The sequence below is a fragment of the Quercus suber genome, unplaced genomic scaffold (assembly GCF_002906115.3).
Source record: "Quercus suber isolate HL8 unplaced genomic scaffold, Cork oak 2.0 scaffold_303, whole genome shotgun sequence".
Classification (NCBI taxonomy): Eukaryota; Viridiplantae; Streptophyta; class Magnoliopsida; order Fagales; family Fagaceae; genus Quercus; species Quercus suber.
The window spans coordinates 690106-760859 of record NW_027069759.1 but is presented as its reverse complement, the minus strand read 5'-3'; the positions used below and the strand labels follow the sequence as shown (position 1 = coordinate 760859).

General features: G+C 32.3%; 4 protein-coding genes and 1 long non-coding RNA gene across 15 annotated transcripts; 3 read left to right on the top strand and 2 right to left on the bottom strand.

Moving 5' to 3' along the window:
• The first annotated feature begins 15784 nt into the window (after positions 1–15784).
• On the top strand, positions 15785–20581 carry LOC112031679 (BEL1-like homeodomain protein 1). Of its 9 annotated transcripts, none has more exons than XM_065782476.1 (8): positions 15787–15975; positions 16243–16321; positions 16539–16588; positions 17019–17142; positions 17342–18211; positions 18579–18952; positions 19284–19344; positions 19432–20581. In XM_065782476.1, exons 5-8 carry the CDS (start codon positions 17378–17380, stop codon positions 20272–20274), a joined length of 2112 nt encoding a protein of 703 aa, XP_065638548.1. In that variant the 5' UTR covers positions 15787–15975; positions 16243–16321; positions 16539–16588; positions 17019–17142; positions 17342–17377; the 3' UTR covers positions 20275–20581. The 9 variants fall into 9 exon arrangements, with proteins under 9 accessions (XP_065638551.1, XP_065638548.1, XP_023920160.2 ...); XM_024064392.2 differs by having other exon boundaries at positions 16243–16353; XM_065782474.1 differs by having other exon boundaries at positions 16222–16353.
• A 1799-nt stretch (positions 20582–22380) lies between these two features.
• On the bottom strand, positions 22381–26404 carry LOC112031667 (BTB/POZ domain-containing protein At3g05675). Its single transcript, XM_065782473.1, has 3 exons — positions 26382–26404; positions 25128–25191; positions 22381–24006 (listed from the first exon to the last, which is right to left on the bottom strand). Exons 2-3 carry the CDS (start codon positions 25137–25139, stop codon positions 22696–22698), a joined length of 1323 nt encoding a protein of 440 aa, XP_065638545.1. The 5' UTR covers positions 25140–25191; positions 26382–26404; the 3' UTR covers positions 22381–22695.
• Positions 26405–33871: 7467 nt separating this feature from the next.
• On the bottom strand, positions 33872–35117 carry LOC136071331 (secoisolariciresinol dehydrogenase-like). Its single transcript, XM_065782461.1, has 2 exons — positions 35096–35117; positions 33872–34586 (listed from the first exon to the last, which is right to left on the bottom strand). Exons 1-2 carry the CDS (start codon positions 35115–35117, stop codon positions 34081–34083), a joined length of 528 nt encoding a protein of 175 aa, XP_065638533.1. The 3' UTR covers positions 33872–34080.
• A 5526-nt stretch (positions 35118–40643) lies between these two features.
• On the top strand, positions 40644–45719 carry LOC112035439 (uncharacterized). Of its 3 annotated transcripts, XR_010632623.1 has the most exons (5): positions 40644–40771; positions 40896–40949; positions 41052–41123; positions 44027–44063; positions 45538–45719. It is a non-coding gene; the product is annotated as an uncharacterized LOC112035439 (long non-coding RNA). The 3 variants fall into 3 exon arrangements; XR_002885493.2 differs by lacking the exon at positions 40644–40771 and having other exon boundaries at positions 40824–40949; XR_010632624.1 differs by lacking the exons at positions 40644–40771; positions 44027–44063 and having other exon boundaries at positions 40825–40949.
• Positions 45720–56563: 10844 nt separating this feature from the next.
• LOC112032533 (E3 ubiquitin-protein ligase PUB24) lies at positions 56564–58375 on the top strand. Its single transcript, XM_065782482.1, has 2 exons — positions 56564–58182; positions 58267–58375. Exons 1-2 carry the CDS (start codon positions 56985–56987, stop codon positions 58272–58274), a joined length of 1206 nt encoding a protein of 401 aa, XP_065638554.1. The 5' UTR covers positions 56564–56984; the 3' UTR covers positions 58275–58375.
• Positions 58376–70754: the final 12379 nt, after the last annotated feature.

The window sequence follows — 70754 nt, the reverse complement described above, 5'->3', positions numbered from 1 at the left end:
CTCCCCCCCTCTCTCCCTCTCTCTCTCTCTCTCTCTCTCTCTCTCTCTCTCTCTCTCTCCTATTAATCCTAATCTCCTTTAGCGAAGATTCGTCCCCTCCTTCTTTCTCTTCTTCACTGTGGGTCCCACAATTGGGTCCACGATCCAATCAAACACACCCCTCCTCTTCTCTCTCTCCTTTTAATTTCAGGCGTGTAATTCCACGAATGGGGGACCCACGTGTTCACTAAGGTCAAGAAAGCAACCAATCACAAGGAGATCTGGGTCTCCCGGCAACCGCCTTTTCTTTAATGCGGATATATCTACGAACTTGTCGTTGTCGGTTCTATGATTGGACACGTGTCGCTCTCTCATACCACGTGACTAACTTGCCCTCTCTCTCTCTCTCTCTCTCTCTCTTCTACCCTCGTGTGACGTTTGCATTGCCACTTATTAGTCTGTCTCTTTCTGAAAATGACCCTTAGCCCCTCTTTTTTATTGTAAAAAAAAAAAAAAAAAAAAAAACCTGTTTCAATTATAACTTTTTGCATTTTTTAAATTTTGACGTGTGTGACTAAGACTCTTGATATTTAATTAATCTTCGAGCGTTGATTAGGATTAATAGGAGAGAGAGAGAGAGAGAGAGAGAGAGAGAGAGAGAGAGAGGTAGAGAGGTAGGGGGCCTGTGTGGTAGACGCGTGTACAGTGATTATTTGTGGGACCCACTTTTTTCTCTTCTTTATTTTTTGTGTGTGTGGGGACCACCTCGTGTGTTGCAAAAGTCCAAGAGGAGCTCTCATTTATTGAAAATTTTTTTTTTTAAAGGACTCTTCTCTCTCTCTCTCTCTCTCTCTCTCTCCTAAGCAAAAGTGCTTCACGGCATAGGCATGTAATGTCGACGCGACTGGTGTGTATGGGTCCCATTTTCATTGCCTAACTCTATACTAGCCTTTTAGTGCTACTGCTTTTGATTTTGAGTTTTGTTTGTTCTTCCTATAATGTGGATAGGCTACACTTTAAATAAATCCTGGTTAAGTGTGGTTTTGAATTTTTTGAAAAAATTAAACCCTATAAATTTGAAATAGAAGTGATACATATACAACAAGTTTTATTAGACTGAGTTTACAAATTGGTGTATCACCAATTATAAAGTGACAAATTAAATATTTATTTATGAGGTGTTTAAAGCACAACAATCACATTTTGTCACTTTATTTTATAGGTTTTAGGTAGTAAAACTTGTAGTACATTTAACATTTTCTTATACGTTTTTGTTGTGGATGTTGAGGTTAGTCGTTATCTCTTTAATCTTTATCCTATTATCTTGTGTTGTAATTTTGGCGGTACTCATTCTGTCATGAACTGTCACCTGTTGTTGATATATGATAAGGTATGACTTTGTGATTCATTGGTATTATTGGATTCTCCCATTGGTATTATTCGATTCTCCCATAAAACTAAACATGGGTTTGAATTTTTTGCCCTCCATTTGTTGTAATACAACAAAAATTATTCGTTAAATTGATAAATTGTAATTAGTACAATATCGCTTATATATAGTCTCACTATTTTTTTTTTTTTTATATACAAGATATAAATTTTATTCTAACCTAATTTAAGTGTATAAAACTTCCTCTTGTAGACTTGAATCTCGACTTTTGCCCCTCACCTGACAAGAATTTTGTATTTGGGGAAACTACAATTTACCACCCTAAACTATATATATCGCTTATATATAGTCTCACTATTTTTTTTTTTTTTATATACAAGATATAAATTTTATTCTAACCTAATTTAAGTGTATAAAACTTCCTCTTGTAGACTTGAATCTCGACTTTTGCCCCTCACCTGACAAGAATTTTGTATTTGGGGAAACTACAATTTACCACCCTAAACTATATTCTATATTATATTTTGCACTCTAAACTTTTCGAATGCACGTTTTGCACCTTAAACCATGACTTTGGTTACACTTTGCACCTCGACATTAAGTTGCCGTTAACTTGGATGGAAATCTAAAGTTTAGGGAGCAAACTGTAATCTAGAGTATAGTCTAGGGTTGTAAAGTGTAATTTCTTCTTTGCTTTTAAGGGATTAAGAAGATGGGCAATTGAGTCTTTTCACGTGATGTCATACTTTTCCATCGAAGTTAACGGCAAACTTAATATCGGGCTTGTGGTGTAATTTTGGCGGTACTCACCCTATTATGAACTGTCACTTGTTGTTGATATATGATAAGGTATGACTTTGTGATTCATTGGTACTATTGGATTCTCCCATTGGTATTATTCGATTCTCCCATAAAACTAAACGTGGGTTTGAATTTTCCGCCCTCCATTTGTTGTAATACAACAAAAATTATTCGTTAAATTGATATATTGTAATTAGTACAATATCGCTTAATAATAGTCTTACTATTTTTTTTTAATACAAGATATAAATTTTATTCTAACCTAATTTAAGTGTATGAAACTTCCTCCTGAAGACTTGAATCCCGACTTTTGCCCCTCATCCCACAAGAACTCTGTATTTGGGGGAAACTACAATTTACCACCCTAAATTATACTCTATATTATACTTTGCACTCTAAACTTTTCGAATGCATGTTTTGCACCCTAAACCATGACTTTGGTTACACTTTGCATCTCGACATTAAGTTTGCCATTAACTTGGATGGAAATCTAAAGTTTAGTGTGCAAAGTGTAATCTAGAGTATAGTCTAGGGTTGTAAAGTGTAATTTCTTCTTTACTTTTAAGAGATTAAGAAGAGGGACAATTGAGTCTTTTCATGTGATATCATACTTTTCCATCTAAGTTAACGGCAAACTTAATGTCATGGTGCAAATTGTAACAAGGGTCATAGTTTAGGGTGAAAAATGTGCATTCAAAATATTTAGGGTGCAAAGTGTAATCTAGGATATAGTTTAGGGTAGTAAAATGTAATTCCCCCTTGTATTTGTAGAGTGTCTCAAACAAAACTTGTCCTCCATTGTGCTATCACCACTCCATAAGTCATGCCAAAAATACAAAGTTGAGGTTTCTTATATGTTTCTTTTACAAAGTTGAGGTTTCTTATACAAACTTATAGTACCTTCAACATTTTCTTATATGTTTTTTCTGTGGAGGTTGAGGTTAGTCGTTATCTCCTTAATCTATATTCTATTATCTTGTGATGTAATTTTGGCGATACTCATTCTGTCATGAACTGTCACTAGCTGTTGATATATGATAAGGTAAGACATTGTGACTCATTGGTTTTATTTGATTCTCCCATAAAATTGAACTTGGGTTTGAATTTCTGCCTTCCATTTGTTGCAAGACAACAAAAATTATTCATTAAAGTGATAAATTATAATTGGTACAATATCGCTTATATATAGTCTCACTATTTTTTTTTTTGAATACAAGATATAAATTTTACTTTAACCTAATCTAAGTTTGTAAAGCTTTCTCCTAAAGATTTAAACCCCGGCTTTTGCCCCCACCCATAAGAACTTTGTATTTATGGAGTGTCTTAAACAAAACTTGTCCTCCATTGTGCTGTAACCACTCCATGAGCCATGCCAGAAATACAAAGTTGAGGTTTCTTATATGTTTCTTATAAAAAGTTGAGTTTTCTTATACAAACTTGTAATATTTTTAGCATTTTCTTATATGTTTTGCTATAGAGGTTGAGGTAAGTCGTTATTTCTTTAATCTATATCCTATTATCTTGTGGTGTAATTTTGGTTGTACTCATTCAGTCATAAATTGTCATTGGTTGTTGATATATGATAAGGTAATACATTGTGACTCATTGGTATTATTCGATTCTCCCTTAAAACTGAACTTGGGTTTGAATTTTCCGCCCTCCATTTGTTGTAAGACAACAAAAATTATTCGTTAAAGTGATAAATTGTAATTGGTATAATATTGCTTATATATAGTCCCACTATTTTTATTTATTTATTTTATACAAGATAGAAAATTTATTTTAACCTATCTTAAGTGTGTGAAACTTCCTTTTGAAGACTTGAACCCAAGCTTCTCCCCCCCTCCCCCCCCCTCCCAACAAAAACTTTGTATTTGTGGAATGTCTCAAACAAAACTTGTCCTCCATTGTGCCGTCACCACTAACTGAATCCCCCTCCATCCAATTCCTCCATCATGCCACCACCAAACTCCCTCGCCTCCATTGCACCATTGTCATCACCACCTTCCTTCACCACCAACTCCTTCGCACAACTACAAGCCCCTTCCCCTTTCCCATTTCCTTTGCACTAGCCCTATCTCCACCCTTCTCCTTCCAATCGTTCCACTAATGCCTTTACATTTACAACTACTTTTCAATTCTTGAGAATTTTGTTAATTTTAGATTTTCAATGCAACTAAAATTTAGAAAATTAATTTCCATTTCTAAACCAAATAACATAAAAGCATACCATTCACATTGGAAATTTTTTTTGACAATATTTTACTATAAAAAATGTTTTACGTTAAAACAAAAAGAAATGTAGCCTAAAAGACAATGGACTCACATCGACTTCTAACTAACTAACTAAGAGAAGCTTAGTGAAAATTATCTATATACACAACATTGATGTGCGAGTTAAATAGAGAGCACATAAGAAGTAAAATGAGATGCATTTATATTTTGATCTATTTGCTATAGTATGTTTTATTTGTTAGCTCAAGTATCAATGTAAATTCCTTACATTAACCATATTTGCAATATAAAACATAAAATAATTTGGCTATAACTTTTTATTATTATTTTAAAATAACTATTGGTGTAAGTTGACTAGAAAGTTTAGGACCACAAAATTTGTTGTCAAAAACTTTAGTAAAATTAATTTTGATGTGGTAGATCGATTGTGAGTGATGGAGAAAACGATAGGTAATCAATTGTAATCTGTTACATCAGAATTGTGGCAAAGTTATAGCAAAAAAAAATTGTGGTCTTAAAACAACTCGTAAGTTAGCTTACTATATAAAACCTCTCTTTTTGTTGTTGTATAGTCGCATGTCAAGCATAGGATCAAATATCGTTTACACTAGAGAAGGGAGGTTTAAGCAAAAAGAGGAAGTTACCTCCCATTGTATAGTTATCTAAAGAACCAAAGAATACAAAAGTCAATTACTTGGAAAACTTTTTTTTTTTTTTTTTTTTTTCATGCCTTGGAACAATTGTGCCTTTCTCGTTTCATACCCATAAACAATGGTACTACGCATCAAGTTGGAATCATGAAATTGAATCCCTACGTATAACATTTGTACCAAATTTGGGAAGTGCTAAATAGTAAATATACGGATTTGAGAGTTTATAACACCTTATTAGAATATTCAAAGTCTGTAATTTCCTCGTTCTCCCAAAGAACCATTATTACTAAAATTGACACATTTAAGCAAACGTGAAGTTATTCTTCACACATGGGTTTCACACTAAAATGGCTCAATGCAAGTAATGCCAAAACGAAAATATAATGTGTGACTTAAGTAGGGCACCCTCGAGAAATAGGATAGCTGCCATGGCCACTACCATTACATTTAGCTCATTTAGGAGTTCATAAAAGAATAGACATGAATGTAATATTAAAATGATTAGGGCATGAAAAGGAATAAAAAATTCCTCTCCTCTAGTTTAGATTACAAATAAATGAATTTAAAGTAAAGCAACACTATTTGGAGGTATTACAAAAAGAGATAATATCCGCCTATACAAAAAACTAATTGGTTTTTTAGTCTGATGATAAAGAGCTATCATCAAGAGCAAGCACTATCGGTTGAAACTCTCTTAAGCAAAAAATTTATAACAACATCAATTATTCAATATATATTGTAAGGACGCAATTTGAGTCCCTAACCCAAGAGATGGATAAGTTTTTGCCCAAAAAATCCAATACAATGAATTTGTAAAGAGTGGGTGGGAAGGCTAGACTTTAATGAGTTAGACAACAAGTAAAGTGGATCCAAATGACAAGAAAATGAAGATAGACTGCTTTAATCTAAAGAAAATCGTCCTCGGCACAATCTGAGGAGATCAATTCTTATATATTCCTTCTCAAGTTTGATTACAAGTTCAACTCTTGATTGTTATAGTGTTTTTCTCTTAATTCTCCGATCTCCTTCTCTTAGGGTCTTCTTTTTATTTTATACTATCCTCCTTCTTCATCTCTACCATCTACGTGTAGATTAGATTGCTAATGTTGATCTTTGTCCTATCAGCACATTCTTGAAATCTTTGAGGAGCAGCTGTAAAGCTAAAAGTTATTGTTCAGGTATCACTTCCTCATTAATGCGGGCAGAGAGTTAGCTGTAGAGCATTTAATGCGATGACAATAGCTTTTCCTTTAGATATTTCATAGTCTCTCTCTGTCTTGTTCCTTCTTGATACTTATCTTCATCGGTGGAATTGTCTGGAATGTTACTCTTGATGTCAGACCGCATCTTCTGACTTTGGCTTTGCTCAGTCGAGGAAGCATCCCTCCTCGGATCACCTCCCTAGAACATCACGCCTAGATCCCTTCTTTTATTTATTAGTGCTGACCTCTCTAACATGTTTATCCATCCTCAGACTACAAGGTGTCCTCGGACTGGACTCCCGGCCCAATATATACTACGGGGCCTAACATCCCTACACACACACACACACACACACACATATATATATAACAATATTATAATTACACTATTCCTTAAATATTACCTTTTTTTAGAAGATCAATATTACATTGCTTAATATTATTGATTTTTGAGTAGAAAATGGTTTCCTTAAGAAAATAAACAATTTTAACTATATGTATATTGTTAGATGATATTGTAATCATTATTTTATTTTCATTTATTTCTATAAAAATTGGTTTTATTTAATATAGTAATTATATTTATTTATTTTGATATCCTAATAATAATAAATAAAGAAGAGGAATGTATTGATATTGTAATCATTATTTTATTTTCATTTATTTCTATAAAAATTGGTTTTATTTAATATAGTAATTATATTTATTTATTTTGATATCCTAATAATAATAAATAAAGAAGAGGAATGTATAGAAAAAATCCCAAAAATAAACTAGTGATTGACTGAGACTTACAAATCTAATTTTTAAGGAAAAGAGAGAAAAAGCAAGCCCATTCTGACCGAGCACATGCGAGAAGAGAGTTTAATTGAGTCTAGAAAAATTGTAAAATCCTTGAGTTTTGCTTGTATTGACCAACTTTGGAACCCTCTACACAAAATATTTTGTTGATTTCATTAGTTTCTACACCTTCATAATTTTGTTAGAGAGATGCCCATTTGCTGATCCTTTGATTGATTTGCAAGTAAGCTTGTTTTTTCAGTTTTAATCTTACACGACATTGTTAGAATTCTGTCGATATATAAAAGAGACTATGGACTATAGGTTTATATAATAACATATACATAAGTGAATTCTAAAAATGTAATCAATTAGGACTTTAATATTATATACTAAATCATAATGGTCAAATTATGTTAATCCTTTAAATTCTCTCTCTCTCTCTCTCTCTCTCTCTCTCTCTCTCTCTCTCTCTCTCATTTTAATATGCTCCCAATTATATCTCTTTTTTAAATATAATATAGGTTTTCATCGCAACTAATGAAAATAATTTTATAATTAAACCTAATTTTCATCTCATTAACTACCAATTTTAACGGCATGAGACACATTGATATAATTATTTCAAATTGAGATGTCAACAAGTAGATTGATAGTTTGAGGGAAACATTATAAATGGAGTAAAAATAGGGTGGAAAAATATAATTTTCCCTAAAAATAATTCTCTCTCTCTCTCTCTGTCTGTGTGTGTGTGTGTGTGCGTGTGCGTGTGTGTGCGCGTGCGTGCGTGTGTGTGTTAGAGCTAGTTCAACTAAGTATGAATTATGAGGCCAAGAGCCTTGCTCAACTGATACTTTTTAGAATTTTTATTGGAATATTTAGGGTTTAAATCATACTTCTCAATTATTGAATTATAATTAATAATAGTATATTAACCACCATTTTAACAAAGTAATGAATTCAAATTTAACCCCACAAAATTCCATATTGGCCCTTTCATAGAAACTAAAAGACACAAATGTTAGTGTCTTTAATTACAAAACTTTGTAAAAATAAAATCTTTTATTTATTTATTTTTTTGAGAATCTTGATTGCATAGTCCGCAATAATAAAATATGTGAAGAATATGCAATATGCTTGAATATGATTTTCTCCATTTCTCTTTGTATTCGAGGGAGTGCATATATGGTTCTTGTGTAGGGATACAAAGCATTTGAAATAGTTATTATTATTATTATTATTATTATTATTATTATTATTAGAGGTAGGATTTGACAATAAGGTGTTAGGTCCAACACCTTTTTTTTTTTTTTCATCAAGTCAAGATATTAATTGGGTTTAGTGTAGATGAGATTTGAACAAAGTTTTTTATGCAACAACAATTTTTTTTTTTTTTTGTCAAGTTAGACTAACTAGAACTCATGTATTTGAAATAGCTGATCTAATTTGAAATATATATATATATATATATTTAAATAGTTGATTCTTAGGATTTAATATGTAATGCTTAATAACAATAAAGTAAATATATCAAAAAAAAAAAAAAACAATAAAGTAAAGGTAGTTCGAAATAGGATGGATTAAAATAATGAAAGATAAAGTAATTATGGCACAAATTATAAGGCTATTTGGTTCTTGCTTGCGTTTTCAAAACAAACGAAAAATTGTTTTGTGTTCTCAAAATTGGTTTTTTAAAGTGTTTTTCTCCTTTCAAAACTTGTTTTGTAACATTTTTTGGGCTTTTGTTTTCCACCCCATCCTTAACCCACAACTAGCATGCTTTCAATACAACTCATCCCAACTAATGGCGGTAACAATTAATGAGAGAGAGAGAGAGAGAGAGAGAGAGAGGACCACGTTGCATTGTGAACATTTGCGGGTTATAGGCGACTCGGATCAAGCTCAGTTGAATTGAGTGGAAAAAAATAGAGAAAAAACTAAATTAAAAAAGAGGCGTGTTGATTTATTTCAAAAATGCCATTCCAAAAATAAAATAAAGAAGTGAAAACAGCTTTAGGGATGTTTTGATCCAGAAATTTTTAAAATTAAACTAGAAAATTGTTATTAAATTCCACTACCAAACAACCTATAGTTTTTTTTTTCCTCTTTGTCAATAAGATCTTGTGGTTTTAAAATTAGTAAGTGCGTGTAGCACACATACACTCATGGAGAGATAGACGCGTGATGGCGGCAATAGGAGTGGGGCCAATAGTAGGTAATGGTGGCCCAAGTAGATTTGTGCAATGTTTGGGGTCTTTACGCTTGAAAGAAAAAACTCAATAATGGTTGCGTCGCGTAGCGGGTATTGTAGCAAAGAAAAGACCCTCTCTCATATTCACAAAATATTAGCAGCCTAGCTCTTTTTGCAGCTAATTAAAGCTTGGGTCCACATTTGAAAGCTAGACCGACCTCCCCTGTCCTCGTGGTCAACAAGTTTAGATAGATTGGATAATTGCTTTGAGCTAATTTTTTTTTTTTATTTATTTATAGAAAATTCACAACTAAAGTTGTGTGTATAATTGGATACCAAAAGAGGAATGGACCAAATTTTAGATATATACCGTATATTAAGTTTTTCGATTATATTCAAGTAGGTGATTGTGACTGTATTATATAACCATTGAAGGAGATAACATTGTCAATGTTGTATTGATAAATACAAATATGTTATTGGATTTACTTATATTTTTTAGTTAAAGGTCTTGTAACTGAATTGATATCTCCTCGTGCATAAAGTGCTTAAAATATACGGGAGAAAGTGTTTGAGCTGCGTGATTAACATTATATTATAATTATCTTTTAAAAAAATTACATTTTTAACGTACAATATATAAGAAATTATACTTAACTTGATCTTTAAAAAATTGCCAAACCATGTCATTTGAGAAGTGCTTAATTACCAAAAAAAAAAAAAAACCCTTCATAAAGTTGTAACCCGAAAATATTTTAATATTTGTATATATGGATCAAAAAATAGAAGATGGTTATAAATTATATAGGTAAGCACAAACAAGTTTATAATGTTATGTTACTACATTTTGTGGCCAAAATGGACAATTGCCCCTTTTGCCCAAAAGTTGTAATAAAATGCTTTCTATTTTGAAACTATTTAGCAAAATACCCCTATTTTAAAATTTAATTTTTAGAAAATCAAGTTTCAATAAAAAAAACTCGATTTGATGAAAATCGAGTAATGTGAGAAATTTTATATGAAACTCGAGTTCCATGTTATATATATATATATATATAAGTTTGATTTCACATAACTTGGTATATTTTTGGATTCAGCGTCCACATTTTAAGTTTTGTGTTTTGCACTTTTTTTTTTACCCGTGCCTCTTGCACTGTTCATGGGACATGAACAATGTGTCAGACTGTGTGCCTTACGATCCATCCAACGACCAATTGGTGAAGGATGAGAGGCCACAAATCTTTTATAGCATTCGATCGCAGACCAAACCCATTTGTATTGGAGCGAATTGTGAAATCCCTCACACAGTGTATTAAGGCAAATTAACAGTATTTTGTGAGTGTGAATAGTACCCAAAATTATTTTTTTTATTGTTTTTAGTTTTCAGCAAAATAAGCGATATCTAAACACACCTTAATTTTCTAAAAATCGAGTTTTTCATTGAACTTGATTTTTAGAAAATCAAGTTTAAAACATGTACATTTTGCTAAACAGTTTTAAAACATGAGCATTTTGTTGGAAAATTTTGTCGAAAGTGGCAAATGCCTATTTTGGCATACATTTTGCATGATAGAAAATTGTTTTTTTTTTTTTTGGTAATGTCGATTTAAAGGATATGGCGTCTGTATGAGATAGTTCAACAAACCAAGTGGTCAAGATTGAGAAGTAGGTCCCTAAATTTTTTTGGTGAATAAGTAGGTCCCTAATTTTAACTTTTTGTAATAGTCACAACCCCACATCAACACCCACATCTTGAGAAAATTGAAGCAAAATATACTACTTTATCAACCAATGATGGTGTTTTTATATTTTATTAAAGGGGAAGAGGGTAGTAGGGATGGGTGTGGGGTCAGAATGGGTGTTGATGATCATGAAGGTGCAAATTAGTTTAACAAGTTATGGTGATTGATACACGTGGATCGTGCTTGTATTTTCCATGTACCAAACTTTCATCTTTTGCAATCTTTTCCTTGCCTCTTTTTGACACATTCATTGAATTTTTTAAGCATGTAATCCTGAAGCTTTTCAAATGTTCTCTTCCTTTGTAGTCATTTTCTTGTGAAAAGAAACTGGAATTTGGGAAAGAAGAGACAGAGAGAGAGAGAGAGAGAGAAAGAGAGCAACAAGCAAAGTCCTCCATAATAACAATATTGAAATAGATATATAGAGCGCGCACACAACACACAAGGGTCCATGCCCACTTACAAATCCCTCTATAATATATATAAATCTCACATATATACATCAAGAGGATCAGAGAGAAAGAGAGTGAGAGTGAGAGGGTACAATATGGTGGCAGAGAATGAGGGAATCCTGGTTCTTGGGTTACTATGATGTGATGTGTGCAGCTTATATATGTTCAGAAAACCAATCTGATAATACCATTAGGGGGACATATTAGTACGGCCATGTACATTGGCTTACACTTACACTTACACCGCGTTTCCTGTTTGATATGTATATTGTTAAATAAATTAAAAGATTGGGTTTATAAAATCTTTCAATGTCACCGTAATGACACTAAAATTAGTAAATTTATTAAAACTTATTTCTTATAAATATCAATTTAGTTAATAAACTCTAGTGAGTTCTAGTTAGCTCAACTGGTAAAATATCTGATGGTTGTATTAGAAATATGAGGTTTAATTTCTGCTTACACAAAAAAACTAATTAGTGTCTTGGTCTAATGATAAAGAGTTATCATTAAGAACCGATGTCATAAGTTGAAACTCTAAAAAACAAAAAAAAAATTTATAAACTCCAAGTTATGTGGTGTCACAATCAAGATGATGATGAGCTCTGCACTCTAATATGTATATGGTGCCAAATTGCCAATGACAAACACTTTGTCAGAGACAAGATTCTTGATCAAATGGACAAATTAATAGCCGCAGACATTAGCAATATTATAATGTAGTTTGTTGCTAAACTCGAGCAATCTATGTCTTATATATCTGGATCACAATTCACAACCCTCAATGGAACTTTTCCATGGTTCTAGTTAGTTATGTCCCAATGAGTACCCACGTTATAGTAAATTTGGGATTTATAAATTATAATGTACTATTAGCACTTAAATATTCAACTTCTTTTTTTGTTTTTTCCCCTCCTAGCTTTGATGATTTCTGCCAATACTAGGAAACATTAAATGATAGCATCAATTCTCATGAAACACATGGAATATAATCATCCACAACTAATATTTCTCAGTTATATACTCATGTTGATGCTATTCCTCCCGCCCATAATGAATGGTCAATTTGACCAAAATAAAAGAGTTAAGAGAACTAATTAAAGTAGACATCTATATTCTGTAAGTTGTAAAACCTCACGAAATCCATAAGTTTTAAGGTTTAAAACCTCTACCCAGCAATCCCTCCCTATATTGTTTGATGTGTATGAAATTAAGGGAAAAGGAATTCTACACACTCGAGAGAATAATTAAATGGTTGAAGAACTCTAAACACCCTTATTGTATAAAAAAGAAGAAGATATACACACACATCATTATTCTAATTATTAAATTCTATTATATATATATATATTTAAAACCCCTATTAGAATCTTGAGACATAACGTTTCCATTAAATGGTAAAATATATAGTTCCATATAAAAATTCATTCATAGAAAATACCTATTAATAATTACCTACTAGAGGTTTTAATTTCAAATTATAAGAACTAAGGGACAATTTGATTTTGACCCAAAATTCTGAGAATGGTTTAGCATTTTCCCTTTTTTAAAATGAAGATGGACTATTATAATTTACAAATATGCTACCTCCCCAAAAGTTATTATGAATTTTTTTTAATACTTTAATATTTACACAATGGTTAGAGGGATTTGAAACTTGAATTTTTGTGTAGACAAATGAATGTATACTCCGTAGCATGGAAAATTCTAAGCATATTATTAATCTTATTATAAAAAGATTTAGAAACTAGTGTAACAATAAATGTACTACTAACATATTATCCAAAAAAAAAAAAAGTACTACTAACAACATATCAAATAAGAATAATGTTAGAGATACAAATGATTTTACAAAAATCTTTACTAACTGCTAATGTGATGAGTGATTATTGGTAAATGAAAAAAAATGCTATTAATGGTGAGTCTAGATAAAAACCAATAAAATGTTGGTCATATCAACATTTTGTAAAAATATTATAAAATAGTTTGTGCCCGTAGAATTACTCTATCAAATAAATAAATTTCTTAGCCATTTTTTTACATACTAAATAAATTTCTTAATCAATTTGTTTCCTATTTGATCCTTTGAGATATTAATTTTCAAGACAATCATACGCGTGTTTGCAAATAACAATATTCTATTTCATTAATAATGTTCTGTTTTATGCTCTATCAATCTCTATATATCTTATATTTTATCTTCTTTTGTCTTAATTAACAAAGCTACTGTTATTTTAGATGGTAAAATAAATATGGCAAATTACTGCTAAAGCTAAAAAATTATATAGTACACAAAAGGGGATAAAAGATTTTGTTTGCTAAGGGGGTGAAAGATTTTATATTAATTCATATTCCATACCTAACTACATATCAAACTTACTAGCAAATAAAATATTGCTGAATAAATAAATTATATTGGATTTAGTGGTTCCACCACTTTTTTAGTTGATTTTATTTTCCCTAGAAATCTTCTTCTTTAAATTATTTTTGTCTTTCTTTTCATTACGCCGCCTTTTGAGAGCTCCTAAGAGGATCCCAAAATGCACATTAGGAATCCATTCTCTAGAGAACAAGAAAGAGTGTGAGCTGTTTATGGACATTTAAAAAAAAAAAAAGTAAATACTATTTTGGTATCTAAATTTTACTAAAAGTTTATTTTTCATCCCTAAACTTTAAGAAGTTCATTTTTCGTCTCTAAACTATTGACAATATTTTATTTATGATCTTAAACTTTACTAAAAGTTTGTTTTTCATCTTTAAACTATTGAAAAAAATTCTTTTTTAATCCTTATTTTTGTCTCTAAACTTTTGAAAAAGCTTTTTACAAAGTTTAGGGATAAAAAATTTAAAAAAAAAACTTTTTAAAATTTAAGGACAAAAAACAAACTTCTGTTAAAATTTAGAAACTAAAATAGTATTTTACCACAAAAAAAAAACTTGACTAATATAACATGGGTAAAAGAAAAAATATATATATAATTCAAGAAACCCAAATGATAAATAATTATTTTTTTTATGATCTATTTAGAATCCGTTTATTTTGTTAAAATTAAAAAAATTTTGCTAAAAAAATAAAAATAAAAATAAAAGTTAATCAAAATAGTATAATAAATTTATAAATAATTTTAAAAAGTATAATAAATTTATAAATAATAATAAAAATAAATTAAATAGTAAAATATATAATTTAAAACCAAACTCTAATGCAAAAGGAAATCCCAAAGTTTGCGACTGTCTGACACCCGAAAGGACAAGAAATTGTCACCTATACACAGATTCCCATTATTTTTCTTTTCTATTTCAAATACCATAAATTTTGGGTCACCATCAGTAACAATGATCAATGATGGGCATCAGAATGAGCAGTGACAAACTTTAAAGTTTCTGATGTTAATAGAGTAGTAGTATTTTTTTTTTTTTTCAAACTTAGAGACATTCATGTTCATCATCATCAGGGTAAACAGTGTGTGTGTGGTGGTGGTGGGTAGGAGCTTATTAAATTTATATATATTGCTTTCTGTGCATGGGCTTTGTAATCAAACTGTCATTCTCTCAAAAATCAATATCAGTGTTATTAATTCTCCAAATACTTCCTAGGATCTTTCATCAAAACTTATTGCACTANGAACCACAAGCCTATTATATTTCAATAAGTGTCATGCTAAAATGGATTCATGAACCACAAGCCATTTTAAAAAAGTTTTGACTCAACTTTTCTAAAATTGATTGTTAACCAATGCCCTAAAGGCAGTCGTTAGCATTTCCCTTTCAAGAATATATATATATATAATAAATATTATGTTAGGAGCATTAACTACTTTTAGTATTTAAGTCTTTAAAAAATTGAGAAAAAAGTCTTAAAAATTTGATGATTCTTAAAAAAAAAAAAAAAAAAGACATGCACGAATTCTTCTTGTTTATTAAATTGGATTATTTGTTTTTTTTGCAAATACAGATATTTATATTTTACTACGTATGATATTTAGGTATATGAATTAGCAAAATACAAAATGATTTTTGATAAATATATACAGTCGCAAATATAACTTTTTAGGCATTAAAGTGGGTGTTATGGTGGTTGGTTCTGTGTCCCTAAGGAATTTAATTGCTTTATCTTCAAACTCTGGCATCCAACCACAAAAATTATATAAAAAAGTTGATAAGAAAAAAACAAAAATATGAAAAGGACAAGAAGATATTTAATATTTAATTCAACAATAGGACCCTCCTCACCCTCCCTCTTGTTCTTCATCATCTTGATTCAATTTTTTTATTTAAAAAAAAAAAAAAAAAAAAGCTCTGCTAGAAGGAGACGTTTCCTCGTTTTTCAGCTGCTTGTATCTTTCTGACACACTTTGAAATTGCATTTTCATCATATTTTATTTGTTCATTATAAACACACAGACACATCTCTTTCTCTCTCTAATAAAAAAGAAAAAAAAAAAAGTTCCTTTGTTGCTCATCAAAGGGTGCTTGGCTGCATCAAATGATTTGAAAAGGGAAAGGGTCAAATCAAGAGGAAGTTCTCACTTGTTGTGATCTATTCGCAGGTACTTCACTCAAAAGCACATAAAAGAGAGAAAGAAGAGTACCATGTATAAACCAAAAAAATAAAATAAAATAAAAAAATAAACTTTAACTTCCTTTTCAAATAACCTGCAAAACAATTAATTTAAATTTTTTTTAAATTTTTTTATTTTTATTTTTCATAAGAATGATGATAAATGTGTGGATAATGAAGTGAATAAAGATGGGTATCTTTTTCTCGGCCTTTTTAACTCAATCTCTCTCTTCAGTGCTTTTTTTGCCCTTTTCAGTGTGAGAGAGTTGCAGAGAGATTTGAGTCTGACAGAGGGCTTTCCTCTTACATGTGAAGAGACTGATAAAATCCTATAGGTATCGAATAGATCATACATGTATAGACTCAGGTTGGTTTAGTGCTATTGTTTTTGATGTATCTATCCTCTTCTATTATCCCTCTATTCTAAATAGCCATAACTGTTTTGGTCCGTATAGCTCTCTCTCTCTCTCTCTCTCTCTCTCTCAATCTCTCAAATTGTGATGTGTTCTAAGTGGGTAGTCATTGTAAGCCAAATTCTTCTTTCCTTTGCAGTGCAGAGATGATCATGAAGCACGTGCACACTCGGATTTTCGTCACACCAGGTACCAATATTATTAACTAATACTCTAATCGATTCCTTCTCTTTCTATCTCTCTCTCTCTCTCTCTCTACATCAATTTCTTTACCTCTTTTATCTCTCTCCTCTCCCTTTCTTTCCATATATAAAGCCAAAGATAGCTGCATATTTTACTCCCTCTTCTTTCTTCTCCTCCTCTTCCTCCTCCTCCTCCTACTATTTAAACTTCTTGAGAAGATCATATAAAAAATTTGTTCTTTTGAGCTATAGCTCAACTGTCACTTCATTCTCTTGTAATTATTGGTTGAAGAGTGATGGTTTAGATTCAAAGACCAACCTGGATAGATCAGAATTATGATAGTTACATGCTACAGAATGATGGGTTTGTGCACAAACTTGTTTCAACATCATAAACTCAATAAATTTATGGTCTTTTTGCCTCTTGATTTCACCAGGAATATTTGTCTGAAAAATAAGACCTGCACAGACTCCAACATAGTAGCCCTATTCATCCATTCCAGACAGCTTTGTTTCATGGGTTGACAGAGACTCTCTCTCTGACCCTCCCATACTCATAAGGTACAACAACAACAACAAACTCATTCACTTACTAACTCACTCTCTCTCTCTCTCTTTTGCATGTAAAAGGTTAAAAAAAAGAGTTACTTTGTGACTATGTTTGTGTATGTCTTTGTTTTGGGTTGTTTACATGATATATATCACATATGTATATACCTAGATGTTGAAGGTTAACTAACGTGGTCTCTTTTCATTGAAGTAAACCCACAAAAACACACATCTTTTCCAAGAAACGATGGCGACGTACTTTCATGGCAATTCTGAAATCCAAGCAGCCGATGGGTTACAAACCCTTGTGCTCATGAACCGAGGCTATGTACAATACTCTGACACTCCACCACCGCCCCCGCAGTCACAATCCAACAACTTCGTATTTCTAAACTCGGCTGCGGCTGCTGCTGCCGCGAATTCCTTGAATCTGCCTCACGCGCCGCCTCCCCATACCCAACAATTCGTCGGCATCCCGCTTTCCAACGCGGGTTCCGCGGGGGACCCCACTTCCCAATCCATGCACGCAGCACACCACGAGTTCTCTGCCCTGCATGGCTTCGCCCCGCGTATGCAGTACAACCTTTGGAACTCAATTGACCCCAACACGGCGGCGCGTGAGACGCCACGCGCGCAGCAGGGGTTGTCTTTGAGTCTCTCTTCGCAGCAGCCGACAGGCGGGGGATATGGGTCTTTCCGGTCTGACCGGGATGTTCCACCGCAGGCTCAAGGGCCTGCCATTTCCGGGGAGGAGCATATGCGGGTTTCGGCCGGCGGGTCGCCTTCTTCGGCTTCCGGGGTCACTAATGGTGTCTCGGGTATTCAGAGTGTGTTGCTGAGCTCTAAGTACTTGAAGGCTGCTCAAGACCTCCTTGATGAGGTTGTGAATGTTGGGAATGGAATTAAGAGTGAGATATCAAAGAAGCTCAATGGGAAGATAATCGGAGAATCATCAGTGGCGGTGAGCGGTGACGGCTCAGTTGGCGGTGAAGGGAGCGGTAAGCGGGCCGCCGAGCTATCCACGGCGGAGAGACAGGAAATTCAGATGAAGAAGGCAAAGCTTATTAACATGCTTGATGAGGTATGGCTGTAATAGTATGGTTTTGTAAATAGTCTCTTATATATATATATATATATATATGTTGTGTCCCTAATTTCTATTAGTTTAGTTGAAATATGTTTTTGAAGTAAAAAGCTTTTGATCAAAGAGAATTGGGTTTGAAATTTTGTCCACTGTTTTTTCATTGAGTTTTTTTATTTTGAGTCTCAGCATTGAGAGAATTTCATAGTTTGATTATTTTAAGAAGAAATGTTTTAGTTGTCAGATTGATGATATCTATACTTTTTGGAGTATAAAGTTCTGAAAGGATTTCAAAGTAACTGAATTTTGATACCAATATATAATTCACTAATCATTTTTACTTTGGTTCATGTTTTGTTATGTGAAGGTGGACCAAAGGTACAGGCAGTACCACAACCAGATGCAGATTGTGATTTCCTCATTTGAACAAGCGGCTGGGTTAGGCTCAGCAAGAACGTACACAGCCCTTGCTCTACAGACAATCTCAAAGCAGTTTCGGTGTTTGAAAGATGCAATAACTGGTCAAATTAGAGCTGCAAATAAGAGCTTAGGTGAAGAAGATTGCCTAGGAGGGAAGATTGAAGGTTCAAGACTCAAATATGTTGATCACCATCTTAGACAACAACGAGCTCTCCAACAGCTGGGAATGATCCAACACAATGCTTGGAGACCCCAGAGAGGACTGCCTGAAAGATCAGTTTCTGTTCTTCGTGCTTGGCTTTTTGACCACTTTCTTCACCCGTAAGTATTTCACAACCGTCCTATTTTGATAAATCATTAATTGTCCTAAAAGTTTAAATTGATATGAAGTGATGATTAAAGGTTCAAACTCAGGTCATCTGCTTTGATAATATAATAAATTACTATTTTCTCAAAAGCGCAAATTGATAAGACAGGATAAATTTAGTCTCTTTGGACTATTTTCCTAATAAAACAACAAGAAGCCTTAGTTTCATATTTTTTCTGTCGGTAATACTTTGACAATTATCTTTTGTTAAATTGGTTTCTTCACATTCCAAACATTCAAGAGCTTTATTGACATTTGTTTAAATGTTGAATTTGGATTTTTCAGATATCCTAAGGATTCAGATAAGCACATGCTTGCAAAGCAGACTGGGCTTACTAGGAGCCAGGTACTTTATTAAAGTCTTTGCATTTCTTTATAGCCGGTTTCATTGGTTTATGGAATTATGATGCTGAAAAGCCTTGTGATTATGCAGGTGTCTAATTGGTTCATCAATGCTCGAGTTCGTCTTTGGAAGCCAATGGTGGAGGAGATGTATTTGGAGGAGCTCAAGGAGCAAGAGCAGAATGGATCAGAGGACAAATCAAGCAAGAGCAATGATGATTCAGCTTCAAAGTCCAGTGCTCCACAAGAGAAAAGTTCTGCTGCTGAAAATCAAACCAGAAGTTTCAATTCCAAACAAGAGAATTCTACAAACCAGAATGGTGCTGCAATTGCAATTTCCAAAGCCTCAACATCTCCGGTAGGAGGAAATATGAGGAACCACTCTGGATTCACTCTCATTGGGTCATCAGAATTGGAAGGAATCACACAAGGAAGTCCCAAGAAACCAAGGAGCAATGACATGCTGCATTCTCCAAATAGTGTCCCATCAATAAACATGGATGTCAACATGGATATCAAGCCCAATGAGGCAAATAATGAGCAAGTTTCTATGAAATTTGGTGATGAAAGGCAGAGCAGAGATGGCTACTCATTCATGGGCAGCCAAACCAACTTCATTGGAGGTTTTGGGCAATACCCAATTGGGGAAATAGGAAGGTTTGATGCTGAGCAATTTGCACCAAGGTTTTCAGGCAATGGAGTTTCTCTCACTCTTGGTCTCCCCCACTGTGAAAACCTCTCCTTGTCTGGAACCCATCACACATTTCTCCCTAATCAAAGCATTCAATTGGGAAGAAGAGTAGACATTGGTGAACCAAACGAGTTTGGTGCCATAAACACTTCCACCCCTCACTCTTCAGCTGCATATGAGAGCATCAACATTCAGAACCCAAAGAGGTTTGCTGCACAATTGTTGCCAGACTTTGTGGCTTAAACAGGAGCATGAAGAAATGAGATAGATGATATTATGGGTTCAGGGTATGTTTCATAATTCATTTCTATTCCCTATAATACTAGGGGAGCGTGGAAACTGCATGGTAGTGTAAAGAAAGAAGAAAATTTACTTAGTATAGGTTTATACTTTTGCATAGAACCATTTGCGTTGTTAGACAGCTTAGGATTTCAGAGCATATGGTTGAGGATTGTATATTATTTTTGTAAGTTTTGAAGATGGGATAGATGGATTGTTGTCATAAAATTAGTAATCTGGGGTATACCAATAATTTTAATGATTTTAAGTATATGTTGGTGTGATGATTGTGAATTCCATCAAATGAAGGAAAAGTAGAGGCAACTCTACTCTACCAATCAATCCATGCAAATGCATTAAAAATTTCCTTTCATGTATTCAAGCTTGAACAGTAAATGAATTGAAATATGGCTTCTTCCTCTCCTATAAGGACATCATATCCAATCATTGCTGGTTTTCCTTCAACTTTAATGAGGTCTTCACTAGTAAAACGTAAATGAGGTATTCACTAGTAAAACATCATGTGATAAAGTGCCTATTACTGGTATTCAAATGCTTAGACTTACACAATTTATATATACACACACGCATCCCACCAAGTAAAGTGCAAAATGCATACTTTCATACATATTGCTTCTAAAAATAATCATTATTCTCATTTTAGAATCCAATTTTTAAAGTTCTTTATTTATTTATTTAAATTTTATGATTCAAATTGCAGTATTTAAATGGCATAAAAATTGGATGAAATTTTATATTGGAGAAGCAATCTATTAGAATGAAAATGTTTGGGATGAAGCCTATTAATAATTTTGCCAAAACGTGTTAATGTCTCCAAGGATGGCTTTCAATTAAACATTGTCAACATGTTGTTTTATAATAGGTTGTTATCCTGATTCAGGATTCTTTTGCTTATAATAATTGATCCACAAAATCGTATTTTGATCTAAAGATAAGATACACATTTAAAACAAAAAAAAAGGACAAGAGTAGCCAATCCACTTCTTGTCATGCTGGGGTTAATATTTAATAGACAAAGAAATAGGAAATATACAAAAGGCAATTTATGCTATATATAAAAGACAAATATTTAAGATTACTTCAACAGCAAGGATACCGATTATCTTTGTAAGACTTTTAACACTTAACTAATATATAAAACTGATATGAAGAAATTTTCTAGTTAAGCTCCTTTCATATTCTTTTAGCTAGGTGATTCATTGCCTTGGACTACTAAATTTAATAACTTATTTTGACCTAAATTTGGTAGCTTTAGTGGCTTGAGCACAATAAACTAATGATGATGAAACTCATAATTTATAATCATTTCAAAATGCAGAAAGAAGCTTTTCCAAAAACAATTTTTTTAGCAGATAAGTCTCTATAAGCATTGGTTTGTTCACAATTAGACAAAAAATAAAAGTAAAGAAAGAAAGAACAAATTAAACACTATATCTTGCAGAATGCCATTTTCATTGCCATTAATTTTATGCTTTTTCAGAAACAATATCCGCCATTTGGATCTTTGGATCATAATAGTAGAAGGAAAACACCTGACATTCACCATAGCAAAATGTACAAAAACAAAACAAATATCTCAATGTTGCACGCTTATTAGGGAACCCGAAATCAGAACCACGCAATGGGGCCAATTTGGACAAAAAATTTGTTCAGAAAAGAGAAGAAGATAACAGGCTTTAGCCCAAATAACAATTTTGGCCCCCTTAGGGACGGTGGATTAAAATTCAGAGGTTCTAATCTCACTGGCTGCGTGAAATAAATTACCATGAGGGCGTGCATGTGCACACATATATACATATAAGAAAATGGCATAAGAAATTATTTGAAAGGTTCAAGTTTGTTGAAATTCTTTCAATAGTAAAAGAGCTGTCAAGAGTGCTCTGAAAAGAGCAAAAAATGCAAGTCAATTAACTCGACCAACCCAGTATTTCAATCTTCATTAGTTATCCTTAAAAAATAAACATGCCAAGGACCTCATGCTCATTCACCATAGAATAATAGCATATGCTGATATCCATACAATCATCGCGTGCTGATAGATTTTCATCCTTACAATCAAAATCATTCTAAGTAAATTTCATACTATGATTTCAGTAACTCCACAAAGTCAACTTAACAATTACAATTTTTACTTGTAAACAAGATCTACATATGATTTACAATACCCTAAAAGTAAAAAAAGTGCAATTATACATTGGACAAGGAATTCAAAGCAGGTGCCCCTAATTTAGACACTCCGCCCCTTTAGCAACAGTTTCCTTCTAAATCATTTTCTCATCTATGTAAGGATTTTCTTCTTTCTAGATGCTTTTGATTGCTAGAAGGGTGCACAAGTCAATGCCCTAACAAAAATATGCAAAAAGGTCAAAGTGTTTTGGTTATACCATTGTTGCCACTGACCAATGATAGTCTTCTCTTGGCAACCTTGGATCGATAACACCACACCTCAAATGCCTCTGTCAGGTCGGGATAGCAAATATGTTCATTTCCTAACCATTCATTTAAAATCTCTGCTTGGTCCTTGGATGGCAATGCAAGAATTATCGAAACAAATATGGATTCCAAGGATTGCCACAGCTCACCATCTATTTTGATTGTCATAGCATCGTCACCATTAGTTGTGACAGAATCAATCACAGGTTTTGTAACTCTCACGAATGGAAGCCACACTTTTACCGCATGAAGCCGTTTTGTGGTTGGCAATATAACTGTTCCATACCCTATTGCCTCTAAAACTTTTGCTGCAACTTCAATAATCTTTGACTTTGTCTCAGTAATTTCAGCTGTTGGACTTGCTTGCTCAACAACCTTGACTATCTTATCTGATGCATCAATCCAGTTGTTGACAAATTCTTTCATAATTTCCAGCTTATTCAATATCTGACCAGCCCATGACAAATCAGATAGATGGGATTGAAATGACTGCATGACTCCTGCCTCACAGACTGATTCTACAGGTTCACATAACAAAGCTTCTAATATATGGTTGAATCTGGAAAACAGTCTCTTTACACATTCTTTCACCTCCAATTTTATCTCCTCATCAGCAGTTAATAGAGGGGCATCATCATCTTCAGTTAGCATGTACTCAAGCTGCTCCTGGGCTGAAGATTTGAGATCATTCATGGATGGAGGAGGGGATGATGTGGCAAATCGAATGGTTGAGAGAAATATCCCCATTATAGCTGATGGACTGACAGGTTGGAGACGGGCAAGAATGGGCTCTGCTTGTGATCCCATATGTGGTATGATTCTTAGAATTTCCTCCTCCTCAGCCTCTTCCCAAGGGACAGCTTCCAAATAGTTCACACAAGCAGTAACAATTTGTGGACAACCAAGCTCAACAGCCACCTGGAGTATACCAAGGGCATTTCGAACACCATGCCACATGTCATCCACTGAGCCATCTATGACATCATAGAGAAGGCGTAGAACATTGACATGGTAGTCAAAGTTAGAGTCAAGACAATAAACGTCAACACAGTTGCGTGAGTCAAGGATTTGACATGTTGGCCAATTCTCAGAGAGGCGGTCAGCAAAATACTTGCTTTTTTGTGTTAGTATGAGGGCGTGACAGTATATCCATTCATCTCGGCCATCCTGCGTTCGTAGTCTCACAACCACATCACTGGTTGATCGGTCATCAATCCTGCTAGAAACCTGTGTTTCATTACACTGAAAGCAAGGAAAGATATGAGGTACAGAAAAAGGATGGGGCAACTAAAAGTCTAAGAGAGCTAGTGGGCAACAATTGAGGCTAAAAGAAACTTTTAGAATGCTTAAGATTACATGACCTTGGCAAGTTTAATTCCAAATGGCTGTATCATATGCTAAACAAAGAAGCATTCATAAGGATTGATTGTGGTACTGGACAAAACCCCTTCACAGTAGAATATAAAAAAAAGAAAAAAGAAAAACCAATTGACAGTGCCAAACAACAGTGAGAGTGTCATTGTGTAACATACAACCAAGACCTCAAGAGAACAGCACAATGCACTGTTATAAAAAGGGATTGGACCAGGTGGTCCAAGTGTTTCAACTGTGAACTAGGAGCTCAGCCGATTCTATAAAATCTCAAAACCGGACAACTTAAAAATACCCACTTACTGCAGTTGAACCTTCTGACCATGAAACCATTCACAAGTTCAGTGGGCCTTCTGGGAATAATTATTCGCTTTCAAGATTCAATCAAGACCTGGAGCTCAATGACATGTCTACAAGATGTTTCTGGCAGTGATTCCAAGGCATGACTGACCTGAGATTGATCAGAATACATGGTACCAAACGAGAGGGAGAAATATAAGCTTGTTGACTTGGAGTGAAAGTGGCACAAACTGCCCTAGTAGAAAGAGAGTGTAAAAGGAGACCCAAAAGAAAGTGAATATGAATGATTCAGAAGAAAAGATAAGGATCTACCTGTTTCATTCTCCTAAGTTTAGTACCAGAAGAATCGGATCAGATCAACAAATCACAAGCCAGTCAACAAGGATAAAGAAACCAACCACTAAAATTTATCCCAAGGATGAGACGGTCTTTGCTCAGTTGGCCTTCCTAAAAGATTTTGATTGCCAAATTTTTGCATTTGACTATGGTGATGTTTGCCTTGCTAAACAGGCAGAGTTGTTTACATATAAATTAACGGTCCAATTTCAAAACCTTGAACCTCTCACTTTTTTGGTTCTTTTTCCAGTTTAGTTTTAAAACCACGGTATAGTGTTTGATTAATGGAAACAAGAAAGTGTCAAAATTAAAACACAATATAAATTAAAAATTACGACGCAAACGGAAAAACTTACAGGGGACTCCATTGAAGCAATGGGCACCAAAGAGTGTATCTTTTATGAATTAACATTATAGCACCTGTACCATGAAGAAAAATCTACATGAGAAAAGCAATGTGAATGTATAAATACAAACACATGATTGGCAAAGGTAATAGCACCAGAACTACAAGACACGTGAAATCTTGTAGTAATTGTTACTAATACATACCATAAACTATTTATTGCAAATGGGGTCATACATCAAACTACATTTCACATGAGTGGCCCAAAAGAAAGTCACATAAGGATCTCTGTCATGGTCTAAAAAATCTCTTCAATTGTCAGACTCTTACTGTATTATCTATGTTTTCAACTGGTAAATACTTATAGGAGGTTTTACTAGATTTCAAATATAAATGATAGCATTGGATAGCAAAGTTATAACATGGGACTAACCGTAACAAAAAAGTAAGCAAAGTAAGAAATCAGGTAATATTACATATAAGTTTTATTGTTCTTAAATTCTTTATTAAGACAATTAGGCTAAAATTTAATGTACACTGTATAGTTATCCATCAAATCCAATAATAATATATAACCATTTGAAAGGGGGAAAATGAAAAGAGAAAGAAAGGCATTAGAACTAAGGACCTAACCTTAGAACTACATGAGTCATGACCCATAAAATAATAAACAATAATCTCCAAGAGATCCCTATGAAGTTCTTCCATAAGATGCCCTATTCGAACTAAGAAATCAGCAGCACTTTATATATATATATATATATATACACAGAACCTTTTTAAAGAAGAGCCCTTTGAACTCACCTCTAGCCAGTAAAACCTACAACAAATAACCCCACCCACAAGAACCAGTTTTTGGGTAATCTGGGGGCATCCACCATTCGTAGGCTAAGCAATTTATGCTCAGTTGGCAGCTTATTTTTATTTCTTTATATACATTAAGAAACCATAGCCATCAAATCTGCTTCTCAACTTATAAACTCACATTCTAAAATTAGATTAATTCTCCAATCAATATTCTGTTTTCCTGAGTAACAATTAAGAAAAATTTCCACCTCCTTCAACATGTGATTGCCTATAATCCTCTCTTCACCGACAAAAGAAAATTTCTATGAACTACAGCATCTATAAATGGAACTAAAGAAAAACATCATATGTAATGTATAGGGAATCAATCACAAACTACACAAACAAATGGATACACCAAAATCTTCAAATTTATGACACAATTGATTGCATTAATCAAATGGGTGAAGATTTTGACCTTCATTTATAAAACCCAAGTCATCTGGTTTCTTCTAAGTGCACCATTCAACAAGTTTGCTTTTTCTTTTTTTTGCCAAATTTCTCATTCTTCATATGCAACTCCTTAAAGACATTAATCATGGAAACCAATCACATTTTGGGCCTAGTAAGTTTTGTAAAACTAGAAAGCATATAATGAGAAAAAAAAAAAAAAACCCAGAAGAATTTAATTTTTACACTGAATTAACTAACTTGGTACAAAATTTTAAAAACTTGGATTAGATGGGACATGTGGCACAAAATTAGACTTTAATTGAATTCCAATTTAAAATCTAATTGGATTTTCTTTTGGCGTTACCTATTAATATACATACATACATACATACATACATATATATATATATATATATAAGACTTAAGGGAAAAGATTTGTTAATAAAATTTAAAAACAAAAAACAAAAATTTGAGAGTTGTGATAAATAGCATAATATCATTAATATTTTTTTTAAATCACTATTAACCTGTTTAGCGGACGCGCACTTATGCATGCATCATGTTTTTAGATTAAGTGATTGAGTAATGCTAGAAATATAACAAATTTTAATATACACACACATACACAACAAATAACGTGGAAGTCAGTACACCTTTAGATTTATAAAATTTAATATGAACCATAAAATGAATAAAATAGACTAAATTTGAAATAGAGATGATCATTCTTCTAGTGCCATAGCTTACTTCATTTATTAAGAGAAAATACTATTCAAATTCTCCATCTCTATTATTATACTATCAAATAAAAAAGAGAGGGAAATTTCAATTTATACCTTAGATTTTAAGAGTAGTCCAACAACTCTAGGGATTAAATTGAAATTCCACCTCCTACCCCTAAAAAAAAACCTTTGTAAGGATATTATTTGGTATAGTATGCGTTTGGATACCGTTTATTTTGCTGAAAACTGAAAAGAATAAAAAAAAAAAATTTCCAGTTACTGTCCACTACTGTTTAGCACTGTTCATTTGTCTATTTGCACTTTCCATGTCCCATGAACAGTGCAAGAGGCGCTGAGCTGAAAAAAAAATAAAAAAAAAAAAAAAAAAGGCAAAAATGCAAATGCGTTTGACACAGACGTGATCCAAACAAACATATAGCATGAAAATGGTTCGTTATTGATTTTTTATTATAGAAAAAAAAATTATTTTGTTAATTCCTACTTAAAATTTGTTATTGTGATCAATGCAATAAATTTATTGATTTCATTTTTCGAATAAGATATGAAAAACTAATATATTAGAACATAATATACTTTTTCATTTAAATTTATATTTGAACTAATAATGAGGTTTTTTTTTTTTTTTTTTTTTTTGTGTGTGGGACAACTAATAATGAGTGTTTGAAATGAAATTTGGATTAGTTTTAACTTTTAAATAGACTTAAAATAAAGCATTTTTTCTCCCAAAAAAATAGACTTAAAATATTTTTAAATATGTTATAACTTGTATTACACTTCCAAAGTTTTACATTGGAGTATAATAAATTTTTGAACAAAACCTTTTATATTTTTAAGTTTAGAGTCAATTTACGTGTAAAAATAACTGACAATTGACATGAAATTATGAATATAATGACACTTTACACAAAATTGAAGCCTATTTAAAATCTAAATACTTTTTTTTTTTTAGAAAGAAAACTTGAAATATTATTAAGAAATAGAAGTCAAATTGGCAAGATAACATGGCAAAACTTGTGAAGGTACATCTTTCACAAATTAGAATGCAAATAGAATCTAAAATTGAATTCTTAATTGAGCTTCCAATTGAATATTATATATATATATATATATTGTGGGGGAAAAAGCTCAAAGCTACTTAATGGGCCCGGAACCCTCTATTAAGGACTATTGTATTTCCGATGATCAATAGGTGGTTGGGCGGCCCATCTAAAGCAGAAAGCCCAGAAGCAGAGGGGGAGTGTCGTCCGAAGAGGTCACCATTGGTCCGAAGACGTTTTGCTCCTCAGCTACGATAAGCCTTGATCAAACGAACGTGTGGAAGGTCCGACTAATCTTCCTAACAATCCCAGAGGTAATGATAGGTCCTGGGTGGATCCGGAAATGATCAGAACTAAAAAATATCTAAAGGAAAAGCTGCTACCACCGCATTTAATGCACTGCAACAGCTTTTCTGGCCGCATTTATGTGGAGAAGACCCCTGAACAGTGTAACCTCCGCTACCGCCACTCACAAAGAACTAAAGTAGGCACATGACGTGACATGCACTTGAGTAGGTACGCAGATGAAGAACAAGTGGACGATAGAGATGATAGGAGAGGATGCTATATAAAGAAGAAGGGTCCCTGATAAGAGGAGGCCGGAAAAAGGGGGAAAAAGAGAGAAAAAGGGAGAGAAAAGCTTTACTATAGTTTTGAATGTTGTAATCACTGCTCACTTAATAAAACATCTCTTCGGACATTCATTCATGAAGTTGTTCAAGTTTTAATTCATGTTATCATCACTGCACGTAACCTAGCCAACTGTTCTGTGCTTCATAACCAGCCCAGCTCTTTCGCCCACTATCTACAAATTCATTGTTATGGGTTCGTTGGGCCTTTAACCCACATCCTTTGGGCTTGAGCTACAAAAACAGACCCTACATATATATATATATATATATATATGATATATGATAATTAAAAAGTACATTAATTTATAATAGAATGACAAAAGATTAACATCGTAGCATTTTTTTTTTTCTTTTCTTTTTTTCAGGGATCCACTTATACAGTTATTCCATTGGGAACCAAAAAATGAATGACAAAAAAAAAAATCCAACAGTTTATTGAATGACCCAAAAATAGAGTACAAGAACGGATACTAAATGCTGATTATCACTTGATATATCTCAATTAAATTATTGACAATGTAATAAAATCTAATATATATATATATATATATTTAAAGTCAGGTTAACAGTTAATAGATGTCTAGAACGGATACTAAATGCTGATTATCACTTGTTATATCTCAATTAAATTATTGACAATGTAATAAAATCTAATATATATATATATATATTTAAAGTCAGGTTAACAGTTAATGGATGTCTTTAGTATAATTGTTAACTTTTTTCTATTTTTTTAATAAATTAATAAAATTTTGGATGGGCTTATTATGGTAGTGCTATTCTAATAACTCTAAACTATCCTAATCCATTTAAGACATTCCTATAAACTAAGGAACAGAATCTTAAAAAGCCCAATGTAACAAATACTATTTATTTTTTGCCTCCAAAGTCCAAACTATTGGCAGACTTTTAGCTGGGCTTATATATTGGGCTATGTAAACTCTGAATTCAACTGGCCCAGAAAAAAAAAAAAAAAAGGCGCTGTTATAAAAATAAAATAAAATAAATTTCTGTCCTCAATCAAAGAGAGAGAGAGAGAGAGAGAGATTGCTGATGCGAAATACAAAGGAGCTTGAGCTCTTCAGGAAACAGTGAAATGAAAAGAAAAATAAGGTACCGATTCTTGCTTTTCCTCCAACTGGGTATGTAAATATCTTATCCTTATTCTCTTTTTTGATTTATTCAGTTCTTGACAAAGTGGATATTCTTTTTAGCTTTCTATTGGCTTTACTTTGAACTGAGCTTCTGATTGATTTTTTTAGCTTCAAATTTAGTTTTAAAGGACTTGTTTTTCATTGTAGGATGAATGAGTNCTCCAGAAGCATATAAAGCGCTAGTGGGAGGGTTCTCTTTCCGATGTGGGATTCCAGGCCTTGGGGCTGAGACTATGAAACCCTCCTCGGCTTGCCTGCACTTGGTAAAAGAGGACAAATTCGTGAGGGACTGGCTCCCCAAAGCGAACAAATCCTTAGAGTGGAGTCAAGTACCCACAGTTATGAATATACAAATATAATATTTAGGTTAGTTATTCATTTGTTTTAACATCATTACTTATAAATGAATTGCATGAGGTTGATTATATATATATATATATATATGATTTTTATTTAAATAAATTATTCAAATTACCACTAGCGCTTTATATGCTTCTGGAGCTTGCACTAGTGTACCACTACTACACATGTGTAGTAGTGGTACACTAGTGCAAGCTCCAGAAGCATATAAAGCGCTAGTGGGAGGGTTCTCTTTCCGATGTGGGATTCCAGGCCTTGGGGCTGAGACTATGAAACCCTCCTCGGCTTGCCTGCACTTGGTAAAAGAGGACAAATTCGTGAGGGACTGGCTCCCCAAAGCGAACAAATCCTTAGAGTGGAGTCAAGTACCCACAATAACCTTTATGTTTAAAAAGACTTTCACTTAAATTTAGTCGTACCGAAGTGGACTAAAATGCTACGTTAATGTAGTTCAACAAAAATGTAGTAATAATAAATGTTTTGCTTAAAATTTTAGTCATTACGAGTTTGAGATTTATATATATATATATATATTTTAATAAATTTGGACTTAGAATAGGCACTTTCAACCCAAACATGTTTGTTCTTGTTATGTAAGTGCACAAAAATAGATTGAAATGGACCAAAGTGGACCGAATGGAGTGGATTGGACCAAATGGACAGAATAGGACCATATAGGAACGAGGTGGACTAAATGGACTTAAGTGGACCAAATATGATCGTGGACCAAATAAGAATGAATGGACAGATTAGGATCAAAGTGGACATAATGGACCGAATGAGACCAAAGTGGATATAATGGACTAAATGGGACCAAATTGGACTGAATAAAACCAAAGAGGATAAACTAGAACGAAGTGGTTCGAATAGAACCAATGTAGACTAAATAGGACCAAAGTGTACAAAATGGACGAAATAGAACCAAGTGGACAAATGGATGAAATAGAACCAAAGTGAACAAATGGACCGAATAGGATCAAAGTGAACCAAATTGCCCGAATAGGACTGAAATGGACCAAAGTGTACATAATGAACCGAATAGGACCAAGGCGGACCGAATAGAGCCAATGTGGACCGAGTAAAATCGAAGTGGACTAAATAAGACCGAATAGAACTTTAGTGGATTGAATGGACTATATAGGTTCGTATGGATGGAATAGGACCAAATTAGACTGAAGAGGATAGAATGAACTGGATAGAACTAATGTGAACCAAATAAGACTTTTGAATATTTATTATTTTTATTACATTTTTAGGGCTTATATTTCTAATTTCTAATATCTAATTTCTTTGTATATTTTTACTCAAAACTAAAAGTATAGCCAAAATATAATAAAATTTCATACTTTTCAACCCAAAAATCAAGAAAAAATAGTTAAATTTTTGAGGTAAACTTGAAAAGGCAACCAACAAAAATAATTAATTTAAGGCCCAATAAGACTACAATGGACTGAAGAGAACAGAAATTGACTGAGTGGACTAACTTGGATCGAAGCATAGACCTAATTGGACTAAATATGAACCTTTTAATTTGTAGGGAGAACAAATTATTTTCAACAAATTTTAGAGAAAAAAGAATACATTATATTACAATACAAAATAATTATTTATTTTCACGCATCGCATAGGTCTACGACTAGTATTATGTTAAAACTTAAAATGCTAACCATTAACCTTCTAATAGTTTTTTCTAGTCCGTCACAATGTTTATCGTATACCCATGAAAAATGTAAATTTCTTCATAGGTGAAAATAAAATTTTCAACGCTTGATACTATGTGAACAAAATAAAAAACCAAAAAACAAGTTAGGCACTTCTCCATGATAAAGTCTAATGACTTATTATACCAAAATCTTTATAGGAAAGAGTTTAACTACAAAATTGGTTATAGGCTCTTAGACTATGACTTTACTCAATATCTTTTTATTGGAGGTGAATTTTAACAAATTCACCTTTTGATTACATCTTCTTCTTATATTCTCCATACTTGCAAAATTTTGAGAAAATTAAAAATCAATAGTTATGTCATCAATAAATTTTTTAAATTGCAAGCTTTTGTAATTCAAACTTATAGATCATATAGTAAATAATATATGATTGACATAAAATTTGAAATGTGTATTAAGAGCGTAAAGACATGCAATTCAACTGTTAGATCATTTTCAAAATAAGTAGTAATATTTATTTTATTGAGTGAGTTTGTAGCCTTAAGCTACAGCCAATTTTGTAGCTAAACTTTGTCATTCTTTATAAAGAAATGACGTCTGTTGTATGAGAAATAAAAGTGGTTTACCGAAAAGAGAAATAAGAGTGTAGTTCAAGTATAGTAATACATTGGGCGTAACTCTGTCGGGCTTATATTTTAAAAGCCCCCACTCAAACCCAGGTGAATGACGACTAACTTGAGTTTAGAAGTCAATGCATGAAAGTAGTGGTGGAGCTACACATATGATTATTTTAAAATGTTGAAAATTTAACTTACAAAAATAGGAGTTGGCCTCCCCAAATATTGGAGTTAGTCCAATTCAATGATGCTCTCAAAAAATAATTGGCCTAATAGTTATAGAAGCATAACTTTATTTTTCCACATTTTATTTTTTATAGTAAAATGTGCTTTTATATTTGTTAAATTTTTTAAAAATTTTGGTAGCAAGCATGTTTATATCTGTCTTTTGCAACCTATTATGTGGTGATTGAACAAGTCATTGACTCATCAAAAAAAAAAAAAACATTGTGACTAAAGCTACACAAAATGTCTCTATAATTGCCACATAATGGGTTAGAGCAAGATAGCCTAAAATATGTTTGGAGCCAAACTTGTTCCTCCAAGTTTTGGATCATTCACATTTAGAAAATTTCATTAAAGGAATTGCAATTTTTTTTACTCACTTTGGTATACAATTTGATCATTTGTATTGAAAATGAAACTTTTTAAGAATTTCACTATGAAAATGGTAAAAGATGTATTTTATTCTATGAAAAATCGTCTTCAAACATAATTTTGATAGAAAATATATACTAAGCACTTTTTTTTAGTGTGCATATATATAAATTATCAAATAAAAAGAGTGTGTGTGTGTGTAAAAAAAAAAAAAAAATAGTGGAAAACAATCTTTACACAATGTTTCCCTTTGAGATAAGCCATACTTTTTTATATTAATCAAAGATAGTTCTCCTTTGACTCATTTTTTTTAATGCTACCAAACACTAAAAAACACGGAAAACTATCTTTATACAATCGATTTCATATTAAGACTAAAGTTATCTTTCACTCATTAATTTGTCATCATTCTATTATGTTCTTGATGGTTCGCACAAAAGTTTGTGCACAAATACAAAAATGTAATCCTTCTAGCTAAAAGCTTTGACATGTAAATGTAAAGTGCATATGTGCCAATTTGCCATGCATATACACAATGACACAATATTGAATTAAAATAAAGAATGAATTGAAATTACTTTCAATTTTATTATAAAAATTTTAGCAATTGACATATCATATACATCACCTCAATAATATCATAAATGAATTTTTAATTATATTTTATTTATATTTAAGAATTGATAAATCTAATTATAAGATATGTAATATCTTAAATATTAATTAGTCTTTTATTTTTAAGAGTTACAACAATGATGTAGGGCCTTTCTAGTCCTGATTCTCTTTATAAAGGAGAACAGTCAATGCTAATGCCACTAAATTAGAAGCTTTATTGACTTTAACATCATTCTTTAAGATAACACTAAAATGAACCAATATAATTTAGAAATGGGGGCTTCAGTTGCAACACATGCTAATCAAGAAAAAAGGCTTTTTAGAGTGTTTGAGAAACTTGGATTGGTAAGACTATAGCCCCCATCAACAACCAGGTTCATCCCACTCACATACTTAGACTCATCACTCCCCAAATACAACGCTGCCTCTGCAATATCTTCAGGTTCCAATACTACTCCCTTCAAGTTTGCACGCGATGAAACCACTTCCTCCACCTTATTTTTCTCCATCCCCATAGCTTTTATTACCATAGGAGTTCCAACTGTAAAGGGAGACACACAATTAACTCTTATTCCATACTGTCCCAACTCCACGCTTAAGTTCTTAGCCATTCCCACCACAGCATGCTTTGATGCCTTGTATGCATGTGAAGTATTACTGGCCATTAATGAAACTATACTTGAGGTGAAGAGAATGCTTCCTTTTTTAGTTGGAATCATAACCCTAGCAGCATGCTTGGCACCCAAGAAAGCACCGAAAACGTTGACATTCAAAACCCTTTTGAAATTTTCATTTTCTGATTCTAACACTACAACAAAAGTGGGCTATGGTGACAAAATCTAGTGAGGATAAACAATTTCGTCACCAAATGATAACATTTAGTGAGGAAAAGAAGAATTCGTCACCAAATATTATAAAAATTTTAAAATTGGTGACGAAATCAATATTTCGTCATCAAAGATGTACGAATTGGTGACGAAATCAATATTTTGTCACCAAAGATGTACAAATTGGTGACGAAATATTTATTTCGTCACTATAGGTCATGAAAAAAATGCAAACCTAGGGTGACGAAATATTCACGTCACCAAAGACTTACCAGGGGTGACGAAATTCTAAATTCGTCACCCAATATTAGGATGTAGGTGTTTTTGGTGACGAAATAAATTTTCGTCACCTATTGTTTAACCAAAGACTAACCGGAGGTGATGAAATTCCAACTTCATCATCCAATATTAAGATGGAGGTGTTTTTGGTGACGAAATAAGTGTGTGTCACCTATTGTTTACAAATAATTAAGGATGGCCATGGGCATACCCGACCCAATTAATTTATCCATGGATATCCAATTACTTTACCCAATTAGTATCCATACCCAATTGTTACCCGATCTGTTTATCCATAGATATCCATACCCTACCCAAAGCCAATTTTTATAAAATCACCAAATATGCTCAAAACCCACTAAAATGACCAATATATCCTCAAAATCTCTAAAAAAAACAAAATACCCATGAAACCTTTAAAATGACCAAAATACTCCTACAATCTCTAAAATCACCAATTATGCTAAAAACCCACTAAAATGACCAAAATATCCCAAAATCTCTAAAATGAGAAAAATACCCATGAAATAACCTCAAAAATGGCCAAAACACCCCCAAAATCACCAAATATGCTCAAAAACCACTAAAAATTACCAAAATATCTCCTAAACCTAATAAATGACCGAAACCCCCAAATCCTAAGAAATGACCAAAGTACACATGAAACCTAAAAAATAACCAAAATACCTTCAAAACCTAAAATTTAGCCAAAATACCCTCGAAACAAAAAATTACCAAAATAACCCCTAAACCTAAAAAATAACTGAAATAGCCTTGATGCTTGAAAATTACCAAAATACCCCTAAACCTAAAAAATGACAAAAATACCCCTAAAACCTATAAAATGACAAAAATAGCCCTAAAACCTATATGATGATAAAAAAACACCCTAAACCTAAAAGATGATTGCAATACCCTCAATAATGGCCCTAAAACCTATATGATGACTAAAATGCCCCTAAACAACCAAAATACTCATTTTTATAATTTCTGGCTATTTTGGTCATTTTTTATGTTTAGGGGGCATTTTGGTATTTTTTATAAGTTTCAGGGGTATTTTGGTCATTTTTAAGGTTTTGGGGAGTATTTCGGTCATTTCTTAGGTTTAGGGCATATTTTTGTCATTTTTATGTTTCAGGGGGTATTTTGATCATTTTGAAGGTTCCGGGGGTATTTCGGTTATTGTTTAGGTTTATGGGGTATTTTGGTATTTTTTTAGTTTCTGGGGATATTTTGGTAATGTTTTAAGTTTTAGGGGTATTTTGGTAATTTTAAAGGTATTTCGGTTATTTTTTAGGTTTAGGGTGCATTTCGGCAATTTTAGAGGATTTTAGGAGTGCTTTTGTTATTTGTAAGTTTTAGAGGCAATTTGGTAATTTTGATTATTGGGTAATTGTGTGTTTTGGGTTTTACCCATAATAATTTGGTTGAGTTAGGTTTGGGTTAGATTTAATTAGTTAAATGGATAATAATGGGTAAATGGATAAATTTCATCCGATTGGCATGAAAATTGGCATGCATGCTAAGACCATATAAAACATGTAATTCAATGGTTGAATTTTCAAAATATGAATTCAATAATAAGTTATTGGATGGAGTAACATTTTTTAGAGTTACATTAGGTGTAAGTTGAACCCAGTCCTATATTTCTTAATTTGATGTGAATTTTGAAAAATTTACCGTTAGATTACATTATCTTCATCTATTTTTCATGTTTACAAAATTTCAAGGTCATCAAAGATTAATAGGCATGTCATCAATCAATTGTCTAAATTCAAGTTTTTGTAGTTTAAAATAACGTGTAAAAGATGAGTTTAAAGATCAAATGGTAAATTATAGCCGATTGGCATAAAAATTGGCATGCATGTTAAGAACATATATATCATGTAATCCGACGGTTGCATGTTCAAAATATGCAATTAATTATAAGTTATTGGGTGGTATAACATTTTTTAGAGTTACATCAGGTGTAAATTGAATCCAGTCCTATATTTCTTAATTTGATGTGAATTTTGACAAATCTACTGTTGAATTACATTATCTTCATATATTTTTCATGCTTACAAAATTTCAAGGTGATCAAAGATTAATAGGCATGTCATCAATCAATTGTCTAAATTCAAGTTTTGTAGTCTAAAATAACGCATAAAAGATGAGTTTAGAGATCAAATGATAAATTACACCCGATTGGCATGAAAATTGGCATTCATGTTAAGAACGTATATATCATGTAATCCAACGGTTGGATTTTCAAAATATGCATTCAAAATTAAGTTATTGGGTGGTGTAATATTTTTTAGAGTTTCATCAGGTGTAACTTGAACCTAGCCCTATATTTCTTAATTCGATGTGAATTTTGACAAATCTACCGTTGGATTACATTATCTTCATATATTTTTCATGCTTACAAAATTTCAAGGTAATCAAAGATTATTAGGCATGTCATCAATCAATTGTCTAAATTCAAGTTTTTGTAGTTTAAAATAACGTATAAAAGATGAGTTTAAAGATGAAATGGTAAATTACACCCGATTGCCATGAAAATTGGCATGCATGTTAAGAACGTATATATCATGTAATCCAACGGTTGTATTTTTAAAATATTCATCAAAATTAAGTTATTGTGTGATGTAACATTTGTTAGAGTTTCATCAGGTGTAACTTGAACCTAGCCTTATATTTCTTAACTCGATGTGAATTTTGACAAATCTACCGTTGGATTACATTACCTTCATATATTTTTCATGCTTATAAAATTTCAAGGTAATCAAAGATTATTAGGCACGTCATCAATCAATTGTCTAAATACAAGTTTTTGTAGTTTAAAATAACGTATAAAAGATGAGTTTAAAGATCAAATGGTAAATTACACCCGATTAGCATGAAAATTGGCATTCATGTTAAGAACATATATATCATGTAATCCAACGGTTTGCTTTTCAAAATATGTATTCAATAATAAGTTATTGGGTGGTGTAACATTTTTTAGAGTTACATCAAGTGTAACTTGAACCCAGCCTTATATTTCTTAATTCAACGTGAATTTTGACAAATTTACCGTTAGATTACATTATCTTCATATAGTTTTCATGCTTACAAACTTTCAAGGTGATCAAAGATTAATAGTCATGTCATCAATCAATTGTTTAAATTCAAGTTTTTATAGTTTAAAATAACGCATAAAAGATGAGTTTAAAGATCAAATGGTAAACTACATCTGATTGGCATGAAAGTTGGCATGCATGTTAAGACCATATACAACATGTAATGCAACGGTTGGATTTTCAAAATATGCATTCAATAATAAGTTATTGGGTGGTGTAACATTTTTTAGAATTACATCAAGTATAACTTGAACCCAACCCTATATTTCTTAATTCGATGTGAATTTTGATAAATCTACCGTTAGATTACATTATCTTCATATATTTTTCATGCTTACAGAATTTCATGGTGAGCAAAGATTAATAGGTATGTCATTTATCAATTGTCTTAATTCAAATTTTTGTAGTTTAAAATAACGTATAAAAGATGAGTTTATAGATCAAACGGTAAATTACACCCGATTGACATGAAAATTAGCATTCATGTTAAGAACGTATATATCATGTAATCCAACGGTCGGATTTTCAAAATATGCATTCAAAATTAAGTTATTGGGTGGTGTAACATTTTTTAGAGTTACATCAGGTGTGACTTGAACCGAACCTTATATTTCTCAATTCAATGTGAATTTTGACAAATCTACTGTTGAATTACATTATTTTCATATGTTTTTCATGATTACAAATTTTCAAGGTGATAAAAAATTAATGGGCTTGTCATTAATCAATTGTCTAAATTCAAGTTTTTGTAGTTTAAAATAACGTATAAAAGATGAGTTTAAAGATGAAATGGTAAATTACACCCGATTGACATAAAAATTGGCATGCATGGTAAGACCATATACAACATGTAATTCAACGGTTGGATTTTTAAAATATGCATTCAATAATAAGTTATTGGGTGGTGTAACTTTTTTTAGAGTTATATCAAGTGTAACTTGAACTCAATCTTATATTTCTTAATTCGATGTGAATTTTGATAAATCTACCGTTAGATTACATTATCTTCATATATTTTTCATACTTACAGAATTTCAAAGTGAGCAAAGATTAATAGGCATGTCATTTACCAATTGTCTAAATTTAAGTTTTTGTAGTTTAAAATAACGCATAAAAGATGAGTTTAAAGATCAAATGGTAAATTACACCCGATTAGCATGGAAATTGGCATGCATGTTAAGAACGTATATATCATGTAATCCAACGGTTGGATTTTCAAAATATGCGTTCAAATTAAGTTATTGGGTGGTGTAACATTTTTTAGAGTTACATCAGGTGTAACTTGAACCCAACCCTGTATTTCTTAATTCAATGTGAATTTTGACAAATCTACTGTTGGATTACATTATCTTAATATGTTTTTCATGCTTACAAAATTTCAAGGTGATCAAAGATTAATGGGCATGTCATTTATCAATTGTCTAAATTCAAGTTTTTGTAGTTTAAAATAACGCATAAAAGATGAGTTTAAAGATCAAATGGTAAATTGCACCTGATTGGCATAAAAATTGGCATGCATGTTAAGAATGTATATATTATGTAATCCAATGGTTGGACTTTCAAATATGCATTTAAAGTTAAATTATTGGGCGGTGTAACATTTTTTAGAGTTACATCAAGTGTAACTTGAACCCAGCCCTATATTTCTTAATTTGATGTGAAATTTGATTGCTCTAACAACTGTGACTTTGGGATCATTTTGGCATCTTAACAGGTACGTTCAAAAACCGGTTGAGCCGTCTTGGTTTTCAGTTTTCACGGTTGATCGGCTGGTTCCTAGTTAATCTTGGGTTTTTACTATTTTTCGGTTTTTAGTTATAACCGTAGTGGATCAGTGATCGGTTCCTAGTTGAATCAGCAAGTCTAGTCTAGTTTTTAAAACCATGATAGTGCCAACTGTGGTTTTAAAAACTGATACGAACAAAGAACCAAAAAAGTAACTGGTTACCAATTTTTTTGTCCGATCGGCGACGTCATAAATATTTATTTTATAATTATAAAAATAAAAATATAGTAAGTTTATTACTAATAATATGTAGGTAAAAATTTGCAAAAGATTTATGTGGGTTTTCACATCTTATATTTAGAAAATAAAAATAGCAAAATGTAAAAACGTAACATTTAGTGATACTTTCATTTAGATTTAATTATTTTTCTTCAAAAATAGACCATCACATATGTTGAATTGTAATCTTAAAAATAAAATGTTTATTATTTATTTATATGTGTGTGTATATATATATATATATATTATTGAATTAATGTTTGAGAAAAATTAAGTACTTTTTAAATTTATTCACTTAATTAATTAAAACTACTATTTTTTTTCTAATCATAATTATCATAAGAAGAAAAAAAAAACTAAATTCCGTGAATATCTAAGCTAAATCATAATTATCAAGTAGTAGTGGTAATATATATATATATATGTATATTATATTATAAAGTTCTTGGGAAGTAGTACGTAGTAGAATACTTAACAAAGTAGTATAATGTACAGAGTTGCAAGTAAAACAAAAACTAAAGGTTTAAAAAAATATTAAAATTATGTGGCTCTCATTCATTCTATATTAAAAACTAAAAACCAAAGGTGTGGATCTCATTGATTTGTTGTGTATACAAATACCACTAGCAAACTATCAAAGCAGTGAAGCACACAGTTTGTAAACTAAAAGTTGATATTCAGTTTTTTTCTTTTGAGCGGTGAAAAGCACGTAGTGAATTTTTTTGATTTCTTTTTGCGCGGTGGTGACCAGTTTTTAGGCGGGTTCTAAAATTTTCAGGTTTCTTTTTATTTATTTTTTATTTTTTATTAGATAAAGTTTATGTAAAATATTTTAGATGCTGTTGTTTAAGCTAAGTCTTACTCTTTTTTATTGTTTATTGGTGTAAACAAAACACTGTTAGTCTCTCTTTCTCCTCCCATGTACCCACGCCTCTCAGCCTCTCCCAAAAAGACTAGTAAGCTCTCTCTCCCATCAATCCTCTCTCTCTCACCACTCTTCTCTCTATCTCTCTCTCATGTTACCTGGTCACTTTGTGGATTATTTTTTCTTCTTTCAGGATTAGCAGGATATTGATTTTGGGATTAGAGAGGGTGTTGATTTTAGGACATAGCTTTTGGGATTGGAGAAGGTAATCGAGTCTTTCCCTATTGATTTTTTGAGATATGGAACAACAATCCCTATTGATTTTATAATATTTAAACTCAACAGCAATTCTATTTATATCATTATGGATTCTAGACATTGCTTTTATAATTTTTTTCCAATTCATGCATGTGCATAAATGTGTCTATTAAATAAATGCAATTTTGTGACTTGATATGTTAGATTTTGGAGTTTAATTTTTGTGGGTTTTGTTAGTTTTGTTTGGTGCTGAATCTGGGTTTTCTGGGACCTTAAAGAAATCTTTATTTATTCTTTTGAGGCTGATTTCTGTGTACCCGAAATGCTTGTTTTCTGGGTTTCTATGTTTTTGTGTGCTTACTTTACTTGTCAGTAACACTGGTTTACTTGTTAATATCATTTTCAAACTAAGCAATATTCAGTCAAAGTGGTGCACTTTGTTTAACAATTTCAGTTCTAGTCAACTCTTTAAGTGTGTTTTTGGTGCTTACTTCGTCTGCTAATGCTAATCCTTATGACTTTGTTTTCTATATAAAATGTGAGGGTTGATTAGCCTAATGGGGGTTTGTTTGGTTGATTGAGATGCATGATACTCCAGTCCTCAAGCAGTAGGTCTTGCTTAGATTAGGTGATTCCCATACTAGATTTTTTAATAAGTGTATGCTTAGTGTAATTGTAATTGGATAATGATCAAAATATACTTATAATAGGATTGATTGAAACATTTTGGAGACATTGGAATGGGCTTGGGTGCTTCTCTTAGGATTTTTGGCATTCTGCTAATTGGTACCGTAAGCACAGTTAAGATTATTTCTGTGCCTTCTTTTTTGAAATAGAATAGCCCTGTGGCTAATAGCTTCTGTTAAATTTTTTAGAGATTAACATGTCCTAATTTTGACGGATGTGATATAGCACCAACTGGTGTAGATTGAAAAGTTTATGTTGAAAGTTATTTTTTTTGGTTGAATTGACCTCTCAAAACACATTAAAGGGTCCAATATTCTTTATTGATCTAATTGTAGATTCCTCTAGTACACTCTGACATCACCCTGAGCAGTTGGAACTCCAATCCTGCCCAATCATCTTAATCTAGCTCCCTGTAACTTTATTTTGGACTTTAAATTGGGGAAGAAAAGAAAAAAAAAGAAATTGGTGTCTGTAATTCTTTCATCATGTATAGTGCATGTTTCTCTCTTGGTTGATGTTGCAAACATTATTTAATTTGTTTTCAATGTCTCTATGTCATAATGCATGTAATTACAACAAATATTTTTGTTCCTATGAATCATGCTTTCATTAATTTTTCACTGTAAAAGCAATATATTGGAAGAATAAATGAAGCTAACTTGTCAAATAACTTTTACAGAACACATATATAAAAGAAATTTCTAGCATGTAGTTTGAGATGGTTAGATTAATAAGCTGATGAAATTTGTGGTCTTAATTGTTTTGTCTTTATAGATATTTTGGAGACAAGAGTAACATGGCCACCACATGTTCATCTTTTGATATTGTCACCATCCTTAAGAAAATGCCTTTTGAGTTCAACCCAAATAAATTTCTAAACTTGATGTCAAAGATGTGTTAAAACCAATCTTATTATGTAGAAATACAAAAATGTGAATATAATGGAATGCCATAAATACAAAAGTTAAGCAAGGGAAGAGAGATGGCTGACCATATGGCTATCAAAGGTGGCTTTGCTGGCATTAGAGCATGGGAATCAATATCCATCTCACCAGATGAGACCTGAAACTGAAATACTTGTGGTGTTCGATTTTAGGAGGAATATGCTTAGTTTGCATCTATCCTATATCTTGAAGTCGTGGTTTTTAGGTTTTGGCAGAGCCACATGTGTAGTCCTATAATGTTGAGACATTTCCTAAAGTGATTGGTGCATGTAGGGCTTGTTGGAGATGCAACTAAAACTAAATCCTCCTACATTGGTCTATTTCGTATAGACTCCTTACATCGGCCTGTCTCATATAGTCATACTCTCTCATATAGGATTTATTTATAAATCCAACAAGACATTGAATAAATTTGATTTTTTTTTTTTTATAGATAGTATGACAATTTATGTGAGCTATGCGCCCTCCATGTTAACATAAAGTAATTTGGGTAGGGTACGAAATGTAGAGCTACTGGACCAACAAATTTTTTTGAAAGGGTTAATTATCTATTCAGATAACAAATAATATGCATGCTAAGCTTTGTTGAATTACTTTATGGAGAAATTGTTCAGTACTCGTGGAGGATCACATAAGCAATACTAGTGGTCTTCCACTCCAATAATAAAGTGGAGGACCATTAGATATTGCTGATGTGGTCCTCTATGAGGACTGAATAATTTCTCCACTTTATGAGCCAAGAGTTTTCTAACTCAATTGGTTGACACCTATAAGTGTTTCTAATGTAGACATCTAAAATTCAAATTCTCCTTCCCATAATTATTGATTTATTAAAATAATAAATAAATAAAACTACAGTGGTACGTTTCCGACTTCTTCTCTCTCTATCCCTTTAGTTTCATTTGCTTTCCTTTCTTTGGGTTGCTTTTTAGGTTTGTGATCGACAGCTAGGCATGTGTGCTTTGCGAATATAAGTCTGAGAATTTCTTACAAAAGTCTTGAGCCCCACCTTCTAATCTAGCTATAGTCTTTAGAGTTTGTGAGCTAGCTAGGCACGTGAGCTTGGTACAATTTTATTGCTTTTCTTAATTTGTATCATCTTATAATTTTTTTTTTCATTTATGCATATTGATGCTTTTCATATATATTTTTAAAATGGTTGTTATTATTATTGTCATGTATATGGGCTTGACATTGATAAATTATTAGATATTAACTAAAATATAGATTTATTGTTTTAATTGGACTACTGTAGTTTTTTTTTTTTCATTTGTGCAAGGTTGAGTTTGCTTGGCTTTCTGCGAGTATAAGCTGAGGTAAGGATTTTGGGTCTTTTAAGACTAGTATTAAATTTTTTTGGCTCTAGGGTTTTGTCTTCTAAAACTTAAATTGAAGTGTACACGTTGATCTGGACTGGAAATCTTATTTAAACTTGTTTAAGGAAGTTGGTGTTGCTTGATATATTAGTGGCTTGTTAATTTGGAGCAAGCGGGTGGCTTGCATGTTGTTATATGGTGGTTAAGTTGATATTGGGAGTGTTGATTTCTTTGTGTATATCTTTTTAGTTTTGAAGTATATCTAGAATTGAATACATAAAGTATTTATCAATTTTTAAACTTTTGATTCTTTTTGGACTAAAAGTAAAGGAGTGTAAGAATGAAATTGTGACTCTTGATATAATGTGTCACTCCAAAGTATATTGGAGGTTTAGATGCTAGCTTAATCATGTAGGTGAGGAACATAAACTCCAAAAAATATATATTGAATGACGTACCCCAAAAAAGGTGTTCCCATGAATTTAGACTAAAACTTGTATAGTTTTATTATTAGCTCAGCCTACAATGGGAAAAAGGAGAAACAAAATAAATATATGAAAAGTAGGGCTAGGCTTATTGGCTTAGTCTTGTAGTTGTGGGGCACCCTAATGCAAAACCAAGGCGCACCACAAGTCCTTGTACTTGAATAGTTTAAACTGGGCCACTCTCTAATTTTTCTCGTGTTTTATACATACATACATACACACACACACACATATATATATATATATATATATATGGGCCCTCAGATCAATAGAATGTGAAAAGAATTATTGGACCCACATGTAGAAAGAGAAATGAATGAGCCCACAAATAAAAAAGAAAAGCAGAGGTTTTATGTAGACCCACCTAATAGCACTACATTACCTATGGTTTTCCCACTGATCAATGTGCACTTCTCCCATTTTTAGGTGAAACTTCACATTGTAGCCAGCTATTGATTGGTGGCCGAGCTTTTTGTGTATGGTAGTGGCTGAGTTTTTTGTGTTAATAGCGGTGGCTGTGTTTTTTGTTTAATGGTGGTGGCGGGTTTTTTGTTTATGATGGTGGCTGTAGTTTTTGTTTAATGGTGGTGGCTAGTTTTTTTATTTTTTTTTATTTTTTTTATTTTTTTTAATAGTGTTGGCTAGATTTTTTATTCGTTGTGGTGGTTGGGTTTGTGTTTATGATGGTGGCTAGGTTTTGTTTTGGATTTCACTTTATTTGTTTTGTTTTAAATTGAGATTTTTCTGCATTCTTTATTTGGTTTTTATTTGATGAGAATGTTGTGGGTCTTCTTTCTTTGATAGTTTGGCTTCATATGATGTTGTATTATGATTATTTTGTCTAGTTTGTTATTGGGTATTCTGTGGACATTTTTTTGCATTGTCTTACTAATAATAATTTTTTTTTTTTTTTTGGTAGTACATCTTATTAGGGATATAGGTTTGCAGTCTAGTTTGTTATTGATGTATTTTCCTTTATACTTGTGCAGATATGGGATTGGTGGCAAAAAGATAGTTTTTGTGGGACTACTTGAACTCAAATAATTTTATGTAAAGTTTAGAAGCCAAGACATATATCATTTGTATATAAATGGTTGTAATTACTTTGTGAACATCTTTATTGCATTTTTAGATTGTATGGTTTTATTTTTATTTTTATTTTTTATTTTTATGGATTTGGTTAGAAATGAATGGATTTTTTAATTTATTTTTTATGGATTTGGTTATAAATGAACATGTTAATATAATGGCAAGTAAATGTAAAGAATATTAATAAAAAAAAATAAAATTGGTGATGATAATTTTCTTCGCCATATCTGACTATAAGCAAAAATTGGTGACGAAATAATTCGTCACTAGATCTATTGAAATAAAAAAAATAAAAAATCGATGACACAAAACTTCGTCACCTAATCTATTGAAATTGGAAAAAAAATACATTTGGTGACGAAATATTCCGTCATTGAAAATAAGATTTAGTGACAAAAATATTAGGTGACGAAAAACGTTTGTCACCTATCATTTTTTATTGGTGACGAAAAAATTTCGTCACCTATCATTTTTTTATTGGTGATGAAACATTTTCGTCACCAATACATAAGGTGACAGAGCTTAGGTGACGAATGTTTTTTCATCACCATTTCGTCACCATATGTATTCGTGACGAAATAAGGACATATTGTGACGAAATGTTTTTGTCACCATAGCCCACTTTTGTTGTAGTGTTTGTAATTCTAGCATTTTTCTTCAACTAATTCTGTTTACTAGGCTTAAGTATTTAACTAGATGCTTCTGAAAACGAGGTTAATAGAATAATTGTAATTAACTAGATGCTTCGGGAAACAAGGTCAATAGAATAATAGAATATACTACAATGCAACAGATCGCTTTCGATCGAGTGTGATCAAATGGAATTTTTATGTAGGCGAATGCATTTGCAACAAATATATGTAAGTGGGTGATCCAAATTCATAGAACTGGACACTATTCAGAAACAAACAAAGAAGGTGGACTTAGAAATATTACTGAACATATATTCAAAGTAAAGGATTCCATGACTAGCCGACATTTTGGGCCATGAAAAATCACCGGAGAAATCAACCAAGCACGGCATTTGGAGTATTATAAAAGGTACGTAGAAGAAATAACAATGAAAACTCTTAATAAATTTAATCAGATAAGCACAAATATATATCGGTGCAGGAGTTTGGTTGGACCACTATGGACAAAGATTACTTCACTTATACGCCAAGAGTTTTCTGACTCGATTAATTGATACTTTTTGTCTTTTTAACAAGACGTTCGTGATTTAAATTTCTTTATCCTCAATTATTATACTTTACAAATCACATAGTTTTGTCTGTATATGAGATGGAGATCCCAATCCTCCTAGTCCAAGCTAGCTTATCACAAAAGCAATGTAAATGCATTGACCACATTGACTCTTCATGCAAACAACTTGACTTCGAAGTTCGGAGTTGAAGCCAGTGAAGCAGATAGCAAACCAAATATAATATATTGTAATGTATGAACTGACTCAAACTTATACCTTGACTCTAAGAGTGAAAAACTAAGAAAAAATTTAAAGATATTATTAATAATTTTACTACATAATCTTTATAAATGGATAAATTTGTTAATATATTACCTTTACAAATAGATAGATTTAACAATCTAATAAATAAACATCTCAATTATTTTATGTGATTGATGACATTATTAGTTTGTAAAGATTATAGAGTAAATTTTTTAGTATTTCTAAGTTCTAACATCACTCAAAAAATAAAACTCTAACATACCTATAAGCATTACAAATTTCACTACTCCAAGCAGATTTTAGTTATCATTACCGTGTACTTATGTTTTGTTTATTTTGATGGAAAGTATTATTTTTGAAAACTAGTTATTTTGTGATTGCTGGCCTAAAAATAAATTAGAAAATATTTTCAATTATTTTTTCTTACATTAAAAATCATTAATATTTTTTGTGATTTCATATATTAACTAAACAACAACTTCTATTCACTAAAACATATTCCAAATAGGAAGTGTTTATATTTTTTGAGTAGTTGGGCCTCCCACATTGGAAAACATAATAGAAAAGAATAGAAATGAAACAAATATTTATCTCTTTTTTGTTTGGATGGTTGAAAGAAAATGCATAGAATTAAAAGTAATTTTTTTTAAAACACCATTACTATTATGTGTGGAGGTAGAGAAACAACAAAAGGCAGTTTGATTCGTTGGTGATAAAGGAGTAGTTGGTAAAAAAATAAAATAAAATTGAATGATGTTAATTAGATGGAGAGAGTTTTAAAATTTTAAATAAATTATAAACAAAGTCAAGTCTCGAACTAGAGATCATTTGGGCAAAACGCGTAATGCACACCACTAAGCCAGTGATGCAAGCACACACACACACACACACACACACACACACACACACACACACACACACACACACACACACACACACACACACACACACACACACACACACACACACACACACACACACACACACACACACACACACACACACACACACACACACACACACACACACACATATAAGAGTTTTAAAATTTTAAATAAATTATAAACAAAGTCAAGTCTTGAACTAGAGATCATTTGGACGTTAGAGTTACATATATATATATATAAATAATTTTTAATACTTCCAATTAATAAAATATAATTTAAAATACAAATTAATAAAATATATTTTAATAATTCAATTTAACACAATATAATTTAATTTAATACTTCAAATTAATTTAATATATTTAAATTAATACTTCAAATTAATAAAATATAATTTAGTACTACAAATTAGTAAAATATAATTCAATAATTAATAATAAAAAAGGGCCAACTTACCCCCATAAACGTAAGAAAATGACTAAAACACCCCTACCACAAAAAAAAAGGGTTAAATTACCCCCGAAACAAGAAAAATAACTGAAATACCCTTGAAGCCTAAAAAAGACCAAAATACCCTTGAAGCTGAAGAAAACACCAAAATTAGAGGAAATATAATTTAATATTCCTTGAAAATGACTGAAATACCCCTAAGACTAAAAGAATGCCAACTTACCTCATAAACTCAAAAAAATTATTGAAACACCCTACCACCCAAAAAATGGCTGAAATACCACCCCTACCCCCTAGGCATTAAAAAATGACCAAGATACACCTTGAGATAAAAAGTGACCGAAATACCCTAGAAACTTAAAAAATGACCAAAGTACCCCTGAACCATAAAAATGACCAAAAATACTCTCTAAGCCTAAAAAAAAAAAGACTTCGAGGGTATTTCGGTCATTTTTTTTTATGGTTATGGGGTATTTCGGTCATTTTTTTAGGTTTAGGGGGTATTTTGGTCTTTTTAAGGTATCAGGGGTATTTTTGGTCTTTTTTTTTCTAGGTTTAAAGGGGGTATCTCAATCATTTTTTTAGGTTTAGAGGACAAACAAACATCTGGAATAGGTTAGTTTAAAAAAAATAATTTGGAAATTAAAATTCTAATTTAATAATAATAATAATAATTTTTTAAGGTTTCGAGAGTGTTTCTGTCAGTATTTAGGTTTCGAGGGTGTATCAGTCTTTTTTTAGGTATTGGGTGTATTTTGGACATTTTTTGTGTTTACGGAGGCATTTTTGTCATTTTTCGATTTATGAGGGTATTTTGGTCATTTTTTAGGTTTTTGGGGGTATTTCAGTCATTTTTTAGGTTTCAGGGGGTGTATCGGTATTTCTTTAGATATCGGGGGTATTTTGGTCATTTTTTAGGTTTTAGGGAGTATTTCGGTCATTTTTTAGGTTTCGAGGGTATATCGATCTTTTTCTAGGTATCGGGGGAGTTTTTGCTTTTTTTTGATGTTTTGGGGGGTACTTTGGTCTTTTTCTAGGTTTAGGGGAGTATTGGTTATTTGGTCTTTTTCTAGGTTTAGGTTTTGGGGGTATTTTGGTAATTTTTTGAAGTTTTGGGGGGTATTTTGGTCATTTTATAGGTTTTGGGGGGATGTTTTGGTCATTTTTTAGGTTTCGGGGGGTACTTTAGTCATTTTTTTAGGTTTCAGGGTATTTCGGTCATTTTTTTAAATTTAGGGGGTATTTTGGTCATTTTTTGGAATTTGGGGGTATTTTAGTCATTTTTTATGTTTCAAGGGTATTTTGGTCATTTTTAGGTTTCGGAGGTATTTTTATCATTTTTTTAGGTTTCGGGGTATTTTGGTAATTTTTTTGGGTTTTAGGGGTATTTTAATCATTTTCAGGTTTCGAGGGTATTTTTGTAATTTTTAGGTTTCGAGAGTATTTTGGTCATTTTATGGTTTTAGAGTATTTTGTTCATTATCTTAGGTTTAGGGTCTTTTGTTAATTTCCTAGGTGACCTATCCCAGCGCTTTAAGTGACCTATTCCAGCGCTTTTGGAGCGCTGGGACAGGTTGACCCTATTCCAGCGCTTCAAAAAGCACTGGGACAGGTCATTCTTCATAAAGGAATAAGAACGACTTGTCCCAGCGCTTTTAAAAGCGCCGGGACAGCTCTTTTTCCATAAGGGAATGAGAAAGACCCATAAGTGAAATCAGTAACCTATCCCAGCGCTTTTAGGTTTCCTATACCAGCGTTTTTGATAAACGTTGTAACAGGATTTCCTATACCAGCGTTTTCAAAAAACGCTGGTACAGGCTTATCTATTACGGCGGTTTGTAAAAACGCCGGGAATAAAACGCCGGGACAGGCCGATTTTTTTGTAATGAGTGGGTGATTATCTTCAACACAACTCTCTACTAGTGACAAGGAAGCATTGTGATAGATTATAAATTCATGACTAACTTGGTTCTTGGGCTTATGTGCTTGATATGATTGCAAATCTTGTCATTGGTGTTGAGTGATTAGTTGGGTGGTTCCTGCTTGGAATTTAGGTTGAGAAGTGTTCTGGTTACCCTACATTTTGCACACTGAGATTGTTTGCAGCTTTAATTGCTGCAAGATTGGGGGTGTATTTGGACTTGATTGTATTCTCTTTTTGTTTCTATAAATTCTCTTGTTCATCAAAAATTACTTTATATAATTTATTTAACAAAAATAGGGGTATAGATATTTAAGAAAGAGCAAGACTTAGGTACAGTACTTAGATGTTGTTCCTTAGGTTCCCCTTTTAAGATATTGGCATGTAGATTTTTTCTCATGGGAACCTAGTGTATTTTTAGGTTAAATAGCAACATGGCTGAATCTTAAAAAGGAAACCTAAGGAACNTATTTTGGTCATTTTATAGGTTTTGGGGGATGTTTTGGTCATTTTTTAGGTTTCGGGGGGTACTTTAGTCATTTTTTTAGGTTTCAGGGTATTTCGGTCATTTTTTTAATTTAGGGGGTATTTTGGTCATTTTTTGGAATTTGGGGGTATTTTAGTCATTTTTTATGTTTCGAGGGTATTTTGGTCATTTTTAGGTTTCGGAGGTATTTTTATCATTTTTTTAGGTTTCGGGGTATTTTGGTAATTTTTTTGGTTTTAGGGTATTTTAATCATTTTCAGGTTTCGAGGGTATTTTTGTAATTTTTAGTTTCGAGAGTATTTTGGTCATTTTATGGTTTTAGAGTATTTTGTTCATTATCTTAGGTTTAGGGTCTTTTGTTAATTTCCTAGGTGACCTATCCCAGCGCTTTAAGTGACCTATTCCAGCGCTTTGGAGCGCTGGGACAGGTTGACCCTATTCCAGCGCTTCAAAAAGCACTGGGACAGGTCATTCTTCATAAAGGAATAAGAACGACTTGTCCAGCGCTTTTAAAAGCGCGGGACAGCTCTTTTTCCATAAGGGATGAGAAAGACCCATAAGTGAAATCAGTAACCTATCCCAGCGCTTTTAGGTTTCCTATACCAGCGTTTTTGATAAACGTTGTAACAGGATTTCCTATACCAGCGTTTTCAAAAAACGCTGGTACAGGCTTATCTATTACGGCGGTTTGTAAAAACGCCGGGAATAAAACGCCGGGACAGGCCGATTTTTTTGTAATGAGTGGGTGATTATCTTCAACACAACTCTCTACTAGTGACAAGGAAGCATTGTGATAGATTATAAATTCATGACTAACTTGGTTCTTGGGCTTATGTGCTTGATATGATTGCAAATCTTGTCATTGGTGTTGAGTGATTAGTTGGGTGGTTCCTGCGAATTTAGGTGAGAAGTGTTCTGGTTACCCTACATTTTGTGCACATTAGTTTTCAGCTGCGGGGGGGGGCTTTGTGTGGAGGAAAGTAAAAGAAAAGGAAAATAAGAAGATGAGAAAGAAGTGAACGAGTGGATGAGAAAAAGTGAAAGAAAAAAAGAAAAAGAAAAAGAGTTTTTGAGTTTGGGTAAAGCAACGTGGAAGAAAATATAGAGAGTAGAAACACAAATTATTTCACAACTTCTTTTTCACAACTGTGATGTTCTACAGTATGCGGTGGAGAAAAAAAATTGTGGGTACATGTATAATCCTAGAACAACTCATTTAAAAGATAATTGTTAATAAACTTTTATTTTACAAAGATTAATTTTAAATTAGTATTGTGAAAAAATTGTGACATTTTATTATATGTCTAAACTTTTTAAATTAGTACTATTTTTTTTAGAAAAAAAATAGTATTATTGACAAAATATTTTCATAACAATTTCATAATAAAGTTTACATGGTAAGTTGTTATTAGTTTTCATCTAGACCTACTAGTGACATTATTTTTTTTTCCTTACCATTAACAACTTGTCATATAGACTTTATTGTGAAATTTTTGTGAAAATATTGTGTCCATAACTTGCATTAAAAGAGGTAATTAAAACAAAGAATTCTTTTTATATATATACATTGTCATTTTTAGTAATTTACCTCTCAACTGCCACTTTTATAAGTGCTAGCCAAACACTTAGCTTTTTCAAAAAACATTTTTTAACAGCTTTTATCAAACACTCAACTTTTACAAAAACCCTAGTTTCATACCGCACTTTTTAAAACCCCCACTTTGTCAAAAAGTACAATATCAAAAAATTGAACCAAACTCACCCATAGTCTATCTTGCTTTACTTTCTTGAAAAGTAATTTTCATTGATTTGAATTTTAAGTCATACTAAGCACCATAAAATGCAAAACATGCTTTTTAAAAAGCTTCTACCAAAGCAAACAGAAGGTGCGAAGCAATTACAGAATATCAAATTCAAACACAGCCCCATGGCCCATCAAGCACCTCCTCTCTTCAGTCTTCATGCCCTTTGACTGAGTTGTCGTGGTTTCCACCCAATATGCATTGTCTTGTAATTTCAAAGTTTCTCTTCAAAAACGCTTCAAATTTCTTATATATCTTTTTATTTAATATAAATTTTGAAAATCTAACTGTTGATTACATGTTTTTGTGGTTTAAAATTTTGCATAAAAAATAAGTTTGTTGATTAAATATAAGATCCGATTTGAATAAAATTTGACATGTGCGTTAAGAACATAAAAAAAACATGCAATCTAACGATTAAATTTTCAAAATTCACATTTAATAAATAAAAACAATACAAAAAGTTTAAAAGGTTTCTCTCAAAATATTGTCCTACTATGTTTTTTTTTTTTTGGATACAAAATAGAAACTCTATTTTAATATAATTTAAGTGTATATATGTGTGAAATTCTTTACTGGAGATTTGAACCTCATCCCTTGCTCCCATACCCTATAAACACTTATACTTGTGAAATGACCATTTCATCAAAGATGCGCAATGGTTATCCTGGCTAGTGAGAAAAGAATCGGAGAAATGAAAACTAGCAATTTTTGTGATAAAGTTGACTGTAGGTGTAGTACAGCAAGCGGTGGTGGTGTGACAAGATTCCAACTTCCAAGTTAATCTGTCTATTGGGGAAATTCTAGATTTAGGAAAATCAAATAGTGCAAGCTATCGTGTACTATATTTAGGCTAGTATGGGCTGACTGAGCGACTGTTTTCTTTTGACTCCGACAATGCACTCCCAAATTTCAATCTCCCAGACTCCCATTACTTCATGTCTCTTGGAAAAACTCACTTCTTTTGCATGGGTTGCGCCATCATTACCCATATTTGCGAAAGGGACCTTAACATTACGTCCTAATTTTATGATGTAGATCTAGAAAGAAAATATTGTTCTTGTGTAATTAAACAAAATCTCGGTTTTTTTATTTTTTATTTTTTTTTGGTTCTTAATAATGTACCAATTATATAAGCAAAATTTTTTAAAATACAAAAAGATTTGAAGTTTATAAAATTCGTTTCATGATTATTGTTCTTCAACCAAAATAATTTTGAACCCCATATTCCCATTTTTATTTTGCAGCTAACAAAAAAATATTCAATATTTCCAGTTTAATTTTCTTATTTATTCTTTATTTTTATGGAATTAGTGGCAGCAAGCTACTTTTCATTAAGCACGTTGTCAATAACTGATGTAGTTTGCAACATTGAAATAATGTGCAGTCTATTCTTCTTGACTGTAACATTGTAAATTTGTAATAAAGTGTGTAGACTTAATAACTTTTTTTTTTTTTAAAAAAAAATTTTTGACTAAAAGACTTAAGAACCTTTTCTTTTCTGAGAAACATAAGACTCAAGAACTAAATTACTTACACGATTGCATCAAATTAATTATCCTTAGCAATTTTGGCCGTTCAAAACCATATATTTCAAGAATTTGGTGTTGTCAAGTTTGTTGAAATATATTTCAGTATTAACATAAACATTATGTATCCATCTTGACTTTTACTAATATGGTAAGAGGCATTTAAATCTTACCAACTTAAAAAGAAGAAGAATGAGTGAATTTCATGTTGCTCTCTTTTTTGAGTGATAATTTCCTACTTAAAAATTTTTTCCTCCAAAACCGGGTTTGAAGGAATTTCTTCCACTATATTAGATGGCTTTTAAGTAGTTTATTAAAGAACTCATGTAACTCTTAGGGTTCATTTGGTTGGAGGGGTGGAATAGTGAGAGGATAGAAAATAGGGAGGGGATGAAAAGATTTTAGTTTCCATAATTTGTGTTTGGTTGGTGGTGGAAAAGTAGAATGATGGAAAAAATGAGTTTATATAAATTTACTTATATGCCATTGTTAAAAAATTATGCCCAGAAAAAAAATTCAATATATAGTTAAAACCCATAAAAAAGAACAAAACCTGTATCACACCCAAAAAAAAAAAAAAAAAAAAGAAGGAGAAAAAGAAGAGGAAGAAGTGAAAAGCAACCAGGTCCACACACTCAGCAAAGAAAAAAAGAAAGTGAAATAGCAATAGCAAGTCCATGTGAGAGAAGGAGGGGTAATTTCGTCATTGATTGGAAGTAATTTTTCTCCCCTCTATTTTCTCCCCAAATTAGAGAGATAAAATTACGGTGGACTAAGGGAGAAAATACCTGAGCCTTATCAATTTTTGATCCTCCCTTTCTCTCCAACCAAACACCCATAAAATTATTTTTCTCTCCATTTATCTCTCCCCTATTTTCTATCCTCCATATTTCACCCCATCCAAATTAACGAATCTTTACTTAGGTCATATAATTAAAAGTAGAGAAATATTAACGGATATCTTAAAAGCATTTGTTAGTGAATTATTTTATGAAAGTTTTATGAGAAAATAAAAAGAAAAAATTTATATTTTGACTATTTTTTTTTTAATTTCTTATTAAAGTGGTGTCAAAACTTTCTTAAAATGGTGAATTAAACAACTATTTTGGGTGAAAATAAAACTTTCTTCTACACTATTTCAGGTGAAAATGGTGTATATTTTGAAAAGGTCAATTAAACATAATATTAATTTTAATAACTATTGAAAAAGTTAATATATATATATATCTATATTTTATCCTTTTGCTTTGTATGATATTAAATTAAATAAGGTGATCTTCACATAAAAAGATGGGATTCTCTAAAATAGACAAATAAAATGAGATGGAGGACAAAGAGACATTTAGAAATAAAATTGTGTGATTATCAAAAAAAAAAAAAAAAAAAAATTGTGCCAAATCCAATACATAAAAAGATGTAGATGTAATCATGTGGCATAATATGTTTCCGATCTCATACATTAAATATATTATTTTCCCTCTAACAATAAATTGACCCTACGACTGTATGGAATGATGATAATGATTGTAGAGAAGGCTAGAAGCTACTCTGCAAGAATGATGGACTTTTGAATTTTTATTTCCTTTCACCCTATAAATTAATGTTAGTATTATCATGCCATATACTATAACACTAACATTTTCATAAAAGAAAACACATTTGCATTTTCCCCAACCGTATTTGACAAGAAGAAAATCACCATTAATTAATGCCATGCTTTGACAAGTTATTCTCTTTTTTTTTTGGGCTGAAAATTTGTCGAGACATCGAATTTAGTTCTAGTTTCTATATTTTTATTTAATGAACCAAACAGTCAAACACATTTAAATGGAATTTACAGCTTATATTATTATTATTATTATTATTATTATTATTATTATTATTATGAGCAATACTATGGACACAAGAAAAAAAACTCATATTTTTTTGTCATAACTTATCATATGGTGTGTTATGAGTGATGAATGTTTAGACCCACTTTTTGACCCTCACTATTCACAATTTAGCACATGAAAGAGTTGTGATAGTAATTATGATTTTTTTTTTAATGTCCCTAGCATTTTCTTATTATTATATATATTCCATGCATGTAGCCGTGTAGTTTTAATTTGGCCGTAGTCCACAACTTCCATCTTTGACCGCTGAATGCATCTTTAGAATGGATTATTGGACGTCAGAAACTTAGAATTGTCTCAGTAGACTTCCATGACTTGGTAGCATAAAAAGGATCACCAATCTCTTCAGTCATAATTCTCTCTCTCTCAGCTTTGCTACAGAGTAGCCGCCGCGTTTTCCTGCCACTACAACCAATACAAAAACTTTCCAAGGTAAGTCTCTTTTTTGTTGAGATAAAGAAATTAAGATCATTGCAAAAAATAATACACCATATCTCATTTTGAATAATATTGTGTAATACAGTGATCGGGGCTATCCTCTATCCATTCACAAAGGTGTCCTGCTATATATCCTTTGCATTTTCTAGCATTGAACCCACTGCTGATGCCTTTTCTATATTCACTTGCTACGCTTTAATGGCAGTACGTAACTGAATCGCTTCTGCATCATAGATCCCATCCAGTTTCGCTGAAAAGGGTTGCCATCAGCACCATTACAGTTTGATCTGCAAAACTTGCACCATCAACGTTGTCTTTATACCCGGTATCATCTTCGTTAATTGTCCCCAAAATCTTTTCAGCAACACCTGTGAATGAAAAGTTTCTTTAATATCCCTCTCAATTCTCTTACTCCCTACAAATTATACAACTAAGTCTATGCATTAAGCTAACCCATATAACAAATATACAACCTGTTTTTGTATTATTTCATGGATGACATTGAAGTTCCTCAATATTTTATCTGCCCCATATCCCTACAAATCATGAAAGACCCTGTGACTGCCATAACAGGCATCACATACGACCGGGAAAGCATTGAACACTGGCTATTCACAAGCAAGAACGCAACCTGTCCAGTCACCAACCAACCATTGCCAAAAGACTCAGACTTAACCCCTAATCACACATTACTCCGCCTAATCCAAGCTTGGTGCATCCTAAATGCCTCAAAAGGTATTGATCGAATTCCCACTCCTAAACCACCTCTCGACAAGTTTCAAGTCCTCAAACTCATCAAACACCTTTGGCAGCCTGAGTTTCAGCTTAAAACAATTAGGCAATTGGCGTTACTTGCAGCTGAAAATGAAAGGAATAGGAAGTATATGATAGAAGCAGGTTTGCCAAAAGAGATGATGTTGTTTATTGTAACATGTTTCAAACAAGGCCAAATTGATGGTCTTGAAGAAGCTATTGGTGTGCTTAACTTTATTCTAATCCCTTCAGCTGAAACAATGCAAATTCTTGTCGAAAATGATCATATTATTGAATCATTGACATGGGTTTTATGTTGTGAAATGGGAAATCATCTCACTGTGAAATCTCATACGATGTTAGTGTTGAAGAAAATCATTGAAGCTACAAGCTCGAGTGTACTAGAAAGACTGAAACCTGAATTCTTTACTAGGATTGTAAGAGCCTTAAGAAGTGGGATTACTCAAAAAGGAATTAACGCCACTTTGCTCGTGTTGTTAGAGGCTTGTCCATGGAGTAGAAATCGAATCATGATGGTTGAAACAAACACAGTTTATGAGCTCATTGAGCTTGAATTGGGTTTTCCTGAAAAGCGGACCACAGAGCTGATTTTAGGTATACTATTTCATTTATGTTCTTGTCCTGATGGGAGAGCTCAGTTTTTAAGTCATAGAGGAAGCATTGCCGTGGTCTCTGAGAGGATCTTGAGGGTTTCACCAGCAGTAGATGATCAAGCAGTTTCGATTCTTTCAATGATATGTATGTTTTCCGGGACATATATGGTGCTTCAAGAAATGTTGAAGGTAGGGGCTGTGTCAAAGCTTTGCTCATTGCTCCAAGTTGACTGTGCTACATCTTTGAAAGACCGTGTAAGGAAAATCCTCAGGTCACATTTTCAGAAGTGGAGGGACTCTCCTTGCATTGGTGGATCTCAAGGTATCAATCCTAGTTAAAATGCAATGCTTTTACATATATAAAAAAAGGAAAACAAGTTGTAATTAATTTGACACCACTTTGCAGGTGATTGATTTTATATCATATTACATAAAGAGTGCAAGGAGGCAGAGAAAGAGAGAGATTTATTTGAGCTATTTGTGGTTACAATATTCAATTATCTTATCTTTATGCAAATTATCTCGTTCAAATCTTATTTTTAAGCAAAATTCCTCATTTGAATTCTATCTTTATGTGAATATCTATTTAGTCATTTTAATATTCTACTTTCAATTACACACATTTTATAAATATGTTAATTTTAATAGTCCAACATTTAATACCATAAAATATTTTTGATCTTATAGCAATCTTATAAAATTTTCCTTTTGCCTTATAGGTTATTCTATGAGCACAAAATGTTTCTAATGCACTTCTTCATTGCATACTCATATCTTATCATGCAAATCATCTTCAATCTCTTAATCGTTATGGACTATTGATCCAATATATTGAAAGCCCTGTTCTTATCTCTTAACCATGAATTTCTACTTTTGCTAAACCTACATTCCATGTACTCTTTTTAGTCCTACTTATCAAAAGTTTTTAGATTCTATATTGTATCACCAATTTTCTATCTTGTCATTAACTCCACCTCTAATTTCATCCACTAAAACTATATCATATGCAAAAGGCATACATTAAAAGACTTCCTCCTGAATTGATTTATTGAGCTTATTCATCACCAGTGCAAGATATGGACTTAGTACTTTTCTTTTGGGACAAGCTGAAAATTTCAGCTTATTTGCAATTTCAGCTTGATTTATACTTTTTAGTACTAGTCATAGGTTTCACTGTTCTCTTCAGCTAACTTTTACCTTTATCTATAGTACTTTTAGCAAAAAGTTTTCAGTTTCAGCTAAATAAATTGTTTCCAAACGGACACTTAATGTTAATTTTTAATGTAAACCTATAATGATAGGAATTTTCTTGTGATTAGGGCTGTCTATGGAAACTGCCAACTTGACCCATCCTACCAAACTGACCGGACTTGATCATCGGCCGCTCGATTCAATTACTTCAATAGTCGGAGGTGGGTCCCTTCCTTCCTAGACCGATGTTGGCATGCGGGTAGAGTGGTGGGTCTCCCCTTCCAAAACCCAATCCACACGACTAGACTGTGATAGACAACCATTTCCAGTGAATTTTGCTAGATCCTAGGAGATCTTAGCTATTTTCGGTGAGATCTTAGTTAGATTTGGTGAGATCTCCATTGAATTTGGTGAGATCTCACTTGATTTTCATTAATTTCAACCATCATTTTATCGGATCTTCACCATTTTCCAGATCTTCAAAGCCAACTAAATCAACTGCCACCCCTTGAAAGCCTGATTTACCTGATTCGATCACCCATTCTGGTTGGAGATGGGTTAAATTTGATCCACCTGATTAGGTAGGGTCGAGTATTGGTGTGGGTTGAGCCCAAACTCGATCTGACCCAACCCATGGACAACCTTACATGTCATACCTTCATTTATTCTCACACTAGTTATTGCCTCACCATACACATATTTAATCAAATAAATATACTTGTCCATGGCTTTAAGGCGGTTATATGTGTAGTCGTATAGCAGGCTTAGTAGTTTCATAAATCAATTAAATTCTGAGGACTTAACTAAAGGCTAGTTGCTAAGGGTTTGGTAGTTCAATTAACCACTCTTAGTGATTCTAATGGAGACTTCTAGAATTCATATTCCTCCTTCCCAAATGTAATTATAAAAAATAAAATAAAATAGAAAACAAAGGCTAGTCGGGCTAAATTATACAAAACCAAAGAAGATTATTGCCTATAAAGGACGGGGTATATGTAGGTCGGGCGGTCATGCCCCTAGAATTTTTTAAAAATGGATCTATTATATAATATATGTTTAAAAGTTTTGGTACAAAAAATTTTATATTTGGCCACCCCAAATTGAAAACTATCTATTTCAAATTGAAAATTGACCCAAAGATCATTTAAAATATTAATCACTTGGCTTATACATGTTTAGTATTACAATCTTTGATGTTTAGGACCCACAGTTAAAAGTTTGAGACTTTGGATTTTGAGAGTTGTCATGCTATACATTGACATCTAAATAATTGTTTGAGTGCTTTTTTTTTTTTTTTGTATTTTTTGTCTTAATTTTTTTTTATTTAATAATGAAAATTTGTTTCTTTAGTAAGAAGAATATTGGACATATAATGATGATAAATATGAATAGCTGTATTTCTATTTACTTTTTTCAATGTTTATTGCAATTATGAAACAAACATTTTCGGTCATGAATATTGTCAAATCTAGGTTTGGCAACAAAATAATTAAAAAATTATTTTCTAATGGATTATTTGATTTTGTATATTGAAAGAGAAATTGTTGTAACATTTAGTTTTAGAATCAATCACATAGCATCGTACATTCGTACTTGGGTCAAGCTGATAAACATAACCAGCCTTTCTTGTAAACAATTGGGCCCAACTGGGGCTGTCAATGAGTGGTTTTGTGCGTACCAAAAGCCCATAAGCTTTCCATTTAATTGTCAGTTTCATCTTGCCAAAGAAAGGGGTGAAGCTTCTTGAACAGGGGTTCAATATTTGTGTTTGTGGGGGGGGGGCGGGTGGCGCGATGTTGGCAAACGCATGTGTCTAGTAAAGGTGGAATCAAAATTGCTTGGGCTAATGCTAGTAGAGAGGCTGGTTTGGGGTTGCAAAGCATTGACTCATTATGAGAAGCTTGGGTTCATTTGAACCAATTGAAAGGTAGATGCATTTAGCACACTATCCCCAAGTCCAATGGGGTTACCCAAGGGATTGCCACTGTGAGTTAGTAGAGGCTTCCTTGAGAGTAGAAATCTTCTTTTTTTAAGTATTCATTTACTATAATAGTTTACTTCAATTAAACTCTACTACCAAAATATATGGTGACTTATTATTTGTTAGAATAGTTTACTCTATATAAAATTTTATTATAAGTTTCAAAAAATTGTAAAATTCGACTTCTACTAAAAAATTAAATAATTTTTTACTTGTACTTTGTGTATGAGTGTGTGTCTTTGTTTATGTAGATACCCCCACTAAATTCATCAATTAGTAAAAAAAAAAAAAAAAAAAAATCATCAATTAGTGGTTTCAATTTCAAATTAATACCACCAACCTAGTCAAAGGAGTAGTGATTTAACCTTACATATAAGTATTTCTCATGAGGCTTGAAATTTGACCCATCCCATGAAATAGCGTTGATGGGCAAGGTTTTTAACGAAATATGACATGTTTTTTGGGTGATTTAATTTTTATTTGGTTTACTTAATATATATATATATTTTTTTTTTTTTTTAATCTCACTTTTTTAAGAATTTTTTTTTACTCCACCTTTAAAAAAAATTTGATAAAAATCATCCAAATAGAGTTAAACTATAAAAACGAGAGAAAATATATTAAAAACACACTTAGGGAAAATAATTAATATTGGTTGAAATAATAATAAAAAACACACATATAATTATGAGTGTAGGGTTAGGATTTGTGGCCCAAGCCCAAAACAATGAATTTGTAGAGAATTGGTGAAAGAGCTAGCTAGGTTGATTATGGAATCGACAACAATTAATCACAACCCTCAAGCATAAACCAACATAAATTTACACGTAAAGAATTGGTGTTCGAAGAGGCATATTATTGATTATGTGATGAATACAGATCTTAGAGTTACAATAAAGCTTTTTTGTTTTCTTCTCCCTTGTTCTCCTCTCTCGTTTTCTTAGGAGTTTCTTTCCTTTATATAACCTCCTTCCCCATAATCCCCATCGTCCACTTGTTCCTCATCTGTGACTCTACTTGAGTATATGTCACGTCAAGTATTTCCTCTGGCTTTCTGTGAGTGGCGGTAGGTGAGGTTACACTGTTCAGAGGTCTTCTCCACATAAATGCGGCCAGAGAAGTTGCTGCAGTGCCTTAAATGCAGTGGTAGCAGCTTTTCCTTTAGATATTTCCCCATTCTTATCTTTTCCAGATATACCCAGAGTTTATCTTGATCGTTGGGGTTGCTAGGAAAATCATTTGGACCTTCCACACGTTTGATCAATCAATACTATTCGCGTCCGAGGAATAAAATCTCCTCAGACGGAAGGCAGTCTTCTCGGACGGCAACCATCCTTCTTCCCGGGGATCCTTCTTCTAGATGGGCTTTGCCCTTACCATCTCCTTCTCTTCGGACGCAAAGTAATCCTCACATGGGGCTCTAGACCCACTATGTTAGATCGGGTCTTTTTCCCCCCACAACGAGGATCATGAATCACACATGATATACATGGTCCATGTATGAAACAAGTAAATTTACATTAGTGCACCTGACAATAGTTAAATTGTACATTGTTCTGATTCTCAAAAAAAAAAAAAAAATTGTACATTGTTCTAAAACATAGTTATTAATGAGTTTCAGTTAGCTTAACTAGTAAAGTCTCTAATTGTTGAATAAAATATCTGAGGTTCAATTCCCGCTTACACTAAAAACTGATTAGTGTCTTAGTCTGATGATAAAGAGCTATCATCAGGAGTGAACGTTATAAGTTAAAACTCTCTTAAAAAATAAAAAATAAATAAAACGTAGTTAACACTTACATTTTATTGGATGAGAATGTGTACCATACAAAATATGCACATTTGTCTTCAGTCACTGATTGATAAGTAAGATGTGGTAGACAAAACAAACTAGAACGCCAAGGGGTAGCTGGAATAGTTTGCTCAAATTTTGTCGTGCTTGGTAAAAACTAAAATTTGCTTGTTCAATCCTGCTGTGTACGTACCTTTCTTAATAAGATTCACAGTCGACTTCTTGATTATTCATTGTTAGTTGGGTCTCGTAGTTTGACAAAAATAAATCATTTAGTTTGCAACTTGCAAGAAATGAGTGTGACCCCTTTAAGGCCTTAATCCAATAATCAATGTAGCGTCAACAACTCCCTCTTTCTTTGTGTTAGAGTTGTAGTTGTGTTTGTCTAGTCCCATTTCAAAAGCTCAAGCTAATAAACGAGGAGTTTGCTTATGTTTATCAAATTCATTCATGCCCTAACATGAGCAATGGAGTTAACTAATTATATAGAAAATGGGGTTATTAGTTTTTTTTTTTTTTGTGTGTGTGTGTGTGTGTGTGTGTGTAATTCAGTAGTTGGGGAATGAGAATTTGAACTCTGGAGATTTTTGTTAGAAATATTATAAAGTATCAACCAATTTAGCATAGCTTTGCCTATAAGGCTATTGGCAATAGTTTTCACTTCATGAAAATTCAAAAACCCTTTTTACTCTAATCTGTAAGAGTTTTAATGATTAGTCATAGATTTATTAAAGAATTGGATAATTATATTTGAGAAAATAATCTAGTGGAAACCTCCCAATTTCTTATATATTGAATTGTTAGTATGTTGTATAAAATTTATAAAAAATAGTAAATATGTAAAACATGTAAACATAAAACGATAAGAGACAAAATTGAGTATATTGGTACGTAACTAACAATATACCATTTTGCCTAAAAGTTTGGTTAGGGGGCATTTGAACGTTATATTCATAATCCATGTAACTCAACTATGTTCAGTTAAAATAGGGGGATTTGTTTTTGGGTTTTTATGATTATGAGAATTCACAATTTCAATGTTTAAAATGAGTTCAATTTTTACATACGTTCTTCTTTTCATTAATCATGAATTCTTCTTATTTTCTCATATATTTGTCTACCTAAATCCCAAATAAACTCTCCTAGACCTTAACACTCTTCTTTCAAATCATAGTTAAACTCGCTTTTTTCGCACTGCAACGAGGCACTCCTTTACTATCAATTGCCCATAATAGGTTCACATAGAATAAAAATCTTCCATCTTAATTACTGCTAATGTTTCATATTATATATATATATATATATAATAACTAATAGCCGAAACATTTGACTTTTTGTTGACTACTTCTCATTGCGCCACATGACTTGATAATTTAATGACACGATTCGTTCAAAAAAAAAAATCAAAAATTGTATCTGTTCGATTGACTGATTAAATAAACCGTTTCAGTGAAATTTTAAAAAACGTTTGTGTTCAATTTGCCTATATAAATTAGAGACACACTGTTTTGTCTTGAGTAGGCACTCGGCAATTACAAAAGATTAGAAAAATCTTTCTCAGTCACTTTTCACTTCTGTACTCTTCTCTCTCTCTCTCTATGTGTCTGAAGATTATTTCCTGTCGACAACTCCGAAACAATTTCCATCTTAGATGATGAAATTTCTGAGTCCCCAAGCCCCGTCAACCAGCCTATTGCCACTGCCAACCAGTGAAACGGCTACAGGTAAAACTGACTTCTTTTGTTTTCCCCTTTCAGTTGTAGTGCTTGGGATTCTCTTTTTTAATCTTCTTTGTTTGCGTGGTTTTGGTGGCTAAATTTCCTTTTTCTTCCCCTTACCGCTGTTGTATTGCATTGTTAAAAAAAAAAAATAATAATAATATTGCAACTTCGGTCATGTTGTTATTATGTTGTTTTACCATTGCATGTTTTAATTTAGACAATGACTTGAACGGTGACTGCTACAAGTCTATGCTTATGGCCCCTTAGTCCCACCGAAACCTCTTTTTTTTTTTCGTTTTTTTTTTAAACTATCTTTATTCTGTGATTTTGGATAAAACTTGGTAACTTCATCAACTTTTGATTTCATGAAAGTATCTGTGTGTAAGCAATTAGCATTGTGGTTTTAAAGATTTTGTCTTGGTTCATTGTTATTTACATCTTTGTGTTTGTCCTCTATGTGTTTGTTTAAATTCCCCAGTGAATAATTTGATTTAGATTAACTTTTTACTCTTCTCCCTGAATCTTGGGTTTTCCTTTTTCAGATTTAGAACTCAATTTCTGAATAAAATTTTGTTATTGAAATTTAATCTTCTCTACTTATGCAACACAGTAAATTCTCTCTAACCCCCACTACCAATTGAGTTTGGTCTTGTGCTATATTATTGCTTTAGTTTATGTTTTCATTGCTGCATTTGAATTTGGAACATGATATAATCAAGGAGAATAAAGTTGTAATGGGGTTGAAATAAGTTGTATATATTTTTAATCTGTACATGCATGGTATTTGGGGGTTGAGTTGCATTGCCTTATTGTGTGTTTGCTCTTCTTGCATATATGGCAGTTGGGAAAGAACATTTTTTTTTTTTGAGAAGTTGCGAAAGAACTTGGTTCAAACAAAAAAATTTTCATATTCTAAAAGTGACAAACTTCTGTTTTCATGGATTTTTAAAAGATAAAATTTAGTTATATTTGCATTTATGGTACAGAGTGACATAAAAAATAAAAATAAATAAAAAGTTTTTTTGGCAGGTCCTACTCTGTTTTCTGGATAAAGAGCTGCATGCTTAACTGCATCAAATCCAGATTTGTTAACAATTTCTGTAATTTTTTAAAAAAGAATTTATTGCTGCATTTGTTTTCTACCTATTACGAATAATTCTTTCTATTAAATAAAAAGGGAAATGTTCTTTCCCAACTTTTGCTAATACTGTTGTTGGGTATTGTTAGTGCTACTTTTGTTAGGTTTTTGCTAATACTGTTGTTGGGTATTGTTAATGCTACTTTTGTTAGTTTTTTGAATTTAATTTTGTGAATTATTATTTGGGTTCATGTGACTACCACTTAGAAACTTGATTTTAGGGTATAGTTTCTCTTCTAGATATAAATTCGAAATTCATAAGGAATTTTAAATTCTGATTCTTTTTGGTTTCCATTTGGAATTTTATAGGTTCTAATTTGAACCAAGTTGGAAAAAACTCCAATCCTCTAATACAACCTTAACTAAAAGATAAATGCTATAAATTTGTAAAGTTATTATAAAATGTGATAAAGGTTATGCTTTTATTTAAAAAAATTAATGCATTTCTGACCCTCTAAGAACAACTTTTCACAATTAGATTTTACACATACTCTTTTGTGATCCTAACATATTATGCCATTAAGAAAAAAAAAGTTTAAGATTTTATTAAGGGGAAAAAAAAGTTTAAGATGTCATAAAACTATAGATTTACTATTCAAAATGATGTTATACCCTTTTTTTTTATAGTTTCAATAAAATGTTAATCTATTGCGTTCGTTACACAATGATTGCTTTTTATCATTAGACTTAAACTCCTATTTTAAAAGAATAAAAGAAAGATTAAATTTAATAGACCAAAAAACGGATTAAATTTATTTTCCAATAATTTTCCCGTGCATCGCACGGGTTAGCGACTAGTATATATATATTTGAGAACTATCATACTATGTTCCATTTTATATTTTGTCAACTTTGCGTGCATTTGCCTAAGGATTATTAGGTGCTTTGCATTTTTTGGGTGAGTCTCACGGCACTGTTCACGACCCAGCCAAACTTAAAAAAACCCACATAAGCAAGTTAGCCGTGGGTCTCACAATACTATTCATAGTTTAAAAAATATTTTATTACAATGTTTTCAACAATTAATTTTTAGTTTTCAGCAAAATAAGCAGTATCCAAATAGACCCTCTAATATATTGTGTTTGACTTGTGTACTTTATATTGAAAAAAAAAACAATAACGTATAACAAATTGCGATTGTTTTAGTACAAAGTAAAACATTAAAAATGTATAAAAAAGATTTTTTTTTTTTGAGAAAAAGTTTCAACTTATGGTGTTCGATCTTGATGATAACTATTTATCATCAAACCAAGACACTAATTAATTTTTAGTGTAGGCAGTTTTTATTTATTTTTATTTTTATTCCTGTTCATATAATCATGCACATTGTAACTGCCACAATATGTTAACTAGAAAACTTCCGTCATTAAAAACTTAAACGTGCAAATTTGAGAAATACATGTTTGTACAGCTGATATGTACCTAAGGCTGCGTTTGTTTTGGGTGAAATTCATTTCCGAAAGTGATTTTCTATATTTTCGGGTGTTTGGTTGCGCCGGAAAATTGCATTTTCCGGAAATCATTTTTAGTTGACTCACGGTCAAGGGTGAAAATGATTTACGGAATCATTTTCACTTCAAATGAATTCCGGAAAATGGAGAGAAAGAGAGAGCATGAAGACAGAGAGAGGGAAAGAGAGAAAGAGAGCACCTTCAGCCCTCGAGGAGCCCAGACACGCCGGAGACGTTGCCGGCGAACCCCAAGCACCGCGCCGATCTCGCCTTCGATCGCACTACCGCCGATCTCCCCGGCGATCACCTTCGATCACCTCCGCTCGATCTCGCGATCTAGCCTTCGCACCGCGCCTCGCCGTGAACCCAGCGCTCGATCTCGATCTCGATCTCGATCCCCGAAGAACCCAGCGCTCTTCGCACTGCGCCTCGCCGTCGATTGCCGTCGTTGCGCCGCGTCGTCGATCGCGTCCTCTTCCTCGATCTCTCAGCTTTTTTTTTTTTTTTTTTTTTTTTTTTTTTTTTTTTTTTTTTTTTTTTTTTTTTTTTTTTTTTTTGATGAACTGATTATTGTTGTTGTTGTTGTTGTTGTTGTTGTTGTGGTGTTGTGGTTGCCGGAATTTGTTGTTGTTGTTGTGTTGTTGTGGCCGGAATTTGCTGCCGGAAATTGTTGTAGGAAAATAGCATTTTCCTAATTGAACCAAACACATGAAAATATTTTCCACACCAATTTTTATAATACAACCAAACACTTAAAAATATTTTCCTTTTCCGGAAAATAGCATTTCCGAAAAATATGTATTTTCCAGAAAATATTTTACGGGAACCAAACGGACCCTTAGAGATGATTGGATATTACTACGAGTAAAAGCTTTCTTGTGGAGGAGCCAATTAGACGATTTCATTATTTCCATTTGTTTTTTGTTTTTATAGTACCACGTGGATGTCATGCAAACACTCATATAATTTTTAAATTGTAGTTGATTTGCTAAAGCATTAGGCCAAATGCCATCCGAGTGCTTACTATGATTTGTAATTTTTTATTTATTAAAATTTTGGCTCAATAATATGATAATTATAATAAATAATAATAATAATATAGTGCTTTCCCATTAATACCACGTGACGTGACAAAGATTGACGTGGAACTACAAAACATCAAAAGTCAAAACATGTTGTGATGAGACTCATTACTGATTACTCGCCCACTCTGGTTGGATTCACATCAGTAGCAATACCTAGGGTATTGCACCTGGTGCAATAGCTTATCAAAGGCTGAGATTGAAAGTTGAAAAAGTAACTTTCAATCTCAGCCATTAAATAAAATATATTGAAAAAAATTAAAAAAATTAAAGTTAAAAAGTAAAAAAAGTTAAAAAAATTGTGAAAGATATTGAGGTATTGCACCCGGTGCAATACCCTAGGTATTGCACCGGATGCTGATCCACTCTGGTTTACCAAGAAAAGAAAACTCAATAGTTAACCTGGTTTTTATTTTTTATTTACTTTTTGCTAAAAAGTTAACCTAATATATAAAGAGTAACACTTTATTGCATATCCCATTAAACTTGTAATAATGGTTGTCTTCCACCACAAAGAAAAGAAAAAGAAAAAAGAAAAAAAGTAATCCTCTCCTTTATTTATATATTTTTTTCTTTATAAATTTTAGTTTCTTACTATTTATTTGGGTGATTAATGTAATTTTGACCAATTACATCAAAGCAATCTATATTTGCACACAAATTAATATATATTGTTGGTATTTATAAACTTTTAAGTCACCCATGTCTTGTCATCCGTTATTCATGAATAAATTAAATAATAAATTGAAGTCATATCACATCTCATCTCATATTTTTGGGCCATCATGCAACTAAGACTGCATTTGTTTCGGTGTTAAAGGAAATCAAGAAAAAGTTTTTTGGAAAATGAGGGTGTTTGGGTGTTTCGGAAAATTTGGTCAAATGGAAATCATTTCCATTAACCGTAAAAATATGCCTTCTGACCTTGTAAAACCATTTCCGTTTGTATTTTACCTTCAAATTAATTCCGCCCCAGGAAAACAGAAGAGAGAGAGAAACATGAGCTCTGATCGCACACCACCATGAGCTCTGACGAGATCGCACCCCAACACCGGCGAGATCGCACACCACCATGAGCTCCGATCCACATCCAAGCTACCCAAAGAAACATAACCCAATCCCCATTTCGGCAAACCCACACCCACCTTGCCCGATCCACACCGACATGATATCGCACTGCCTAAAGCATCGCTGAGATCGCGCCACCTGAAGCACCACCGAGATTGCACTGGCGCACCGGCGAGATCGCACCCATGACCCACCCATGCCTGATCCACACCGACATGATCTCGCATCGCCTAAAGCACCGCTGAGATCGTGCCACCTGAAGCACCACCGAGATTGCACTGGCGCACCGGCGAGATTGCACCCATGACCCACCCATGCCCGATCTCTCTCTTTCTCGATCTACCTCTCCCTTTCCCTCACTTGTCGATCACTCTCTCTTCTCCTTCAAACCATTTTTGTTTGTATTTTGTTCTAATTTTTGTTTGGTTTTGTTTGATTTTAGTTTGTTTTTAGTTTATATATTGAAATTTTTTATTATGAAATTTGTTTGGTAGCTGAGAAAATAAATGAGAAAATGTGAAAAACTAGAATTTTCAGAACACAACCAAAGACTAGAAAATATTTTCCAAAGCATTTTTTGAAATGCAACCAAACACTTGAAAATATTTTCCTTTCTCAAAAATAGCATTTCCAAAAAATATTTATTTTCTGAAAAATATTTTACATGAACCAAACACAGCCTAAGCACATATTATGTTGAAAAGTTAATTCAATTGGTGCAAATATTTTTGTTGTAAGTAAGCATATTTAATCTAAAAATAAAATTGGAACATAAATTTAACAACAAATGAAAGCTTTCACAATACTCTAGAATTACGTAAAGACTTTATTTTTAAAGGTTGATTTCGAGCAACCTGAAGTGATTAACTTGGTGCAAATGGTTTCTTAGCAATCAACCTTCAATTGCAAGTTTAGATTATAGTGTCTTCCTCCGCAATGGATGCATGCACTTTCAAAGCACAAAGGTTAAAGAACTACTCAACTAGGTGTTCCTTACCAATAGAGAAGAAATAAAGCTAGTTTTGCTAATTTTCGATCCTGCACACACACACATATATATATAGAGCATGCCAAGAGTGAGAAAGATTGAAAGTTGAAGAGCAAATAGAAAATGGTAAAGTTGTATGTGTGTTCTTAAAGCTTCACTACTCGATATTTTATTGACAAAAAAAAAAAACCTTGGGTTTAATAACCTAAGGTTAGGCAATAGTTTAACGCCTAAGTCGAAAGTAATAGTAGAAATTCAATTAGATATTGAAACACTAAATTATGCCCTCTAAACTAACAACTAGTTAATTAGCAAAAATTCGACTAGAATCCGAAATGCTTAATCATGCTCTCTAAAGTCTCTAGAAATAGAATTATTCCTATAAAAGAGAGAGAGAGAGAGAGAGAGAGAGAGAGAGAGAGAGAGAGAGAGAGAGAGAGAGAGAGAGAGAGAGAGAGAGAGAGAGAGAGAGAGAGAGAGAA

Excerpts from the sequence above, each read along its gene's own strand:
- LOC112031679 (XM_065782479.1), top strand. The coding sequence starts at position 17,378 with ATGGCGACGTACTTTCATGGCAATTCTGAAATCCAAGCAGCCGATGGG. Across the intron at positions 18,953-19,283 it reads TTTGACCACTTTCTTCACCC|ATATCCTAAGGATTCAGATA; the intron begins GTAAGTATTTCA and ends TGGATTTTTCAG. Across the intron at positions 19,345-19,431 it reads CTGGGCTTACTAGGAGCCAG|GTGTCTAATTGGTTCATCAA; the intron begins GTACTTTATTAA and ends GTGATTATGCAG.
- LOC136071331 (XM_065782461.1), bottom strand. The coding sequence starts at position 35,117 with ATGGATAAATTAATTGGGTCGG. Across the intron at positions 34,587-35,095 it reads GGATAAATTAATTGGGTCGG|TGTTAGAATCAGAAAATGAA; the intron begins GTATGCCCATGG and ends CTTTTGTTGTAG.
- LOC112032533 (XM_065782482.1), top strand. The coding sequence starts at position 56,985 with ATGGATGACATTGAAGTTCCTCAATATTTTATCTGCCCCATATCCCTA.